Raw genomic sequence first — 72,089 nt, forward strand, 5'->3', positions numbered from 1 at the left:
ACAGCCTTAGAATGGACCTATAGATATAACCAATCAGAAAGCAAACAACTGTACGTGTTTGTAAACAAGTTTGGTCGTGTTGTAAACACTACAGTGTCGTTGTAAACACATTGTTTACAAACATATATTAAAATGCTATTTGAGGACTTTCCCATAATTCAGTTAATTTAAATATGGTATATATACTAACGAATCTAGATCATTCAAAATCTTCGGTTGCAATTCTTCGGTAATACTTGCCGTTGTTTTGAATATATCTCGTCTATCGTTAATCTGATGTCTCTCATATTTTAGTATGTTGTAGCTGAGACTTTACTTTACTTAATTTAATTTTTGATCAAAAGACGGGATCGTGTTCAAAATTCCAATTTAAAGTTTAGACTGCAAAATCTGCCATTATGGTTTATACTTGTACGTGCTATCTCCCAATGAAATGCACTGGAAATGTATAGAAACGTTTAAGTAATGATAGTTGGTCCAGATTTTTGGAAATGGCTTCATTAATAAAACTTTAAGTTATAGGGAGCATAATACCCATGCACTCCTAAGGTAAATTTCGAGGCACCCCTACCCCCTCCCCACCACCATTACTACCACTACCAGACTGTGTTTGCCGATTTCTGGATCTGCCTGGACAAAGACACCTTCACGTTATTCATCCGGTAATTGTATCGAATGGTGATAATAACCTCTGATTTCTAGTTTCGAATAGTCATTAAGCGTACTTTAGTAAAGGTTAATGTGGTTAGAGAAACAAAAGGATTGCAAAATGGACTTTCAGTTTTTATTTCCTGATACGATATTCTTCATGGAATAACGCCAAGATCAATATCTCTGGCATCCGTTATGAAAGGTATTAAATTTGTTGCGGTTATTGGGATAGATTATTATTTTTAAAGAGGATCTCTAGTATGTTTTCAGCACGCACCTGGCCTATCGGAATATGCTGTACATCCGCTTTGCTCGATCCCATGAAATCTGTACAGGAATATCACGAATAATGTGTTAAAATATTGTTTTATTTAATTGATCCGTATCTTTAAAAAATGTATAATATAGAAACGCGACGTTCACTTTCATAATGCATAAAGAGTAACATCGACACATTATAAATATGTACATTGGAAATACGAGGTCAAGGGAAAATGAAAAGAGGAGAAGAGGAGATGGCAGGAGAGAGAAAGAAAGAGAGAGAGATTTTTTTTAAAAATTAAAAAAGAGATGAGGAGGGACCGGGAGAGAAAGAGAAAGTGAGAGAATAGAGAGAAAGAGAGATAGAGAGAGACAGACAAGCAGCGAGAAGGAGATGAATAGAAAGAAGGTGAAGGGAAACAAGGTATATTCATAGTACCGGTTAATGAAATAAAATAATTATAATAAACATGCTAAATAAGATACATCATAATATAGAAATACTCACATACGGATAGCGAGAGAAAAAGTAAGGAGTGATGGAGAAAGTGGGAGATAAAAGGGGGTAGTGACGGGGGATATGGTAACATGGGAGTAGTCAGGCTTAACAGAAAAGCCATACGTGAGATGAATAGAGTAGAAGGATTTTATTAGAGACAGTTGAGAAACGGCAGGAAAGAAATATATCAAACGGCTCAGATCGAAATCGAGATAGAACGTAGGAGAGAGAGACAGAGACAGACATAAAGACATACAGAGAGAGAGATGATGGAGGTAGGGGAGGGAGAAGGGAGAGAGGGAGTGAGACAGAGAGGGTGAGGGAGGAAGAGTGAATAGAGATAGACAGAGACAGAAATAGAGAGAGAGAGAGACAAACAGACAGACGACAGACACGCAGAGAGAGAGAGAGAGGGAGAGGGGTACATAGACTATCCAGCACAAAATTATATCTAAAAAATAACATTTTAATGTTGATGTTGTTAATGATGGCGCTGGTGGTGGTGTGTTGTTGTTGTTGTTTTGTTTTTTATTTTGTTTGTTTTCTTTCACTCCTTATTATTTTTTTAATGAGCGTTGTGGTGTATATTTTTGTTATCAGTCTAGACTATTACAACAGGTTATTGCTAATTTTCAGTTGCAAGGTTCGTGCTATCTCCCATTAAGTTTGTAATGTATTTCCATCATGGCTAGTCATTTACAGTCACTATGAACATGACAGACAAAGACAGCGGACAAAATATACAGTTCCTCAGGTAGACAAAGAAACATCCCTTCACTGCTATTATGTAAAAAGGTGATTATGCATGTGACACCTGTTCTACACATGTTTACATAATAGCAGTGAAGGGATGTTCCTTTGTCTACCTGAGGAACTGTATATTTTGTCCGCTTTCTTTGTCAGTCATGTTCATAGTGAGTATAAAAGATATTTAGTAACTTGACGTCATAGGTGAACTTTTGGTCACACCCATGTCCGTGGTTGCGTCATGGAGGACTGAATTTGTTGATATGCGTGTAGTATAAATGGAAGGTGGGATCTTTTTTTTTTAGGGCAAATCTCTTCTTTGTTTCTTCATTCCATACTAACCGTAACACACCCAGTACCCCCGTCTCTACCTTACCTATTATGCAATCTGTTTGTTATCCTCATCCAGCAAGTATTGGCTTTCAGCCCGAATTGTCAGGTGAAGAGTGCAAATATATGGTGGCCATAAGGGGACATCGCCAAGGGCGGATCCAGGGGGCCCGCTCCCCCTCCCCCCCTCCCCGGACTCCACTTCACTTTTCACGTTAATTTTACCTTTTTTTGGAGATGACCCCCCCCCCCCCCTGGCGCTCAAGGGGGTTGCGGTTTTTCAAATTTTCGAGGGCCAAAAAAACAAACTTATTGCTCACTTCCTATAAGTGAAAACCCTAAAACGTTAATACGGCTACATTTATTCATTTATCTATGGTATTGTATACTTGAACCTAAGATTTCTTTTAACCGTTAAGCTGATTTTGAATACTAGACGGAGGGCCAAAGACAGAAAAGAGGGGTTTGCCTGCCATGCTACCACCCAAACTCAGTACCCCTTGTTTATTTGAAGAATTTACTATTATACACAATATTCAGAGGTGTTTTTTTCTAATATTTGTAGCGGTCACCTCTTAAAGATAAACTCCAGTTCTGGTAAAAAAAAAAAAATAATAAAATAAAATTCTCACAGAATCAAACGAAAATTACACTGAATGTTCAAGATTACAAATAAATGACATATGTCTAACAATTTTGGAAAAAATGTCTACTGGCTGAGTAATGTGCATAGAAAGACAAGGAATCAAGATAGTACTAGCCCCGACACCATGCGTGTTGTCCCATATATAGCTTTCTGTGTACAGTGCTTGTTACTTTACCAAGACTCGGTCAAATTTATTATGATTTTGATGACTCCAGAACCTTGCAGTGCACATCAATACTTACATGCTACATGATCAACTGTTTCTGATCCTTTCCACACCTTTTCTTTCACAATGCAATCGCATTACCAGTAGTAAAGTTTATCTTTAATCAGAGGGGGCGTCCAAAAAAACAGCCCTTTCGACGAAAAAATAATATTTGTAAATGATATTTTAGGCATTGCTTGAAATAGCATAAATCTGATGTCATATGAAAGAAAAATAAATTGTCTACAATTTAACATGAATTTTTGACAAAATTGGGATTAATTAGCCTCGTGATTTTGTGTAAGAAACGTGATTTTTCGTGATTTAAAATATACAACTTTTTTTTCCATCTATCAAAATCGGAGGGGTGTCTTTTTTCGTAACTTCTCGAGACTTTGTTGTCCATGTACAAGGACAATATCTAGTGCAAAGGAGAGGATTATATCTCTTAAAAATTCGCTAGGTTATATTTTTCGTTTTTCTTTGTTAAATTGTTATGTTTTTTTTTTTTTTAAGTGTTATTACAGGTGGAAAATTATATATACTGGAATTTTCTCTTTTGGAACTCAAGAATGCTTTTGCCCATAGAGGGCTGGGGTGTTTGGTCATTTAAACAATTAAAAATTAAAAAAATTAAAAAATTATAAAAGTGAAAAAATAAAAAATAACATTTTTTAATTGAAGGAGGGAATTGAAGCCCCTCCTAAAAGGGATTAGAGGACAGTGAAAGGGAATACCCCCATCCTGATCAAATGGATGATAATAATGGCAAAATGCATCAAAATTTTACCCCTCCCCTTTATAACTGAACACAACAGATTTGGAGGAGCATCAATCAAGTGCTCCTCGCAGTATCCGTTGTAAGCTAGAAGGGGAGGAGAAACACAGAAGCTCGTCTACAAATGGGTCCCTCCCCTGCATACCCTTCCATGACAGGGATGAGCCTAGCTAGTGGTATATTTAAGCAGTGCTCCGAAATTGGTGAGCTCCTCCCATTTTACAATATAGGGGAGGGCAGGCACGTGGCCACGGGGGGCACGGGGAGCACGTGCCCCAAACAAAATTCCAGGATCGGTTGAACTTTTTTAGACCCCTTCCCAGGACGTCGATCGATTACTTGTATGTGCCCCCCCCCCCCCCCCCCAACATCAAAATCTGGCTAATTGCCTGGGGGAGGGGCAATATAGTACCTCATCCGAAATATACCACCTTCGACTCATATGAGAGGGGCAAAGAATCTACTACCTCTACTACTACCCTACCTCTATTATACCACCCTACTACATCTAACCACCCTACCTCTATTACCATCCTACTACATCTAACCACCCTACCTCATTTACAATGTCTCTTTCGCAAGATAAGAGCAGAGTTTGTCTCTGTGTCTTGAATCCAGTTTGATAAATACCAAAACATGCAGTGTGTCGAGGAAAATGATCTAGAAATCATTCTTATACAAATTCCCTTGGCACAAATGTGCTTAGTTCTATCAGATGTTCATGTAGATGTGACTGATATCCCGTATCAAATGAAAAGCATAGGCTGCATGAGTCTGTATTTCACAGTCTTGTGACATTGATCAGGTACCCGGTGCATGTCTATAATGGGCGGAACGTGTCACATTTCATGACAACTATACAACTATACATCCATCGAATGGATGCATAGTTTTAACCAATTAGAACGCAGGAAATGATACGACTATACGGCTATACAGATAGCATCCACCGACGCACTCGTGAACGCATGTATAGTTTACAGTGTGCGGGCCGAAGTGCCATACGTTTGTACAACTATACAGCCATCGAATGGACCTATAGATTTAACCAATCAGAAAGCAGAAAACTGTACGTGTTTGTAAACAAGTTTGGTCGTGTTGTAAACACTACAGTGTCGTTGTAAACACTTTGTTTACAAACATATATTAAAATTCTATTTGAGGACTTTCCCATAATTCAGTTAATTGAAATCTGGTATATATACTAGCGAATCTAGATAATTCAAAATCTTCGGTTGCGATTCTTCGGTAATACTTGCCGTTGTTTTGAATATATCTCGTCTATTCTTAATCTGATGTCTCTCATATTTTAGTATGTTGTAGCTGAGAGTTTACTTCACTCAATTTAATTTTTGATCAAAGATGGGATCGTGTCCAAAATTCCAATTTAAGGTTAAGATCTGCCATTTTGGTTTCTACTTGTACGTGCTATCTCCCAATGAAATGCACTGGAAATGTATAGAAACGTTTAAGTAATGATAGTTGGTCCAGATTTTAGGAAATGGCTTCATTAATCAAACTTTAAGTTATACTTATAGGTAGCATAATACCCATGCGCTCCTAAGGTAAAATTTTGAGGAACCCCTACCCCCTCCCCACCACCATTACCACCACTACCAGCGTTTGCCGATTTCTGGATCTGCCTGGACAAAGACACCTTCATGTTATTCATCCGGCAATTGTATCGAATGATGATAATAACCTCTGAGATCTAGTTTCGAATAGTCATTAAGTGTACTTTAGTAAAGGTTAATGTGGTTAGAGAAACAAAAGGATTGCAAAATGGACTTTCAGTTTTTATTTCCTGATACGATATTCTTCATGGAATAACGCCAAGATCAATATCTCTGGCTTCCGTTATGAAAGGTATTAAATTTGTTGCGGTTATTGGGATAGATTATTATTTTTAAAGAGGATCTCTAGTATGTTTTCAGCACGCACCTGGCCTATCGGAATATGCTGTACATCCGCTTTGCTCGATCCCATGAAATCTGTACAGGAATATCACGAATAATGTGTTAAAATATTGTTTTATTTAATTGATCCGTATCTTTAAAAAATGTATAATATAGAAACGCGACGTTCACTTTCATAATGCATAAAGAGTAACATCGACACATTATAAATATGTACATTGGAAATACGAGGTCAAGGGAAAATGAAAAGAGGAGAAGAGGAGAAGGCAGGAGAGAGAAAGAAGAGAGAGAGATTTTTTTTTTTAAATTAAAAAAGAGATGAGGAGGGACCGGGAGAGAAAGAGAAAGTGAGAGAATAGAGAGAAAGAGAGATAGAGAGAGACAGACAAGCAGCGAGAAGGAGATGAATAGAAAGAAGGTGAAGGGAAACAAGGTATATTCATAGTACCGGTTAATGAAATAAAATAATTATAATAAACATGCTAAATAAGATACATCATAATATAGAAATACTCACATACGGATAGCGAGAGAAAAAGTAAGGAGAGATGGAGAAAGTGGGAGATAAAAGGGGGTAGTGACGGGGGATATGGTAACATGGGAGTAGTCAGGCTTAACAGAAAAGCCATACGTGAGATGAATAGAGTAGAATGATTTTAAGAGACAGACGAGAAACGGCAAGAAAGAAATATATTAAACGGCTCAGATCGAAATCGAGATAGAACGTAGGAGAGAGAGACAGAGACAGACATAAAGACATACAGAAAGAGAGAGAGAGAGAGATGATGGAGGTAGGGGAGGGAGAAGGGAGAGAGGGAGTGAGGAAGTGAGACAGAGAGGGTGAGAGAGAAAGAGTGAATGGAGAGAGATAGACAGAGAAAAAAATAGAGAGAGAGAGAGAGAGAGAGAGAGAGGGGGGAGACAAACAGACAGACGACAGACACGCAGAGAGAGAGAGAGAGGAGTACATAGACTATCCAGCACAAAATTATATCTAAAAATAACATTTTAATGTTGATGTTGTTAATGATGGCGCTGGTGGTGGTGTGTTGTTGTTGTTGTTGTTTTTTATTTTGTTTGTTTTCTTTCACTCATTATTTATTAAATGAGCGTTGTGGTGTATATTTTTGTTATCAGTCTAGACTATTACAACAGGTAATTGCTAATTTTCAGTTGCAAGGTTCGTGCTATCTCCCATTAAGTTTGTAATGTATTTCCATCATGGATAGTCATTTACAGTATTAATGATATTTAGTATGCATGCACTTGACGTCATGGGTGAACTTTTGGTCACACCCATGTCCGTGGTTGCGTCATGGAGGACTGAATTTGTTGATATGCGTGCAGTATAAATGGAAGGTGGGATCTTTTTTTTTAGGGCAAATCTCTTCTTTGTTTCTTCATTCCATACTAACCGTAACACACCCAGTCCCGTCGTCTCTACCTTATCTATTATGCAATCTGTTTGTTATCCTCATCCAGCAAGTATAGGCTTTCAGCCCGAAGTTTCAGGTGAAGAGTGCAAATATATGGTGGCCATAAGGGGACATCGCCAAGGGCGGATCCAGGGGCCCCCCCCCCCCGGACTCCACTTCACTTTCCACGTTAATTTTACCTTTTTTTGGAGATGACCCCCCCCCCCCCCCTGGCGCTCAAGGGGGTTGCGATTTTTCAAATTTTCGAGGGCCAAAAAAAAACTTATTGCTCACTACCTATAAGTGAAAACCCTAAAACGTTAATACGGCTACATTTATACATTTATCTATGGTATTGTATACTTGAACCTATAAGATTTCTATTAACCGTTAAGCTGATTTTGAATACTAGATGGAGGGCAAAGTCAGAAAAGAGGGGTTTGCCTGCCATGCTACCACCCAAACTAAAGTACCCCTTGTTTATTTGAAAGAATTTACTATTATACACAATATTCAGAGGTGTTTTTTCTAATATTTGTAGCGGTCACCTCTTAAAGATAAACTCCAGTTCTGGTAAAAAAAAATATGAAAAAAAAATTCTCACTGAATCAAACGAAACTTACACTGAATGTTCAAGATTACAAATAAATGACATTTGTCTAACAATTTTGGAAAAATTTCTACTGGCTGAGTAATGTGCATAGAAAGACAAGGAATCAAGATAGTACTAGCCCCGACACCATGCGTGTTGTCCCATATATAGCTTTCTGTGTACAGTGCTTGTTACTTTACCAAGACTCGGTCAAATTTATTATGATTTTGATGACTCCAGAACCTTGCAGTGCTCAAAAATACTTACATGCTACATGATCAACTGTTTCTGATCCTTTCCACACCTTTTCTTTCACAATGCAATCGCATTACCAGTAGTAAAGTTTATCTTTAATCAGAGGGGGCGTCCAAAAAAACAGCCCTTTCGACGAAAAAATAATATTTGTAAATGAGTATTTTAGGGATTGCTTGAAATAGCATAAATCTGATGTCATATGAAAGAAAAATAAATTGTTTACATTTTAACATCAATTTTTGACAAAATTGGGATTAATTAGCATCGTAATTTTGTGTAAGTAACGTGATTTTTTTGTGATTTAAAAAATACAACTTTTTTTCCATATATTTAAATCGGAGGGGTGTCTTTTTTTGTAACTTCCCGATATTTTTTTGTCCATGTACAAGGACAATATCTAGTGCGAAGGTGAGGATTTTATCTCTTTAAAATTTGCTAGGTTATATTTTTCGTTTTTCTTTGTTAAATTGTTATGTTTATTTTTTTATTTTGTTAAGTGTTATTACAGGTGGAAAATTATATATACTGGGATTCTCTTTTGGAACTCAAGAATGCTTTTGCCCATAGAGGGCTGGGGTGTTTGGTCATTTAAACAATTAAAAATTTAAAAATTAAAAAATTATTTTAAGAGTGAAAAAAATAAGAAATAACATTTTTTAATTGAAGGAAGGAATTGAAGCCCCTCCTAAAAGGGATTAGAGGACAGTGAAAGGAAATACCCCCACCCTGATCAAATGGATGATAATAATGGCAAAATGCATCCAAATTTTACCCCTCCCCTGTATAACTGAACACAACAGATTTGGAAGGGGAGGAGAAACACAGAAGCTCGTCTACAAATGGGTCCCTCCCCTGCATACCCTTCCATGACTTAAGACAGGAATGAGCCTAGCTAGTGGTATATTTAAGCAGTGCTCCGAAATTGATGAGCTCCTCCCATAATATAGGGGAGGGCAGGCACGTGGCCACGGGGAGCACGGGGAGCACGTGCCCCAAACAAAATTCCAGGATCGGTTGAACTTTTTTAGACCCCTTCCCAGGACGTCGATCGATTACATGTATGTGCCCCCCCCCCCCCCCCAACATCAAACTCTGGCTACGTGCCTGGGGGAGGGGCAATATAGTACCTCATCCGAAATATACCACCTTCGACTCATATGAGAGGGGCAAAGAATCACATGAGAAATAACATTACCTTCCCCATTCATATACCCAGGCACGTAGCCACGGGGGGGGGGGGGGGGGACGGGGGGCACGTGCCCCCCAAAAATTTCCAAGATCGGTTGAACTTTTTTAGACCCCTTTTTTGACCTCGATCGATTACATGTATGTGCCCCCCCCCCCCCCCCGACATCAACCTCTGGCTACGTGCCTGCATATACCCCCCCCCCCCCCCTTCTAATTTCATCAATAGTTACAAATCCTCATCCTATCAAAGTCGGTTGATAATAGATGAAATAGTTTTTAAGTTCCATTCTTTTCAATTTGTATTAGGGTGTTTATTTCATAGGTCAACCATTATTACTATTTACTATTTTTTTTTTTGTGTGTAAAATAACCATTTCAGGTCTTCTTTATTTTTTCTTCATAATGATATAAACATATTCACATTTTTAGCATTTTCCTCCATTACTGGAGGGATATACATGGTTTTCTAATATTTTCTTCTATTTGTAAACGATAACTTAATAGGTAAATAAAAATATGAAGAAGTCTCTTTTTAGTTGTTTTCTTTTTAAATTCTTTTCCAACAAAACTTTTGTCAATAGTAAAAAGTGCATAATTCAAAATGATATCAACATCTTTTTCCTTCTTTGAATTAAAATCAATACCAAACAATAGATGACGTGGTTTGAAATTAAAATTAGACATGAAATATTTCTTTATAGTTCTTTCAACTTCATTCCAAAACATACCGACTTCGTTACAAAAAAAGAACATGTGCATACAATCACCTGTTTGATTACAATAATAACATTTATCATTGGCATTAACTTTCCATTTAAAAAAATTATATGGTATTGCTAAAATATTATACATGAATTTGAAATTGAAATTAATTAGTAAGCTGTCTTTTATACTTTTTAACTTAAATAACTAAACATCTGACCAAACAGGTATATATTCAAGTTCCAAAGTATTACGTCAAAATTCCTCCGCTCTAGATTTTTCGATTTTTGTTTTAATTAACTCTTGATATATTCTTTTAACTGTCAACTGTCTAACTGAAATCATATCCTCAATCAATTTTATATCATTATATACAAACGCTGTGGATCTAAATTTCATATACTTATGTTCTGCATTCATATCTGCAAGTACTAACATATTCCCGAGTGATTGAATCGCTCTTCTAATACGTGCATATTGACTATACCACCTTCCACCCTACAGTCGTATATCTATTTCAAATATCATTCTAGCTAAGCCGTCCTGCATCTACTACCGTCCTTCTTCTACTAACATCCTACCTCTTCTACCACCTTACCACCCCTTCCCTCTTACGTCCTAACCTTACTTCCATCCTACATCTAGTACATTGATACCTCTACTAATAATACCCTATCTCTACTACTACCCTACCTCTACTACTACCCTGTGTCTATTACCATCCTACCTCTAAATTCAATTCAAATGGATCGTAAAATTGAAAATGCTTTATTATATCATAAATAAATAAATAAATTAATAAATAATTATTTTTAAAAAATGGATGTCACAAAGTGTAACCACAACCCGAAGCAAGACTAAGCCCGGATCCATAGCAATCATGACGTCAGAGGTACGCTAAAGTACATAGCTATACTAGAGAAGTGCACGATTGCGATATACAATGTACTGGTTATCTGTATAATAGCTGTACGTACGGGGCGGTACGGTGCAGTGAACAGGTGTATTGTAAAACGTACATGTATATCAGAAACGCAATTTTGCTCAACAGAAATCGACTGAATATTGAAAATGTGACCAATTTACTGCTGTAGATCCTGCCTTGGAATATGACCAACATGACAATAGAGTAAGCTGACTTTAACGTACTACTAGTACTACTTGAATATAAATAATCATGATAGTCTATATATATTATTATAACGGCATAGTCTATGCATAATGTATATGTCTGGTACATGTACGTGTGCATGGCGAATGAAAATGTAATGATTGTTGTTGCTGGGTTTTTAAAGCTGACCAATCTGAAATGAGATTTTCCTGTAAGTTCTTTAATTAAATTTCAAGAATTCATCATCGTATGTACCGAAGCCAATTCAATTTAAGATTGAAGAAGGGGTATAAAAGTAGAAAAAATTAACAATTTAGTAGATTTTTAAAAAATTGTATTGAGATTGAGGTGTTCACTCAAAATGCGTACAACAATTAATGAAAAGAAACAAAATAGGGTCGTGTATTTTGTGACATAATCTACGAAAAAGGTTTTCTCTAAATAATCACACGTGATTGTGTGATCAAGACATGGGCGTAAATCCTTACGTAATACCTATTGTTCAGGGGGGATGAATGAATAGATCATCCCCCCTGAACAATAGGTATTACGTAAGGATTACGCCCATGGATCAAGAGGGAAAAAGTGGGGATACCTTTTCCGACCACTTCATTTTTTGGGCCTGACAGAGATACATTAGAATAATATATTAATTTGTGTAATGATGTCTCTTTCATGAAAATGCAATGATTGTGATATTCAAAATGAGAACAAAAATTGAAACCCCAATCCATATGATCCATTTCATTGCCCATGTTATTTTATAGTTATAGACCATGAAAATGATGAAACTTAGATCTATATTCTTTTGAATATGATAGCTTGTTTTCTCACTCAACTGTTAAGTCTATAGGAATAGGTTAAGCCAAGGAAAAACATTTTCGCTAGATTCCGGCAAAATCGGCTTGTAAATACGTGTTAGGTTGACAAATGTCAGCTTTATCAAGAAATCCCCATACCAGATGGTTATACTCCGTCTATAGGGAGGGGGCCGGGGGATAATTACCGGGTATGTAAAAATGTCATTTTCCTTCTCAATATGGGGGTCATTTTGAAATTCTGTATTGATAGGGTACTCCTTACATATCATGTATTGGATACTAAATTATAATGAAATCATGATTACCATAGTCACACTACTAACATTTGCATGGGATAAAATATATATACTTAATAAACCTGCTATTTTAGTCGTTATCACATTCAACTTACCTGAAAGATAACATTTTTTCAGAATACAACCCCTGAGTGGAGAGTGTCAAATGTGGAAATGAATGCATCGTTTTTTAATCTTTATTGCATTCTTTACCTGGGCAACAACATCAAACAAACCAATACTGAGATCTGGAATATATTGAATAACATGTTTGAATGCACGTTTGATGGCATTGAAATATTTGAATGCATGTTTGATGGCATTGGAATATTTGAATGCATGTTTGATTGCACTGGAAATATTTGAATACATATTTCTAACCCTTGTTGCATTCTTTCTTACAGTCCTCCAGCCTACCCAGGCAACAACGGCAAGCAGACAGATAGCAACTGGAACACGGTCCCTATCATCACGGTCAGCTCACCTAAAAATGCTGAACAATCTGGGAATAAACTTGTCAAATTACCCAAGGTAAGGAACGTATGGCATATGGTGCTTTAAAGTGGTGATGAGTCATGTACTTTTTATATTTGTATTCATTGAAAATTTGTCATAGAATATGTGCATCATTCCATATCTCTTCTCTCTCCCTCTCTCTCTCTCTCTTGCCTTCTCTCTCTCTCCTGACTGCCTCTCTCTCTCTCTCTCTCTCTCTGACTTTAATATTCACCTTTTGATCGATTAGCAAGGCCTGTGAACACATCTTCCATTTTCCGTCCTTCCGCTTGCAAACAATTACTGTTGTTGTATATCACGTTGTATCACCTTAAAACTATTGTTTATTTGCCTTGTAAACACAAATCCTTGTAATTGTGCCTACATGTACATGTAGATACATCACAAGATTTTACTTTGTTTCTGGGGGTGTATTTTCTTAAAGTAAAATAGGCTGAGTTGAAAATGACACATAATTCATCATCAATCACTTTGGCAATTAAGACATTGATCTACATTTCCCACGCTCAACCCAGGTGATGTAAATGGGTACCTGGGAGGAATTTATTCTTTGAAATGCTAGAGCGCCGCAATGGCAGCACAGCTAAAGCTGGGGTAATAATCTCCAAGTTTGGAAACGCTTAGTGATTCTAATAAGCGCTATATTAAATCTGAGTATTATTGATATTGTTATTATCATTATCCCCTTATTTTCCAATTATCCAGCTCCCATCAGAGCGATTCCGGTACACCCTGTGGCACGAGCTGCGCTCCAATGACCTGAAGGGGAGTGACCTTCACTTCCCCCGGGTGCGTAAGGCACCAGAGGTCAAGGAGAAGATCTTTAAGAAGGTCCAGGATGATCAGGGTAGAAAGATTCATCATGGCAAGATGGGCCAGGAGAGAAAGGCGCATCAGAAACAGGTGGAGGACTGGGAAAATACAAAGGTACAATTAAAGACATCTTAAAATAGTCATTGCAGTGAAGGCATCATTTTAAGAAAATTTTGTAAAGAATTGTGAATTGTTCCACAAGGGGGAAGGGGGAAGGGGTACAAGGGGGCACATTTGAAAATGCCTCCTGTACACTCCCTTAATCAATAGCCTGGTTAAATCACATTTTATATGCTGAGTAAGACTGGTACATGTAATACTTTCCTCCCTCCTCCCCCAAGGACTGATACCAAATGATCAATTAAATATTTCCATTACTTTTTCTACAGCATGCGAATCTGTCGTTTCAAGATCTCCACCATGACTACCAGAAGGAGAACCATCACCGCATCATGAAGAGATTGATCAGAGCGGAGACCGTTCAGATTAGAGATGATAATATCATCAACCTTTCAGACATCTCATTCAACTGGTTAGAACATAATAATGCTCATAGTCTGTTCTTGTAGCACTTATCATATTATTTGATGATATATAGTTCAAGTTCAAGTTCATTTTATTCAAAACATGATCTTTTACATAAAAAATAAAGTGCAGGGATTACATTAATCAACATATATTTACTTGATTACATCATAAAATGAATGGTTTTAGGACCCCGTTAGAAGCTAAGCTTGTGAGCGGGGCCCTATATAGAGTCAACAAAATAATACATTAACAATATGGCAAGGTGAATAAAAAGAATGTCATCTACAATGGATGGAAATTCTAAGCTACAGAATATAGAACACACACAAATAGCCTATAGCATATATGCATTTTTAGAGAGTTTTGAAAGATCATTGTTTTTGTTTGTTCAAGTGTATATGGGCCATTTTAGCTCACTTTTGCTCTATTTCAACTTAAACACTGGTTGTATGTATTCTAGTTATGTACCGGTATGTATTTAAGGCCGATTGTTGTAAAAAAATTATTATTCTCTTTGCTCTTATTCTGTAGCTGTAGAGAACTGAATGCAAGCAAGAACTTCATCACATCATTCAAGGTGAGAAAACTGTGGCATAGTGTGAGTCCTGTCATGGGGGGGGGGGGGGGGGGGGGGGGGGCACTGACATCATAGAATGGGGTGGTGGTGGCCGGGGCACCAGTAATACTCTGAAAATGAAACAGAAATTTACAAGGCCTCTGATTGAGGGAAGGTGCAGGGGGGGGGGGTTGTTTCATCTTCTTTTTTTTCTAGACCTCTTCCCCCATTGTGTTCATCTTTTGATAGGGAGGGGGTACGTGCCCCCTGTAGCCATGCCACTGGCTGATGGCAAGGTCAAGTGCCTTTTTATGTCAGTGTCTAGTAGAGGACCTTGAAAATAGAAAGATTGAAATACCCACTGGTTTGATTCACTAGTTCATCAGAGAAGAAAAAAAAATCTGTCTTTTACCTGTTGCTACCTGAATACCACCAATTTGGAATTTTGTCACAGATTGTGCAAAAAGCCTGCGTCAGAGAATATGTTCCTTTGTAGGCAGTTTTATTGAAAACATATGTTTGTTGAATTTATGAATTAAAATAGTTTTCATTATTATATTGAATTTGAATTTAAGAGATATCAAACGTGAGGACTGGTTTTCATATTGATCCTACTAATTTGATTTATATAGGCTCTGTCCCTTACGCTGTAAACAAATTCAGTAGAATTGTAGATGTATATTTTTCAGATGTTTTTTTTTAAGCCAAGTGAATTATTATTTCTTAGAAATGCAGGTAGTTTGTTCTATAGGTATGGGGCAATGGATTAAAAGGATAGGAAGCCTCCTTTTTAGGATTTGAGAATGAGAAGTGAAAGAGCTGTGAAGTAGATCAAAGTGAATATGATGTTCTATGATGTTGTGAAACAAATTTGAAATTGAAGTGTGAGGCTTACTCTCAATTTTAAACTCTTCTCTATATTTTCCCCTGCTTTTATTTTAGAAATTACCAAGATGTCCCGTTTTAGAAGTACTTAACCTCAGCGACAACTCGATCAACTCATTCGATAGCATCAGTGTCTTGAGGAAGACAAGACTGGAGACATTAGACCTGAGACGGAATCCTATCTGCTTCATGGAGAACTACAGACAGAGGTATATATATATACACCCAACCTCTGTAATGAGAAATAGACTAGTGAAAGTTTATTATATGTAATCCAACAAGAAAATAAGAAAGTTATGAATTTTTGAAAGTTGTAATCACTATAGGCCTAATTTCCTTTTTGTTCCAACTCACAAAATGACTTAAATATCAATATTTCAATATATAGAAACTTAAAATACTTGTTGAACTCAAGAAATGGGAGGGTTGTCAATGACTATAACCATGACCAAAGTTTCTATTTTAGACTCACATAGATTTAGCTATGTCGTATTTCAAACATTCATTCCGTTCTTCTGATTTGTCTGATTGTTTCAAACTTTCGTCATTTTGTTTCTCTCATTTTTTCTGCCTTCATACAAATAAACTTGTTACAAAGGTTAGATTGTCCATGAAGTAGTTGGTAGAGCAGGTAGTTAATTGCCCTCGTGAGCATAGATACTGTTCTCTCTGAGCATCTTGCAATCAGCGCACAGTGCATTTCAAAGAATAATCCTACCAGGTACCCATTTACCTCACCTGGGTCGAGTGTGGCAAATGTAGATTAATGTCTTGCCAAAGGACATTAGTGCCGCAGCCGGTGGATATGCCGATGACATATCCACTAGACCATGACACCTGATATATGACAATGCTTTTGAAAAAGCCTCACCCCTCTTCCTCCTCCAGCCCATTTGAAATATCTGCTCCCATATTTGACTCTCCAACTTTCAACATTTTCTTTTCTTTTCTTTCTATCATCCAGGATATTTCAGGCTCTACCCAACTTGAGAGTGCTTGATGGCGTCTCCCGGTTACCCACGGATGATGGAGAGGGTCTGTCCTCGACCGGTGGCTGCATTGTAATGTGATCCAGAGCAATGGAAACTTGACACTCTCCGGGGCTCATGAAGTCCTATCCCGCCCCCCCCCCCCCCCCCCACTCCGGGAATGGAGGGACCGCATGCGTGTTCCCAAAATCTCTGGCTCATTGACTTTACCCGTATTGACTTTACACACCGGACTTTGTGCTGAAAAGGTACACACCAGACTTGTGCTGAAAAGGGGGGGGGGGGTGCTGGGAACACGCATATGTGTACCCTAAATAACACTGAGTGGGGGGGCCGAGAGTCCTATACTCCCGATTGGATCCGGGTGTGATTTAGGGCCCTTCCCCACGTAAATACCGGTAGTATGATGTCTCTCGGTTACCTCCAGGTTCTGCAGAGGCTCTCTCTCAACTGGTAGCTGCATCATCATGAGATGCAGGTCAAAGTTACAGAGGCATTCTTCTGTACTCCTACACTCTTCGGCTGATCCAGGGATGATACAGAGCCCCTAGCCCAGGGAAAAAAAATACTTAACAAATTTGGGGGGCTACTTTTCAAGCTTGCTTGCATGAAAATAACACTCTTTAATTTGTTTTGCATTGAACTCTGCAAATTTTTGGGGCTCTTTTAAACATTTTGGGGACTAATTCGCCCTGAGCCCTCATGTATTTTTTCATTGCCCTAGCCCCACCCAACTTGAGATTGCTGGATCTCGCTTGAACCCTTAGATTTCGCAGAGTGTCTCTACTCTGCTGGTAGCTGCTTCCTTATGTGATCAAGATGAACTGTAAATGAGGAGCAATCTTCTGGGCCTAAGTTCAAGAAGGTTCATCTTAATCTGTGGTCTAAACCCTTCACTGGTGCCTTAAGCTCATGTCCCATATTCAGTCAAAGGGAAATACAGTCAAATCTGCTTTAGTGACCACCTGTCTACAACAAGCGCATGTTTTGTTTCCCTTGAAAATGGTTTCTCATTGAAACATGTACTAAAGGAACCTGTCTATAAAAGACCACTTTTTGTGTTTCCCTTGGGTGGTCGCTGTAGACAGGTTTGACTGTACATGATTTTGGGTGATTATGCGACATGTGCCCTGTATCATATATGTCTCTTTTTTCACATACTTCATTAAAAATATTATAAGTCTTTTGATATGTCTGTGAAATATTGATGCTTTCTAGTATCAATACCATTAGTCATAGTCGTAACAAGAGATTTATTATTCATAGATGAGATATATGGATAAACGTTATACATGTTCCTACAGAACATATTGCATGGAGTCGCTGTCAAATTCTGTATGGATATATAGTTAAATGTGTATTTTAAGTGATTTATAATTATATAACCATTCATCCGTCCAATTTTTGTAATCATGCATTTCCTCCTTTTTCCAAGTAGGTGCTTAATAGAATATGATTCACATTCATTTGAAATCTGAACAATTACTTTATTTAGTGTGAATAGTGTGCTTTAGTTGAATTGTTTTTATAAGTGTTTGTTGTTGTTGTAAGCAGATAACTGGTAAGACTATTCTCACATGATATTCAAGGATGAATTTTTTGCAAAAACCACTACTTTAGTCACTTTTGAATTATTTGGCACTTTGTAAACTCTCCCAATTATGGACCATCCATCTATCCATCCAAAAGGTATTTGGTATAGCGTCTTTTCGTCGCAGTTACAAAGCGCTGCACACACGCTCCACAATGTTTGGGCCACTTAAAAACAAATGTTAGACACTTCTCAGAGATCAGCAAAGTATATGTAGGCTGGTAATAAAGTAAGTAGTAAAGTAAGTAGCAGAATAGATGTGACTTAAGTAGTTTCTTGAATAGGTCAACAGATGAGGCCGTCTGCACAGCAGTAGATAGCTGGTTCCACAGTTTTGCAGCATATATGTATATCAAGAAACTCTGAATGATTATTTTCAATAAACTATACTTTCAAATACCAGTGTGATGGATATCTCAGATTTGTTACAGCAGGACTTTTAAAGTGAGTTAACGAATTGTTTAAAGGAGAAAGTGATGTTCCGAGGGACAGAGAGAAAGAGAAAGAAAGACGAGAATGGAGGAAGCGTATGGTCGTGTAATTGGCCATTTCTTAATGTAAACAAATGATGCATACCCCTTTGCGAAGTGCCTCCTTACAAATTATTTCATTCACCTGTTACAAATAATTCTACTGTCAAAATAGTCGGAATGTATATTGCATATCTTACTTTTTGTGAGGTTGCATGATCGATGAGCAAGCCAGGTTTGTCCCATCAGGCAAACACTAATGTATACAACTTGCATTCTGACTATTCAAGTACAATACAAGAGTGCGCATACGCTGACCATGGCGCCATTTTAAATTACGAGTAAACAAAAAACAAAGTTGTTTACTTGTAATTCACAATGGCGCCCATGTCAATATGATGTGAGCGCACAGCACAGGCAGTGACGCAACAATACATGCGCATCTGAAAACATTGATGACGCAATGTTTACTCGCAAATCAAAATAGCGGCCTTAAAGATGAAGTTGAGTTCTGGTCATGCGATTGCATTGTGAAAGAAACGGTGTGGAACCGACCAGAAAAGGTTGATTATTTAGCATATAAGAGTTTGTGTGTATTGCAAGGTTCTGGAATCATCAAAATGATAAGAAATGTGGCCAAGTCTTGGTAAAGTTACAAACACTTGCACAGAAAGATGTATATGGGACTACACGAACACGTGGCGTAAAAAGCCGGCCCCCCCCCCCCCCCGATTTTTACGATGTTACATGCATATTTAAAATATGAAGGCATTTGAAGAGCCATGCTTTTCAGGGAACATGTCTTAACTAATGTTCCTCCACACTTGCATAATAAGAATGAGTAACGCTCACAATTTATTTTTCACCTCTTCCCAGAACTCAACCTTCTCTTTAACCGTGAAAGGGTGTATTATTTCTAACAAGTGAATTAAGTAATTCATATAGATAGAGTCACTTCACAAAGACATAACTGACATGACTGAATCACTGTTATCTTTTGTCATTTAGAAGTTATTTTCAAAAAGTTCCATCCTGCAAAATAATCAAATCATCGGTCTGAATTTTGCCGATTTAAAAGTTTCTGGTTAAACAGTATACGACATTAATATGACAAAAAAACATGTCGGGTAAATTATTATTATTATAACGTTCTAGTAAAAATATATAAAAAATCTGTTGTATTGGGTAAACATCGACATGTATTATTCTAAAGAGATTCAATATACTTCAAAACTCAGAAAAACAAAAGACTTGGATGGAGACGTATTTAATTTCATAGATTTGTTCAATTTATTCATATATAATATGTACATTTATTTGCTTATAAATAATCATAAAATAAAATATATTCTTCAATGAATGACTCGTAATTAACATCTCGATTTTGACAGAATACTACTTGAAAATGTCAGAAATTCTAAAATGATTTCAAATAGAGTTAATATCTCTGCACAACAATAGCACATATTGCAATCAAACAAAATTTAGCTCCTACCTTAAGGTATATAATTATCAGTTTTGGTACAGAGATCCAAACACATATGTTTCTAAGAAATGTAGGTATTCTTGAACAAGCCTTAAAGCCCCACTATCCTACTTGTAGCTACTTGCTCCCTCCATATAGAAAACTTCCCAAATCGGTGCCTGTTGGTCCCCCATGATCCTCTTTTTCTTATGTTAGTTGAGAGCTGAGTTAATGAGATAGCCACCTGTCAGTGACCTCGCTGTGTGGTCTAATCCCTTCTGGCCCAGTAGTATTGACGGTTTAAAAATAAATTTATGGGAAAGGAGGGGCAATGAGGTTAGTGATTCTTTAACAATGTGTGACCCATTGACTCAAAACCACCAATTAGTCACTAGACTTTGTCATTGTTTCATTTTGCGTATTTTCTGACACAAGATTCCTATAAACTTTCCATTGAAATATTACACTCGTAGTTTACTGCAGTAGAATCCACTTCAATTTCACAAAGAGCATTCAGTAAATTTATTCAGAAAAATTATGACCTTTTTCTTATACTGTGTGAATACATGCAGTTACAGATTAAATGAACAATCGTGAATGTCGATGACACCTTAACAAAGAAATTCAGTGGCATACTAACAAGCAACAAACTACAATGATGGCTCAGTTAAAAGTTAGGAAAGCAGCTATAAAGGATTTCAGTACAACTGTCATTAAAAAAAATCAATAATACATATATTTCTTTAATTTCACCTTTGATTGAATTGTGCATTAATCTACAGGAAAATGCTGGATACAAGATGTAGAGGGTTAGGGTTAGGGTTAGGTAGAAGTGAACAACGAGCATCAATCTTCAACATCACCTGACAAATCACCATCCTTGTGCGTCACAAACATTCTTTGTACGTGTAACCCCCATAAAAATTGCAATTACTAACGTCATCATCTGTTATTAGTCGTTGTTATTCCTAATTTAGACAAAGATAGAATGCCTGATAGCATATGTTCACATTATTGTATGTGATGTCTATAATATATGATGCAATAATTTAATTGCATACAATCATTGACGTCGGACCTGTGTCCGCAAGGGTTTCATATATTATTACGCTGTATATACGAATAATACCTTTAAGACCATGCTGTAGAGAACTGGCTGGGAGTATTGGGTTTGAGACAAAGGATGGATAGTTTTAGTTAAGGGTGCAAGCTTGGTCCTATCACATGATGTTAGGTAACCAATAAGAGGTCTAGTTGGAAGGAAGGGTGATGTGGGTCTGGACAGTTTAGTAAAACTTTGACAATTGAAGTTTCCAGCTCATTCTCTGCCCAGCTGCCATTGCTTCGAACACTGCCCTGTATATATTCAATCTCCATATTCGAGCATGTGTTACAAAATATATATGTAGCCTCTACCTGATTTTCTTCTTCGAAACATATACAAAATGTATATATCAACTTAACATTCTTCAAGTTTCTCTAAGTTTTGAGAGAGTTTCCTGTTTTATATTTGATTGGGCATTTCATCCAACTTCAACCTTTATGAGTATGAGTTGGGTATCATCTTTTACTAGGTCTTGTACTAAGTCTTTTACTAGGGTCTTTAATTTGATGAATGTCATCAAGCTTCATGCGCTATCGTTCGACTTGTTCCTGTTTTCTACGTGCTGCGACGTCCTCTTCGAATGACCAGTGGATACACTTTCTCCTTTGTTTTGGGGATAGGGGACGGTGGGTTTGTTTGCCTGGTTTGCAAGAAGATTGGCTTTCTTGTTGAGAGCAAGTTTAGACTTCAAGGTAGATGGACGTGTAATGTAACTTCCCCCAGAAGTTAACTATGTTGCAGCTTTCTACGACCTGCCTTGATTTTGTATTTTAACAGAGTTCCACCATGGTTCCACTTCCATTTCCCTCGGGACAAGAATTGGGACTCATGTTTTATCATTTGTACTTTATATGAATCTATTCTTTTCTTCTATTCCTTTTTTGTTACTGTGCAGTGTAGTTTACTTTGCTACTTCTCTATCATTATTGTACCTGTACAACACATTGTAAAGCTTTGCATGTAAGCTATTTTGTAAGAATTGTTGTTTGAATATCGAAAGTACCAGTTGTCACACGGGGAATTTATTATCGGTGTACCTTTGACACTGAATACTAATAAATACCTCTTTGGAATCATTTGCACAAAATATATGTTTTAGACTTATGTATTTTAATAGATCTCTGTGTTTACTAATCTTTAATTAATTGATTCGGAGCAGGCATAGAAGGCCTGTGCAACATACATTCATGCACAGCCCATGTTATGAAAGACGTAAAAAACAGTATGCCAAGAGTTTTATATCAAGATCTAGGGGATGAATCTAGAAAATTGTGTCATGTCCTTTTTTCCAGACTGTCTCTCGATTGGCCAGTTGTTGTAAAGGTACAAAAACATCTACTAGGGTACAGTAGTGAAGGTATTTCAACAACAGGTGAGCTTGCCTGATTTATATTCTATTGATCGAGTCAAAATGTTGAGTAGGCTGACCAGCAGTGAACAAAAGAGATGATTTCAAAAGGGAATGCTTGTCTGTCGATTATGAAAAGCAATTGATGGTTGTGTAGTAAAATCAGCTGACAATTGTAAACAAATTGTGATGAAGTGCAAATGTTTAGAACTCATGATAATATTTTGCTACAATGTGGTTACTTATTATTTCCCCCATTTATCAATTAGTTGTGTGTTTCTTTGTGTATTTCTTGTATTTGATGAAAAGAACATTATTTTGTAAGTGTATGGTTATTTTTGGTGGAATGTGGAAAATAAATAAATGAAATAAAATGTGCATGTTCTTCTTAATTCCTGGATATGGACTGAAAATGTTGCATGTATCAAGAGTTGTATACTAATAATAATAATAATAATTAACCGTTCTTGTATAGCGCATAACACATAGTATTAAAACATGTTCCTAAGAGGGTACAGAAAGACATTGTACATCAGTAGATGGACTTCTTAAATCACGAACATGGACTGAATTTATGGACGTATTGAAAAACATAATCATTGTGACAATGTGTTATAAGGAGGTGCCTCTCATTACAGATGCCCCGCCAGTATTGGAGCTAAAGATAGTGAAGACAAGGAAAGGACCTCAAAGAAACAGTAACTAATCTTTATGAGTCACCTACAATTGGAAATGAATCACAAGACAATTCACTATGCAAGCGGAACTCGAAGGAAACTTGTTTTGGCTATAACATGGTGGGATATTAGTCATGTACCTGTTATCCTTCTCTCTTCTTCTTGTATTCTCTCTCTCTCTCTCTCTCTCTCTCTCTCTGTCTCTTTTGGCTGTAGCTTTCTTTGTCTTTATTGATTATAGATGTATTTATAAGATGTGCTGGCATGTCTCCATAAATTAAAGCTAGCCCGTTCCCACACTGGGGTATAGCCTTTATGACCCTATTGCCATTCACAGTCTTAATCCATCCCATTCGATACAATACTAGCTACTAGTACTAGACTTTAATGCCATTCATAAATCTGTAATCCACTAGCATACTTAATGGTGATACAGCTCTATGAAAGGGGATTTAGATATAAGACATGCCCTTTGTGTTCATTCATGCTTTGTGACTATTCTGTCATGAGTGGTGACCTTGAACCAATAACAGTAAAGTCTTAGATTAGACCCCTTCCCCCTTTTAAAGTAATGACCAATAAGATGATCGGAGGAAAAGCCAAGTATGAATGAGGTATAAAAGTAGTTTGCATGAATGTTTCGTCACTTGGTTCCACCCCAACTTGGTCTCCCCTACTTGTGTCCTCCCATCTCCCTCAAGCTGTCCCTGGACTAACTACTAATTGCTGGATGTGAAAATCAACAATTTTTTTCCAACCAGATCGGTTCGATGGGAGTAACCCGTGGAGAGACTACCGGGCACATTTTGAATCATGTGCACTTATCAATGTCTGGGATTCGAGACAGAAAGCTCAGTTTTGGGCGGCAAGCTTACGTGGCCCGGCTCAGGAAATCTCGACAGACTTAGAACCACATGCCCTGCAGAACTACAGTTCACTCTGCCAGAGACTAGAACAGAGGTTCGGACCAGGGAAAGAGGCGGAAATTTTTCTGACAGAGCTGAGGGCCCGGACAAGGAAATCAGGAGAAAACTTGTAAGAATTGGAACAAGCAGTGCGGCGCCTTACCTCATTGGCATACCCGGAGCTGAAACGAGATGTGCATGAAAGACTAGCATAAGGACATTTTTCTGACGCAATCTCAGACCCGGAGATTAGGGCAGGGATCTTTCTCGCTCATCCTAAGAACTTAAATGAGGCCATCAGGGCAGCAATCGAGACAGAAGCATACATTACGGCGGAGAGGCAGCGACAAGGTATCAGGAAGCCAGCAGCCAAATTCACAAGGAAAATTCAGGAAGTTAGGTCAAACGAGAACACCTATGAGGGGAGGACGCTGCCAACCCCTGAATGGGCCAAGGAGTTAGGGAAGCTGATGAGAGAACTGGTGGCAGAAAGGAGGGAACCACTCCAAGCTGGTGGACCTGGACGAGGACGACAGCAAGGGTCACCCTCAGTTTGCTTTTATTGTGGTCAGGAAGGACACTGGAAGAGGTCGGAAAATGGGAAAGGGGCTTCCCAGCTGGCCAGGGGGAGGTCAGGGCCACAGGGAAGAATAGGAAGAAGATGGTTTAGAAAAATTTGAATTGTAGTGTCAAACATTATTTGATCATCCATTGAACCTATCTTAACTGGGAGGAGGGTCAATCCCCCTCGACTTTTCGCACGTTAATTTTGCAACGCACATAGATAATGCTGCTCCACTTCATTTTTCATTGAAGCCTTGCGCAACTTATGAGACCAAATTTGCGACTAACAGATATACTGTTCTTAAGTCATGTGACCTTTCTCAAGTGATCATCGGCCCCTAAATCGCTAAATTTTGTGGTTTGTGTACAAACCTATGGAAAATGATTTTTTCCTAGAATACACAAAACCTTCAAAGTCAGGGTCAATATTTGAAAAAAATGCTTTACAATATTTTGTGTTTTATTTCTATGTTTAATTATCTATTTCTGGACCTCTAGAAAGAACAGAGCCATTTTGATAATGACCCAGAATAGAGCATTCCAGTAGTTTTTTAATTCTCGATATGTATTATATCTGTAAATTGTACTCTTGTATATATTTGAATTTTTATACGGAAAATATAACCAAACCAAACCAAAACAATGTATTTTTTTTTTAAAGGCTGGCTCAGATCCATCCATAAAACATGTTTGTTACACTCTGGTAATGTTGGAATTGAGTTTGCTTTCTCTTTTCAAAATACTCCACTTTTCTAGTAATTACGTATAGATTCACACAGATTAATGCACAATTCAATTAAGGAGATGCTCCCACTTGACTACAAGACAAATGTTGTACTTGTAATGTATACTTATTGTTGTTCATCCTTCTTTCATAGTACCATGTCAATGATACTTAAAGAACTTAAATGAGGCCATCAGGGCAGCAATCGAGACAGAAGCATACATTACGGCGGAGAGGCAGCGACAAGGTATCAGGAAGCCAGCAGCCAAATTCACAAGGAAAATTCAGGAAGTTAGGTCAAACGAGAACACCTATGAGGGGAGGACGCTGCCAACCCCTGAATGGGCCAAGGAGTTAGGGAAGCTGATGAGAGAAGTGGTGGCAGAAAGGAGGGAACCACTCCAAGCTGGTGGACCTGGACGAGGACGACAGCAAGGGTCACCCTCAGTTTACTTTTATTGTGGTCAGGAAGGACACTGGAAGAGGTCGGAAAACGGGAAAGGGGCTTCCCAGCTGGCCAGGGGGAGGTCAGGGCCACAGGGCTATGGACATCAACAACGGAAAACGTACTAGATCATGATCCAGGACAAAGATTATATGAAACGTGGAGATAGGGAATGGACACTGGAAGTATGGGAGCAGGTAACCTTAAGACAGAGCCAATATGAAAGGGTTGCATATCCCAGGAAAAGTCATACCTCCCAAACCTATTACTACAATATTAAGTCCGTACAGTGCCTGAAATGTTCAAGGACGTATCCGTCAACGAAATCGCTCCAGAGGCATCAAAGAGAAAGGCACGGTTCTGGCTTGGAGTTCCATTGCACAAGGTGCTTGAACACCTATCCCAAGAGGTGAACCTGAGCAGCCACTATAGAGACAATCACCAGGAACATGTAAGTGAAGCAGAGGCAATCCATGGCTCCATCACCAAGGAGGCAGTATGCACCGATACTGTCGGAAAAGTGAAAAGAGCTCCCAGAGAGGAGGACACCACAAAGAAACAAAGAGGGGAAGAAGCTGGGAGCTCGAGTCAAAGTCCCAGAAAGAAAACTGAAGCTCGGAAGAGGGCGGTGGGTCTGAAAGGGCCCGATCTGGTCCACTGCAAAAGAAAGCAGGAGACTAGTGACTACGAGAGTAATAGCCGTCACTCCAGTGACACCGATGCGAAGTTAGCTACTCTACTCTTAGAAGTAAGCAACTTACAGATAGCAGCGACAACGAGGATGAGTGGGGACAATCACCGACGGAAAGGGTGCTGCCTGGGGCACCCGAATATGAATCAAGAAGACTATCACTGTTTGGGCCCCTCTCACTCCCCACAGTGATCAACAACCACTGCATGGAGATTATCGAGAAAACATGGCAGGAAACATTCAGTAATAAGGGCCAACTGCATCGTCGGCTCACCTTCAATAGACATTACACCCTCAAAGACATCAACAGAGAGAAATTTGAAAGACGATTCAAAGACATAACGGGACAAGAAGAACATTAATACGCTCACATACAACAAGTGTCGACTGGAGAGGCTGGAAGAAGGGCAGCAGCAGCTGACGCAGTTGGTACAACAACTGCTTTTGTCCAAATCAGGAGTGGCCGTTGATGTGTAAGACCTGAGGGAGCCATTTACAGAACCAGTGAACACCAAGGACGAGTTTGACGCTCTTGCATCAAAGCTCGTTGACGTGGAGTATAGGAAGAAGATGGTGAATTTAGAAAAATTTGAATTGTAGTGTCAAACATTACTTGATCATCCATTAACCCCATCTTAACTGGGAGGAGGGTCAATCCCCCCTCGACTTTTCGCGCGTTCATTCTGCAACGCACACAGATATTGATGCTCCACTTCATTTTTCATTGAAGTCTTGCGCAACTTTCGAGACCAATTTTGCGACTAACAGATATACTGTTCTTAAGTCATGTGACCTTTCTCAAGTGATCCTCGGAAAATCCTATGGAAAATGATTTTTTCCTAGAATACACAAAACCTTCGAAGTCAAGGTCAATATTGGAAAAAAATGCTTTACAATATTTTGTGTTTTATTTCTATGTTTAAATATCTATTTCTGGACCTCTAGGAAAAACAGAGCCATTTTGATAATGGCCCAGAATAGAGCATTCCAGTAGTTTTTTAATTCTCGATATGTACTATATCTGTAAATTGTACTCTTGTATATATTTGAATTTTTATACGGAAAATATAACCAAACCAAACCAAAACAATATATCTTTTTTTTTAAAGGCTGGCTCAGATCCATCCATAAAACATGTTTGTTACACTCTGGTAATGTTGGAATTGAGTTTGCTTTCTCTTTTCAAAATACTCCACTTTTCTAGTAATTACGTATAGATTTACACAGATTAATGCACAATTCAATTAAGGAGATGGTCCCATTTGACTTCCAAGACAAATGTTGTACTGGTAATGTATACTTATTCTTGTTATTGTTTATATGTCCTTTTTGCAATATTCAGTGATGATAGTTGTTTGATATTTTAACTTCTGTAACCTATTTATTTATTCGTTACTGCCATTTTATTATGTATACTTGATGTTATATTGTACCCAAGACAGGTGTCAGTCTTCAGACTGTTTGTTCTTGGATTTTTTTGTGTGATTTGATTTGATTTCAATAAATCCTATATATAAAATATTTCTAGAAAAATGTCTCTGAATATTCTGTACTCTGATCTGCATACTGACAATCAGTGAGTATGCATAGAGGGCTACATTTATTTTCATGAATATGATTTATCTTTATGTAATATTAGGAATGATTCATACAAGGAAAGATGTTTCTTTGGTGTTGACAAAATACCAAAATCCTTAGTTTAAGGTTGGCAAGAAATATGTCTCAATGATATAAAGACTAAAGCAGATAAAACTTGACTTCATACATACATTTGAAATGCGTTTTCATGAAAATCAACAAAACTTAGACAAATGACAAGTTTGTCCGAAATATTCTTCCATTAACTCAATACAATATATATCTTACTTTGGTCTCAAAATCTTAAATCTTACACTGCAGCATTTGTGCTATTAAATTTGGGCGTAGGAGCCAAATAATTTAGCCCAAATAGTCTGCCCTCCGTAACAAGACCTGATTACTTGGCACCGAGTATGGAATACTGGATGGTTATATTGGCGTGACTCCTCCAGTCTCCTGTCGTCATCTCCTGTCGTAGTTTTGCAAACGGACTAGCCTTGAAGCCTGGAAGCCGTCTCTGCATATTGGGCACTCCGGCTGGAAATGGATAAAATGTAAAAACGATAATTAATTTTCTGCAAAACATAATCAGCAATAATTTAGAAGAAACAAACTATTTTGATATAATAGACACTATATAAATACATTTTATAAGAGCTATGGAAAAAACAACCCAGACTTTAGCCAGAGTTCCAAACTTACTTTTTTCCTGGGGTCCAGATCAAAATATTGGGGGTTCTAGGATCACCAGCCCTGTTTACATTTGGATTCTTTTGGGGGAGGGGGCAGGTCTGTTTGTACTAAACACTTGTTAAGCTGGATGCTCTCCGCCCCCCCCCCCCCCAACAAAGAATATTCAAATAAATTATAATAATAATAATAATTAATAATACAAACTTAAATTATTTTTTTTTTAAACGTATAAATAAATCAAATTATTTAAAAATTGCTCTAAAAAAGTTATAAATCATCAAAAGTTAAATCATCAAAAGTATGAAATTGGCAGGTTTTGTGGACTTTTTTTCTCCATTAGTTATCAGGTAAGGAGGAATTCATTCCAGGTACTACTGAAAGTGCCCAACCCCTCTTCCTACAATCTTAAAGGCATCTTTGATCGTGAAGAGTCTTAAAACATCCCCAAATGGATTGTGCTGACAGCCTGTCAAGAATCTCAACAAATCTCCCCAAATTGCGTAAAGAGTATGCAGCGTAGAGATTTTTTTTCTTGTCCTTAATTTTGGTGTAAATAGTCACAACTGAATAAATGATACAAGCCGTTAAAATTAAAACAACAACAACAACAGGCAAGGAAATATCATGACCGGCTCACCTTTGTCCTGCACCATTCCATGATACACCCCCAGCAATAAAGATGGCCACATGGAGGGCAAGTCGTGTGCTGACGTCGTTCCAGGCAAAGTGAACAGCGCCATCTGGGGTCCACAACTTGAGTATCGAGGGTTACACTTCTGCAAGTACAGCCAGCAATATGTTTTTAATGGATTTGGATAGAGCAAGGTTATTGGTCAGGCCAAGAAACTGAATCGTCTTAAATAGGTGTAAGCTTGAGATACAGATACAGATACATGTAATAATTCAAGGCTTCAGAACAGTCAATGTGCTAGTGCCCTCAAGTTAGAAACTCATCATCAATTTAAAATTAGATCCTTCAGACAGTTCTTGAAACCATATATAAAAGCCCTGGAGCTTACCTACTTGAATTTGCTTTTTAATAGCATTCAATGCAAGTTTTGTTTAAAAGTCATTAGGAACTAGATGGATCTTTGACTGCGCGCGGTCGAAAATGATGCCTCCGCCATAGAGCAATTTTACAAACCAAAACAGAAGCAATTTTTAAAATTCAAGTTTGGTTGTAATCCATCAACAGGTTCTCAGAATATCATGATTACAGTAAAAGCTATTTTTCATATACATGTATGACCCTTTGATCATTGACCTCATGACCCTAAGTTCATTGGCTCAGCAAGATACATACATGTCTTGAGTTTGGTAATCTGTCAATTTGTTCTAATGATAATGCGATCACGAGAATGGAACGTACGGACGGACGGACAACCCAAAAAACATAATCCCTCTGGCTCCTTCTTTGCGGGGGCATAAAAATAGCCCAAATAATCATGCAGTGAACTAAAGAAAGACAACTTCATGGGCAATATGAACAAGCTTTTGGCATTCTCAAAAAAATGTTTTACCTCTCCTTCTCCTCAGTTGCTTCAGAAGACTGGTAAATCACCATTTTTCTGAGTTGTAGGGCATGCCATAGTAGACTGACACTAAGCTGAATACCTGATAACCAGCCCAGAATGTGAAAGCTTTTCTGCAGGGCCTGAGATACTGCTGTCCTTCTGACTTGGATCTAAGGGATGGGGATAGAACATGAAAGGAAAATTTGCATCTTAACAGCAGTAGGCTTTTATAAAGTGGCATTTGATTAGAAAAATCTGTTGAAGTAGAATAAATAAAGAAATTTCTTTGCTACTGATTTTTCTACACATGGGTTGAGAGAGACAAAAATAAGAAAAGGGGAAAAATGTGTCTTTGGACATAAGAAGGCTCCAAAGTAAGGATTTAAAGCCACACTGTACTACTTGTACCTACTTGCTCCCTCTATATAGAAAACTTCCCCAATCGGTGCCTGCTGGTCCCCCATGATCCTCTTTTTCTTATGTTAATTGAGAGCTGAGTTAATGAGATAGCCACCTGTCACAGTGACCTCGCTGGCTAGCTTGGTTGTCTAACCCCTTCTGGCTGAACTAGTACAGCCGGCCTTTAAACCAATCAAAGTTAAGCAATGATAAGTGATCTCTTCGCTCATTTTCTTTTTGAAAACTTTTTGAAATGAAATACCTTGGAAAGGCAATGATAGGGTTCTAGAAAATCATTTATATTTTTTCCTTCAGTTTTAGAGATTTTTTTTTTTTAAAGCTCCCTTCAGTGTGCTTAGGATAGCGAAGAAAACTTACATAATTGACTCCAGAAAATCTCTTTGCGATATGATAGAAGAGGCCACGCAGGTAGAAAGCAGCCATGTGGACACGGTTCACAAAGGTCAACGCTCGTCTGACGGAGGGCAGCCAGAGGCGGAGCCTGTTGTTAGCCTCCTCGGAGAGATTAGACAACCTGTAGCCAGCCTCTAGGTGAAACGAGAGACGGGAGAGCGTCTTGTCCAGGAGGTAGGGGGCACCGATGTGGAGCGCTACTAGAGCAATGCGTCTCTGCAGGAAGAGATCATCGTAAATATGATGATAAAATGATGAGGAGGAGGTAGAGTAAGAGGGAGAAGAGGAGGAGAGGAGGAAGAAGAAGAGAAAAGAGGAAGAGAAGGAGGAGAAGGAGGAGAAGGAGGAGAAGGAGGAGAAGGAAAAGAAACAGAAGAAGACAAAGTGAAGAAAAAGAGGAAAACAATAATAATACAGTCCTGGGTGGGGATTGGTATCAATTCAGGTAACAAATTAAATGGTGTCAAATTTGTTGTAATGAATGAATTCAATCTTTTTAATAGGACAAAGATTTCTAAGTCAGTAGTAGGACTCAGCAAATGATTAAATTCGAAGAAAAGTTGCAATATACTGTCAAAACGGTAGAGTTGGCATATAATATGAGAGAAATGTGAGAGAAAAGAGAGAGAGAGTGCAGACTCAAAGGGAAAAAGAGAAAGTTAGTTTTCATGCCATACCTGTAACGATGGAACTGCTCTCTTTGTTCCATCAACTTGAAGTATGTTGACATACTCTTCACCAAGGGTCTGGAAACCTGTGGAGATTCACCAATTCATATGGGTTATATTAAAGTAGAAGTGTTTTCAACAAACATTAGCTGATTATCTTACTCAACATAGGGTGCATTTATCAACTCTTTTCTAGCCTATAATTAGCATTTTCAAACGTGTTTCAGGCAAATTGGCATGTTGATAAACGTGACATCCTGCAGATCACGTTCGTATACTGAACATTTTTGTTCAATAATCCCCTATGAAAAGTAAGTACATACCTGCAATTGTTGTTAGACCGAAGTACAAGACATCTGACACTACATCAAGTTCCTTTCTCCATCTGGCCCAAAATCTTGTACCTAAATGTAGACAGTAGAGAAAGACTGGAAATAAATAAAATTTATCTATCGTTTTCTCTCTTGGTTTTCTCTGTAGTAAACTAGTAACAATCTTGATAATCTAAAGTCTGGTTTTAAAAAATGGAAAGGGGGGGGGGCGGTTGATAAGCCCTGCACATTTGCTTCAGACTTCCTTCCCTTTGGCATGCTATGTGATTATTATAACAAGGCCACAATTCTACATTGTTGAAATGGTACTTGGTACTTGGTTGGGTAATCCCTTTGGCAGCTCACTCAGGAAGCTATACTGGGATGGAAGGTGAGGTGAGTAACTACAAGGAGTGTCATGAATTGCTGGAATGGTGTGGAGAAAGCACTCGTTAATTTACAGTAAAATATGCTGAGTCCAGTGCAAGTAAAAACCAAGCTAGTAAGCTTATATGATGTGGGAACCAACAGGGGGGCTGCATCATTCTGATGGAGGGTAGAGCAGCCTCCTTGAAGTTGGTTATTCATGTTGCATTGACTGCTGATCCTGGCAGATGATTCTAGTTACTTATTGCTCTTATGGTCTTATTGCTCTTATGGTCATCCCCAGCATCTCACAGGAACACAAGAAATTAAAAATAGTACAATGATGGAAAAATTCATTTCATTTTACCCATACTTGGTGCTTTAAGGTAATTGATTTCCCATTCAAGCCTGCCTACTGCTCATTGGAGCACATTGTGTTTACACGGAGAAGTTGGTTTTAATCATGAAGGAGATATTAAGGTTCCTTGTACAGTCAACTATCAGACCTGCAGGGGGGGGGGTTCACAAAGACTAAGATCGAATTAAGTTGGACTCGAACTAAAGCAGGCCATTCACGCCACTGGTTGCTCTCACCGTTGGTATCACAAGGGATGTCGCACATGTATCTACAGAATTTACTTTTTTGATAGTTCACTGTTGAAGAAAAAAAGTTACTTACATTGTAAACTTAAGTTACATTTAAGACTTGGATTCATATTAGGTATGCGATTTATGCCCCCAAAAAGTCTTGAACCAGATGTAAAATTAGAGGGGGAAAACCTTAGAAATTATTATCATTAGATAATATTTTTCCCTTCAATAATGAACTATCAAAATATGTGAATTCTGCAGATTGTACGTCCTTTGAGAGACCAATGCCACAAATGGTTAGAGGAACTAATGCCATGAACTGCCTGCCATAGTTCAAGTCCAACTTAAGTCGATCTGAGTCTTGTGAAACACCCCCCTGGTTGTATCTCCTTTTTCGCATCAAACTGATAAAGCTTAGCTCATTCAGACAGACAACAGAAGTCAAGAGTATACATGTAGAAAAATGTCTCTACTGATGAAAGTGAAAGAGGTGACATACCTATTAATGACTGGACGACATCATGGATACTGCCTCTAAGCTGAGTTTGGTACGCTTCATCCTTTTGACTGCTTCTGATAATCTCGGCTTGACCTGCCGACTGAAAGGTCGCCATTGAAGATCTGTAATATGAAATGACAATAATTGCATTCATGATTCATCTCCACAACCCTGTACTTATATGTTATAAAAATACAAAATGGTGAAAATATGTACAACCACAACTTCACAAGAATTATACAATTTTGTGAGTGGTAACAACTTTGCTTTTCCAGTTCCATGCCACAAATTAGTTGAATATTACTGGTAAGTAGAATTTTTTTTTTTCCAAACACGCCTTCATAATATGGTTAAAAGAACTGATCATGATTTGACTCCGGCAAAATATATATTTAGCCTTGTCGATTACTAAAACAAAATTTTAATAAATCTTAGAATCAGTCTGGGAAATCGACAGCCACCCAAATTGAACAATAAAATATGGGGACAGTGAGAAATATATGTTGTGCATGACCCAAATTCAAACATACATGTACGTCGAGGTCAAAATCTCAACAACCACCATTATTGTAGGAGTAACTTCAAATTACCAAAATATGAAGAAAAAAAATTGAAATTGGGTTGTTTTTTATGAAAATGCCGTTAAAAAGAAATATCAGCAAAGTTTATTGTTTTTTTACTTTAAATTAAAGACGAAGCCCAATGGTCTGAAAATATTTTTTTTGAGAGAAAAAAAGTGCCTTCAAATTTGTATGTAAAAGTTGATACTGCTGTGGAATCATTCTTACCTTTTCTTTAAACTCTCATACTCACAGTTTGCACTTATTGTTTTTATGACTTTTTTTGTCAATTGCAGCAAGTTATGATCCGACCATGAATTCTGAGATATCAGATATCTCTCCACAATTCTTTTGCTATAAATTTTCTAGTTGCAACCATTTCACTTGTCATCTAAAATGTTGGTATTAATCGATCTGAATAATTTTTTTATTATTATTATTATTATTATTTATTTGACCAATCGGAAAACATACAATGAGTATAACAATCAGATAATACATAGACATTTCATACAACATTCAACAGCTTTATGAAAGTGGAGAGGGGATAGAGAGAAGGATGCAGTCTGCTGGTCAGAAGGATTGACTAGCATGAGTCATGGCATGACCCTGAAATCTGAATATCACACTCTTAAATTGATAGTTGATACAAAAAATGTTTCTTGTTAGACTTTTCTAGTCTAGGCGATGTCGAATATAAAAATGTAAACAGTCGAGACACCGTCAGAATCAAAACATCTCATCACACATACACAATTATACATGTAGTCTATGTAGGGTCTAGGCCTATAATCTTTTTGGCAGTAACATTTTTAAGACTACATATACAACCACACACACCACTTCCACTGATACTGAACAACGAGAACAAAGGGGAATCTACTCTTGATCTTGTCACAAGTCACAAATCTAAACTGATGCGGGACCGCCAAACGTTCTCAACATTATTAACACGGCTCAGCTCAGCCTGCGCGGCATGCAAGGACTAGATCTAGCCCGAGCCGCTCCGGCAAGAGCGTGTGACGCATTGACCATTTTTCTGTCTGGCTGCCCCAACTTCGCCACAAAAGATTAAGTAGAAATTTAATGTAGAAGGTTAATTTATTCACTTTAGGGAAATGAAGTCGGAGTAAAATTCATGACAAATGTTAAAAATGAACCATATTTCACCTCAAAGGCTCAGACGATGTAGAATTGTGCAATTTGTTGATAGAGTTCGTTAAAACTGTTATCTCCCGAAACGCAGATATTGAACAAACAAATAAAAAAGGAAAAATATTATGCACTGTTCCAGCGTACCGTACCCTGCCCGGTTTCCGCCCGATGGGCAGTTTTTCTCAGATAACTTCTCCGAAAATGAATTATACAGGCGCTAATGTATACCAATTTGTTGCCGAAATTCTAGCAAATCTAGCGTTGCCATTCTTACGCCCGAAATCATAAGCGATTGTCCGTAGCGCGCCGTCTGCGTGAGGCATTTTCCTTGCCTAATTCCGCCTAGACCCGCCCTAATTCCGCCCGATGGTGGGCGCGCATCAAAAGTATAGAAAAAGGAAACATCTCGGGTACACGTTAGGCCAAATCAAATTGCTTCCCAGTAGAATTCGATCTACATGTTATTTTGATAATTGATATTTCTTTCTTTATTTCTTCTCTTGCCTCTGTAGGCCTAATGCAAGTGCACTGTTATTTATCAGTTTCTGATCTGGAAAAACAATTTTGTACTGCCTTTGGAAAATCCTGCGACTTGTCTAATAATAATAATAATAAAAACGTTACTTATAAAGCGCTTACCACCGAAGTCTCTAAGCGCTATACACACAAAATAGACTGATATACAATTACATCTTATACAAAACTAAAAATGCAAATAAACCTACAAATAACAATACATATGGAATACACATCAAAGTGAACAGAGATAATTAATCATCGAACGCAATTTTGAATAAATGTGTCTTGAGACTAATTTTGAATAGGTTAACGGTTTGACAGTTTTTTACATTTAAAGGTAATTTGTTCCAAAGTTCAGCAGAAGCTTTGCGAAAGGAGCGATTACCATAAGAGAGAGTTGACACAGAAGTAGATACGAGGTTTAATTGTGAAGATGACCGTAAATTGCGTGAGGGTTTGTATTCCTCGATTAATTCTTGCAGATAAATTGGTGCCAATTCATGAATGCATTTATAAGTTAAAACTAAGATTTTGTACATAATGCGGTACGTCACCGGCAACCAATGCAATTCGCGAAGTACTGGGGTGATGTGTTCACAAGAACGTGTGCGTGTTACAAGCCTGGCAGCAGAGTTTTGGATTCTCTGGAGTTTTGCAATGTGCGACTCCGGAAGGCCATAAAGAAGGCTGTTGCATTGATCAAGACGGCATGTAATAAATGCATGTATAAGCGTTTCGGTAGATTTTTTATCAAGAAAATTTCTAATATGACCTATCTTGTACAAGGCATATGAAGCTGAGCGACAAATATTTTTTATATAATCATCCATCCTAAGATCATTTTCAAAGATGACACCAAGGTTACGTGCACTTTTGACAGGTTGTATCGGAACATTAGCAATTTCGACAGATGGTAAATGGGAGGACTTTCTGAATCGAGATGTTACATGTATAACCTCGGTTTTATCCTCATTTAACTTCAAATCATTAGCAGTGGACCAAGCTTTGATATCATTTATACATCTTTCAAGTTTAGTAATAACAGAATGGTCGGAATCACGTTTCAAAACAACATAAACTTGGGTGTCATCTGCATATATCATTCGGCCTAAACCATGCGCTTCAATGATATCTTCAAGTGGTGCAGTGTACAGAGTAAATGATAAAGGGCCGATGACGGATCCCTGAGGAACACCTTCAAGTGGAACATGAGGTTTGGATAATGAGTCATTAATGACAATAGATTGTGAACGATTCATAAAGTAGGTTTTAAACCAATTCAAGGCAGTACCTGATACACCATATCTATTACGTAAGCGATCAAGAAAAACATCATGACTGATAGTATCGAAAGCCGCAGAATAGTCTAAAAGTATTAAAACAGCTTCATCACCTTGGTCCACAGCTAGAGTCTATGATGTTTTAATAATGTGTTCAGTCAAATCTTCAGTGTTCTATCGCTAATCGAGAGAGGGGAAGAAAAAAAAATCCACAATAACAACATTTTGTCAAAAAAAAAACTACCACTATTAAAGTAAACACTTTGGTAAGAGAGTAATGGCACTTCATTTTTTAATTTTTTTCTTAAACTGCAAATTATTCTCGACATCTCTCAAATCTTGATTAAAAAATAAATTAGCGTATATTTTTAGGATATTGGTTGGAAAAGCATAGCATTTTCGTCATAGGAATTATCATCATCGCCGACATCGTCTTAATCATCATCATTACAATTTTAGGGTAGGCCTATGTGACGCAAATGTGGTTTCCTGTTTGATTATTTGTTCAAGACTTCAAGTTGTTGTGTTTTTTGTTTTCTAGTTGTTCTAAATTATGCAGTATTTTATGCATTCAATAATAATAGTTCAACTTGAAAGATAAAACTTTCCGAAATGATCTTGAAAACGAAGTCGTCGATTCACTTCCATGGGGGGGGGGGGGGGGGGGTAGTGAGCACATTTTTTTTTTTGATCCTCAAAAAAATTTCAATTTGCACCCCCCCCCCCCCCCCTTGAGCGCCAGGGGGGGGGGGGGCCCAACCCCCAAAAAGGGTAAAAATCACGTGATTTTACATGATTTTTTTCTCAAGGGGGGGAGGGGGCCCGGGCCCCCCGGGATCCGCCACTGCCCCCACCCCCCCCCCCCACATTTTCTACATAATGCTACATGTTAAATTCATCCATTCATCTATTTATTTATTCAATATTCATTCATTTTATTGCCGAGAGATATTTATGTTATGGATAGAGATGAAAAATGTTCACCTTTTATTCGCCATAAAACTTTCGCAAAACTAACAACGTAAGAATCACCTTAGCAATTTGAAAGGCCTGACAGGCGTATGCCCTTAATGTATTATTTATACTACTCTTTCGATAGCCATTCATATAGGTTTATTTCACATGAAACAACAGACTGGGATTTTAGTTTCTACCCCTATATTTATTTTATTCACAGTCAACTGAGGGAAATTTATGGCAGCGAAAATGTCATGATTCATGTTGGTCATGTTGGTAAAATTAGATAACACACAAACAATTGAAAAAAAATTGAAAAATAATTATAGCCTAAAGCATAGAAGTATTAAGAAAGAAGGATATAAAATTGAAGAGGGAGACTAAAAGAAAAATGGGGAAAAGGAGGGGTGTAATCGAAGAAACATCCTGTATCGTATTATAAACAAGCACTCTTTTCGCTACAAAGCCACGACGCTGGATTAAAAGGCGACACAACATGAATACAAACTTTTTGCAAATCTATACCAACCCTGGCAACTTTTTTAAAAGCCGGACCTATTTTTTGTCATTGGGATCACTGTCGGAGAACCGAACTTCAAGCATTTCTTAATATCAATCATATCTAATTTTGTCACAAAATTTAACTTCATGACTAGTAGGCCTACATTAAATTACAAATCAATAGACCACATCGTTACCCGAAATTGTCGGTTGCTCGAACGAACGGCCAAACATCATTGCAACATTCTTCGGGGGAGGGGGGGGGGGGCTTCAATCCCGGCCTCCCACCTTATTCGCCTATCATAATAAGGACAATTACACCCCAGAAAACTACTCCCAAGGATAATTACCCAAATGACAATTACCCCTCGACGACTCAAACTACGCCCAGAAAATTACCCCCGATGACGATTACCCCCATCTCTGAAACTTAACCCCTGTATAGGACATTGACCCCCCCCCCCCCCCGGACAACCAAGAACAATACCCCCTGTTCATTAAAGGGGAAGTCAACCCCGATAATAAGTTGGGTAATTTTTAGGGGGAGATCATTTTCAGGGTGGGGGGGGGTAAAATTATTATCTATCCCAACATCGTATAAACGATGTTCACACAGGGAAAATTTTCTATAAACATGTTTAAAACTGTTGAGTTAAACACGTTTATACTAATCATCTCTAGATACGATGAATTTTAGCTGTGTGTGAAAAGGCTGCATGTTATTGCAATGACGACCTTCGTCATTGCCTTGTTTTCGTTCACATTCTGCCCCATAAATATTCTTCTTATCTTCGTCAGAAAATCGCATTCGTTTTGCACGTAGTGCTTGTTATTCCTAGTTAGGTGCTTTTCTCATGTCCATTTCCTTTCAAATTTCGTATGGTCAAGGGTGAGTTTATGTTACCCCTGGGGGCAATATGTCTTTCTACACAGCCATTCTCAATGTTTTCAAAGTAGTAGGCGTCATGATTCTCAGTATCATTATATGGCTGTATTCCTCTTTTGTTATGTACATAACAAAAGAGGAATACACCCTTGACCATTTTATTATTGTTTTGGTTTCGGCCAGGAATACAGACTGGTCAAATGGCCTAATCCATCAAAGTTATGAGTCATGTTTCGGGCTATACTGTAGGACTGGTAGGATTTCCCTGAATTCAAGTTCGGGGGGAACATGAAAGAAAGTGGACCTGTTGACCAATGGGAATTTAATATTGTATGACCCTTCCCACTTTCTCAAACTGTTGCCCACTGGCGTACCTCTGGGGGGCAGGGGGCAGAGTGCCCCCCCCCCCTGACGGGCTCCAGGGGGGGAAAAAGAAAAAGGGGAAAGAAAAGAAAAGAAAGGAAAGGAAAGAAAAAGAAAAAAGGAAAAGGGAAGAAAAAAGGAAAGAAAGAGAAAAAGGGAAAAAAAGGAAAGAAAAAAGGAAGAAGAAGAGAAAAGAAAGAAAAAGGGAAAAGAAAAGGAAACGAATAAAAATGGGGAATTTTTTTTAAAAAAGACCATGGTCGTACGCACCAGGGGGGGGGGCAGTTGACCCCAGATATTTTGAAAACGTACAGTTTTTTTCCTGAAAATGTAGTGTAGGCCTATACCAAATCCTTCAATTCTACTTTTGAAAATGCAAAAGTACCCTCTTGACCAGTTCGGTCGCTCGAACTCCCTTCACTCCTTTTGCTTTTGAGATTCTTCGAAAACTTTTAACGCATCTTTCCCCCTCCCCCACCAGAAAAATATTCCGCATACGGCCCTGAAAAATTAAAACAAATGAAAATAGGAAAATATAAGTGATATAACAAATTCGAAACTCTTCGCTGGCGCGAACTGCTTGCTAGCCTATTTTGTATTAAATGTTTTCACTTGCTCGTCCCCCTGAAAAAAGAAAAGGATTAGTATTGCCTAGAATACAATTGTGCCTGCCCCGACCTGCAACCATGGCAACAATAACACACAATACAGTGCGTCCCAGAAAAAGCGAAACCGAGAAGTATCGATGTTTTATCATAACTTAATCACAACCATAATGAATGAATGATACATATTTGGAAAGCTTAGAGTCTCCTCTTTTAGTTGATGCTACTCCGATGATGCATATTTCACGCATGAGTGATTAAAAGCAATTTGAAGGAAGGAAACCAAAAAGACATTTGGCGGGCGGTATCTGAATTTCGAAGAAAAATTCACATTTCTAGAAAGTTGAGTTTCTGCCGTTTCATATGACACCTCAATCAGGAAAAATGAGCGAGGAATAACAAAGTTCTGTTTGTTTAAAGTAGCCCTTACATGTTCATAATTTTAACAAACGAATTCGTTTTCACTAGGTGTTTGCCGTAGCAAAGAGCAGATTTGACAAAAGACTTAACTCCGTTTCGTTGACAATCAGCCATGCATGAAGACTCTCGTCTACGGCTGATTGTCAATGAAACGGAGTTAAGTCTTTTGTTAATTTCGTTTATTGATACGGCAGGCAGCCAGTGAAAACGAATTCGTTTAATAAAATTATGGAAATGCAAGCACTACTTTAAACAAACAGAACTTTGTCATTCCTCGCTCATTTTTCCTGATTGAGGTGTCATATAAAAGGGCAGAAACTCAACTTTCTAGAAATGTGAATTTTTTCTCGAAATCTAGATACCGCCCGCCAAATGTCTTTCATATGGCTCCGTTTAGTCTCATTTCACAACGCCCCCTATCGTCAGAGCATGGTCAGATTCAGCAGCCTAACATGTTAGCCTATGGACGTTGTTTTTTTTAAATCGTTAAAAATTCATTTTTTGTTTAAACGAAAAGCACATCCACCCCGACGTACGTTATCACTAGCTCTTTCATTGGAGCCCTCATGTCTAATTGACTTTTGAAAGTTCACCCACCGTAATTTTTCAAAATAGGTTGCAAGCTCGTCATTGCCTATAAAACACATGTGAAACAAGTCTAACTTTGGACTCAGTTTACCAAGCGATTTGAAGATTATAGGTCAAGCACACGAAACATAAAAAGCATGAATTATCATAGATCACTTCTGCCTATTTCGTTTTGTCCATTTCATCCAACCCCCCACCGTAATTTTTCCATTTAGTAAAAGCAAACATTTTGCCGAGTTTAGCAAAAACATGAATATTCATGAACGGTCAGACAATACAGCCTTTTAGTACGTAACGTATAGTGAATGGGAATGTGCGATGATCCGTGTAGGAGGTAGAGGTCAGTGGTTTGTGCTGGCAATGTTCACGCGAGCGAAAATGAGACAATCGGAGCAATATGTTGGTTTCCTTCCTTCAAACTGCTTTTAATCACTCATGCGTGAAATATGCATCATCTGAGTAGCATCACATGAAAGACGAGACTCTAAGCTTTCCAAATATGTATCATTCATTAATTATAGTTGTGATTAAGTTATGATAGAACATCGATACTTCTCGGTTTCGTTTTTTTCTGGGACGCACTGTATATGTAAATGTTGCTAAAAGAGATTAATTCATTTTTCTAGCTCGCTACACTCGCTCGCAAATAAAATGAATAGACATTGCTTTGGAAACAATTGTGCCCACCCTTGACCTGCAACAATATCATTAAAAATGGAAGAGTTTTTTCGCCCTCTCGCCAAAAAGGAATTGAATCGCGTTAAACGCGATTGCGTCCATCCTGACCTGCCCCAATAAAAACAAGTTTATTTATTAATTTCTATTAAAAGAGAATTTGTTTTGTTTTGCTTGCTCGCTATGCTCGCTCGCCAAAATGGAGTTGCCACCGCTAACGTGTCCGCCCCAACCTGCAACAACCAGTTAATAATTATGTACCAAACGTTATTCAAAGAAGTTTTGGTGTGCTCGTGCTCGCCAAAACGGAATTAACATCACCTTAGACATGGTTGTGTAAGCCCTGCCCTGCAAAACAAAACAAAAAACACAAAAAAATCTGAAATTTATGAACCAATTATCATTACAAAAATTTTGCTCGCTCGCCAAAATAGAAATAACACCGCTTTTAATAATCACGTCCCTGACATGGAACAATGAACCCAAGTTTAAATACCATATTTTCCCTATAAAAGAGAAGTGATTTTTTTTGCTTGCTCGCTACGCTCGCTCGCAAAAATAGAAATAACACCGCTTTTAATAATCACGTCCCTGACATGGAACAATGAACCCAAGTTTTATGTACCATATTTTCCCTATAAAAGAGAAGTGATTTTTTTTTTTCGCTCGCTACGCTCGCTAGCTCGTGGAATTATGTGCCCACCACTAACCTGCTACAATATCATTAAAAAGAGAAATGTAGGGGGTTGCCTGCCCGCCAAAATAGGATTGACATTGCCTTAAACATGATTGTGCCCGCCCCCTACCTGCAACAATGAAACAAATTTTATATAGCAATTCATTGAGAGAAAGATGTATTTTCGCTCGCTAGCTAAAATGGGTATAAAATCACCCTAAACACAATATTGTTCCCGCGCACTGCATGGGACAATTGAACCAAGTTTAAGTGGCAATTATTAAAAAAGAAGTGATTTTTTTCTTGCTCGCTACACTCGTTTGCAAAGAAATGAAATTAACGTCGCTAACAAGTGAATGTTCCCACCCCAACTTGCAACAATACCCGTTTATATACCAAACGTTACTTAAAGATTTTTTTTTTGCTCGCTCGCTCGCCAGAAGTGAAAATTAGCATCGCCTTTTTTGTTTGTTTCGGTCGCTTGCCCCCCCCCCCCCCCTGACGGAGTACCCCAGGTACGCCACTGCTGTTGTCCAATAACATGTTAGGAAAGTCCTACACTGGTCCATGTATTGTAAATGTGGTATAAGTGCGTGTAAGGAGGAGAGCTCAGAAGAAGAATGATCGGCGAAGAATAATCGACGGAGAAGAGTTGACAAGAATAATTGTTAGAGTCGGGTTGAGAATCGAAATGTAGAACTCAGACTTTTAGAAGAATTGAGAAGAACTATATATATCAGTCAGATTGAGAATCAATACCGAGAATAGTGACAGAGCCCAGAACTAAGAACTCAGATTCCGAAGCGGAATCAGAATGGGAACATTGAGACTCTAAATCAGAATACAACTACAAAACATCGTTCTTCGCTAGTCGATATAAAGGGGTGTTGACGGCCACAGAATGCTGAACGAAACTTCATAAGTCAATGACAGAACTTCATTGATTCAACAAGTTGCAGTGACGGTGTTCGTGGTGATTGCCTAATCATCTGAAGCATGACTGACGTAGCTAGGGAGTTGCAACTGGACATCCAGAGGACGACAACCACGATCGCACTTCGAATCGGATCCAGTTCGTTGTTGAACTTTTAGAGAGCTCTCGCGCGCACCCCCTCGCTTGATTTAAGTAGCGGTACCGTGAGTAGATTTAAAATGAGATTGATATTTTGCTGTTTGATTTGTTGTTGATGATGATGAATGTTATACTTATATATTTTTTAAAGGACCATGTATTAAGTAAATATAATTATACTTCCTATCGACCATTATTTAAAAGTCTACTTACCTCAACATAAGACGTGAGAATGTGTGGTGGTCTATGTGAGTAAAGCCAGTCAATCCTTTGATAATTATTATTACCTGAACCCTGGCATAATAATTTAAAAGTGGTTTCCCCTGCCACTATGCCACGGGTTACATATCAATAGTCATATCTATCAATAATTCTATAAATTCAAATTATGAAGTCATTGACAGTTCCATATTATCTTTTGGATATATAGGCTTGTGCAATGCTGGATTAAGAACAATGACTAAACTTCTAGACAAGGAAACATATTTCAGTAAATACATAGGACTGCTACAAAGCTACTGAACCGCAGTGCAGTGCACAGCGCAAGTTGAGCAATGCCGATGACGTATCATGACGTCATATAATCATGTTTATTCATGTTCATACGCTACCATAGATATATATACTTAGTATATTAGTTCAACTCCGCTTCTGCATCCGTCTAGCCATGGGGAGATTTTGGAGGGTCAAAAGTACACACTGCTTCCACTTTTCATGTATTAGCCTATGAAGACGACAAATTTTTAGTGCACCAGCGAAATGGGGATTTTGGACTGCGCGTAGCGCGCAAAATATTTAAATTAAAATTTTGAATATTCATGACTCTTTTCCACTTATTAGCATATTATCGCAATGAAAAAAAGACAATGCGCATGCGTTACTATATCGACATAATCCTTAATTGGGCTAGCCTTTGGACAAGGCCTCGCGCGCTGCTTGTCTGCCGAGCAGGGTCTGAAAATAGACTAACGCAGTGTGGCTTTACAGCAGTGATCGCTGGACCGAGCCGCTTCAGCGGCTTGGCCTTTGCTAAATTGCGGAGCTCATCATTATGTGCATATGCATGAGGGTCTTACATATACAGCAGCTAGTGATGATCGTGGCCAATCCTAATTGTTTTAACCGCGCGGTGTTTAAAATGGCTTCGTCCATGAAATTGTGGGGGAATCGGTATTCAAATGTACTAAAAAAAAAAAAATAATATCTAGTTCTATTTCGAATAAAATATGAATTTATCAAAAACAATATTCTACTTATTGACTAGGGTATTTATTATTTTGCTACTTTAGTAGATTTATAGTAAAATTTTGTTCCCTTGTTTTTCATTTTAACCTACGCATAGTGGTTCGCACGATCAGCTGGTCGGAATTGTTATTGTACAACACTCGAATCTGTGTACGTGTGAAAACGATGCGTTCATGGAGCTTTGAATTTGCAGGGCTAGCTGCTGAGCTAGCTGCATGCAAGTGAATTAAAATAATGAAAAGGACATCAAATTCTGTTAATTCTGCTTAGGTCTATAATGTAATAGATGTGCAAAAAGGGTAGATATCTTCTATGCAGTACATTCTGCATGGTTCCTGTGCAAGAGTTTTCCTAGCTATTTCTTATACTGAATATATCATTTTATTGTGTGTGACAAGTTTGGTTCACATTCCTTCATTAAAGAAATAAGAGGTGAAACGATAACTTCAATGGACAGTGCAGTGCGGTGTGAGTAGTACCTCCCGACCTCCGAACTCTGGGCAGCTTCGGGAGTAGACGCCGATGGGGATGGTGTGCTGGCAGCGACTGTGGTCGTCCGCACAAAGAAGTCCTTGCACAGTGAAATGGCTTGAAAATCGCAGATTTGCCATAACCCGTTGGAAGATTAACAAATACATCTTCCCCTTTCACTGCTGATTTTATAGCTTTTGATTGTAACTCCTTAAAAGATGATAATTTCAACCTTTCGACCGCATATTCAAGGCTCTTTGATAAGAGATCTCCTTCGTCGTTCTGTAACCGCTCAAAAATGTATTTATGATTATACATGTTGATAATGAATATGCATGAAGTTTTCTCGAATCGTCTACTCTGATTGGTGCGTCGGATTGGAAGGGGCGGTTTGGCCGGTTTTCTGGGTAAGATACTTTGCATCTAATTATCTCCTGATTCGGGAGCGGAAATATAATACAAAACAAAAGAAATAAACTACAACAACCACTCAGGTTAGTAAAGGCCGAGCTGCTGACGCACCTCGTCCCACAGATCACAGTCGTCGCGCGATTAGTCTATGTATTCAGGCGCGTTTAGGGAAATACAGCACGAGTGCCTTGACTAAAGGCTATAATTGGGCCGGATAAATGTAGAACAAAGGTCATGCAGAGTTGTGGAGGTGTGTGTGTTGGGGGGGGGGTAATAAACTTTTAAATGGTTGACTTAGTTAGGGCCACAAACTTCACTGTCACCAGGATGGAAAGTACATTTTTTTAAATTCAGTTCAGTTAAAAGGCAAAAATAATGACCCCATTTCACTGTTGTACCTCAATTCATTTTTTACCCCTTTTTTTTGTTTGTTTATTAACTTAAATAGTTTTTAAATCAGAAAAACTGCACTGATCATTTAGCCGACTTAACAAGTGATATATTAATATTTTAAGTGTCCAAATAATGAATCATTCTCACCTCGACTTCAATGTTCTTCATATTGTGCCCCATCCCCAATGAAATTTAAATGTTTGCATTCGTCGTCACTGATTTTGGGGAAATATGCCCCCCCCCCCCCAACAGTAACATTTTCAATACAGGGACCCCTTCCAATATTGACATTTCCATAGGCTCTATTAACCTCCCTCCCCCATCCACACCCCAATTACCTATATGCTTTCATCATTTTGGCATTGACTTATTCTTTATTTAACCCCCCCCCCCCCCCTCATCTTTATTGTAAACCATTTTTTATACTGTATTTATACATTAGTCTTGCCCACTCTCTTGTTACATTTCCACTTTCTCTCATTAGGAAAGATGGTTAAATCTATCTCGCTGATACCAGATATAAACAAACATCAAAAGGTCGAACACCATACTCAATTCTACACAAGACTGCATCAGACCCCATCTCACCTCAGTCATACAGCATTATCATTACAGAGTGCCTACATCATCATAATCACCAGCATCATCACATATATTTCACAAAATAAGAAAATGAAAAGAACAGAATTAAGCAGTATCAACTAATTTATTAACATTTATGAACTCATTTATTTTTTTTATTTTTTTTGTTTCTATAAAGATCTTTTTAAATCCAACATGACATCAACAAAAGGATGGCAAATGGATGGGGGGGGGGGCTGTCTCTTGAATTCAAATTTTTCAGTTGTAAAAGTTGACTGTAGATTTTGAAAAAAATATTCAATAATATCAACATGCTATTTTATTATGTAAAGAACAGGTATATACTGAGTTTTATGAGTACTTTATCTTACATTGGACATTATTGTTGTTGTTTTTACTACTATCTGTATTATCATTATTATTACTACTATTATCATGATCATTGTCATTATTGTTACTATTAGTTGGAATATTTTTGTTTTACCCCAATTTATGGAATTATTTTATAAATAATTTAAAAATAAGATCTGAGAATGTATATTATTATCTAGATCTATTATTTTTAAATTATATTTAAAATAATTCCATAAATTAGGGTAAAACAAAAATATTCCAACTTTATGAGCGACAGTGTATAATTATATTACTACAGTATTACTATTGAACTACATAATTTTATAACCCCCCCCCCCCCCCTTCAATTTACTATCCAGTACAGCATCCCTAATATTTTTGTCAGAACTTGACTTAAGATTAAATATCAAAAAACTATATTCCATGTACACGCATTTAAAAGAAGATATGATTACTTTCATGATCCTCGATATATCTTCTTCTTATTCTTCTGGTAATCTTCAAAAGGCGTTGTAGCCTTTCACGAAGATGAACTAATACTAAAGATTACAAGTGGTGTTGCATTTTAATTTTATTAAAAAATGATAAACTTATGTCTATCTGATAGGGCCTTTTTTGAAGAGAAGAGTAAAGGTTTAAATGTATTTCCAATTATTTTAAAAGTAATTTCCAATTTATTTTAAGTTATTATTTGCTAGACTTTTGTGAACAAAAGTTTGTTAGATATAATGTAATATTTAGGAAAAGTACCTTTGAGTACATCTTTTAATATGCTGAGAGAATAAACTGTAGCAACACCATAGTTTGTCACCTAAATAAAAAGCTAGAGAATAATTGAGAATTACAAGATATAATGCAACACAAGATGACAGTTCCCCAAATCTTTGTATATAGTCCAAGTCGAGTGTGGTGTTCGCATGGGCTTAGATTTATATACAGCCTGAATATTTTCGAACTTCATACAAACATACCTTGCCAAAGTTCAACTTAGGTCTTAGGTGTCCTGTTCCTGATTAGATACATTTGTTGATCAGGTCCTGGTGCTCTTTGTTGCACTTCTGTGATCATTATCTGCTTCTTTGTTCCATAGCATCTACAATTAAAAGAAAACAGAAACTTAGTAAGGTTCCTGCTAATATCATAATGCATGCATAAGTTATCTGTTTATAACTTTGTTCATGTCCTTTAGAGAAAGAAATATCCATGTCATATGTAGGGTTGGATCCAGAATTCTCACCAACATAAAACTAAGGAGTGGCATAAAATCCTGAAAATAAACTAATTATTTCAAACAAGGCACAATGACATAACTAAGAGCGAAATCAGGGGAAGTGGGAGGTGGGGAGGGGGGGGGAGAGACACCTTTTTTGTTTTGTTTTTGTTGTCGTTGGTAGATCTAGCCTAGATCTACATTCAAACTAAGCTGAATCTGGACCTGGATCACAATAATGACACATGTGCACGACTAGTCTAGTCTAGTGAATCAAAAACGAGCCTAGACCCATGGCTTTGGAAGTCTTTGCTACAAGCTATAGATCTAGATCTAATTGCCTATTTTTAATATTATTAGTAGGTGGCTCTGGACCTAGATCTAAACCCGTCCCTATGGCTATGCCACATCTTAAAAAGGGGGCACAGAATGATTGTGCACCCCCCCCCCCCCTCCATATTAAACTTCCACATTGATCCACCTAGATCTAGAGGAAATCTACATCAGGCATTTAGATCTAGGTCTAGATCTATTTAGAATTTTTTGTTAGAGTACATTAGGCCTAGAATCTAGCCCTAGATCTAGGCCTAGATCTATACTAAATTCGGGGTTAAATGCTGTTTAGGTCTAGAATTCTATAGACTTCTAGATCTACTTAAGACAGTGCAACTGCTAGATCTAAAGTTCGGGCTATGCTGTCTAGATGGGACCCCCCTGGCGATTAATGTGGGGGGGGGGGGTGATTTTTTCAAATTTTCGAGGGCCAAACAAAAAATAGTGCTCTCTACTCCTACCCCCCCCCCCCCCCCCCTCCCCCTTCCCCCTCTACCACTGAGTGAAATATCGGCCGGCACGATTTTTTTTTATTTCAGCACATTAAATTTCAAATTGATTTCAAGTTAGGGCCCCCCTAAGAATCCTGAATCCGCGCCGATACCCACCCCCCCCCAAATAAAAATCCCAAGGCTCCCCTGTAGTTTTTTTCTACATTGCTCCCCCCCCCCCGCAAAAGGTCCCTATTTTCTCATTGTTTTACATCAACAACAACAACAACAATAATATTTATTATAAACTCCAAAATTGGTTTGTTTTTATAAATAATAATATCTGCCCGGCAAAATATTTGAAGTAAGTATGTAGATTAAGATCATCAGACTTTATTACACTGATGAGGTGTATTGGGTTCTCTTCACTTGTCTCTTTCTGGCTCTCTTTCTCTTTCTCTCTCTCTCTCTCTCTCTCATTGGGACTGAAAAAGTATTGAATGTAATAATGTTTGATAAATAGATAAAACAGGATTCCTGTCCTTCTTGTACTTCGTAAATATAATACTTTACCTTGCTTACAAGTTAATTGCAAGCTCATTGTATAGATCAATTAAGAGAATAGCAATAATATGGACTTTGAGTGAGATCAAAATGGGTTTGACATCAGTTTTTCTTTTTCAAAGATTAAAAAAAAAGCAACAGCTGGGTGTCGAACCCGATACCTTCCAGTTACCAGGCGATTGCCTACCCACTAGACTAAAGTGTCACATTGCTAATCTCCATGTTTTTTTTTCATACTTATACTTATTGTTGTAGATGTAGCAAAAGAAAAAAACGCAACAGCTGGGGGTCGAACCCGATACCTTCCAGTTACCAGGCGATTGCCTACCCACTAGACTAAAGTGTCACATTGCTAATCTCCATGGTTTTTTTTCATACTTATACTTATTGTTGTAGATGTAGCAAAAGAAAAAAACGCAACAGCTGGGGGTCGAACCCGATACCTTCCAGTTATCAGACGATTGCCTACCCACTAGACTAAAGTGTCACATTGCTAATCTTCATGTATTCTTCATACTTACACTAATTGTTGTAGATGTAGCAAAAGATGTTTTCTGACTAATTCAGAGAGTCGCTTGTTAAAGAAAAAGTATTACATGCTATTTTTTCTTTGTTGAGGGGGGGGGGGTGTCCCCTTTAAAAAAGAGATGACAAGTCAATATTATGGAGTGAAGAAAAAAAAATAACATGGGTTTATATAAAGGAGAAACTGAGACTCGAACCGAGTACATTGCATTGTGAAGTGATCACTTTTATCCACAAGACCATTTTGCCTCACCGTGATAACTGGTTCGCTTTTTGTTGTTAACACTTTCTGCATGCTAATGACTTTACAAAATGTGCCGATTTACTGATTTGACGCTTTCGGGATGCATTATTATCATCATTTTTGTAGTCCGATGTTGTCAAGATTGCCCGTATTTTTTTTCTTTCAGTTACTGATATTACTGATATAATAGTGAGGTTTTATGTTTATTTCATTTAATTTGCAAACTGCTGACTTAAACTTAAAGTGATATGACAAGAGGCCACTGCCCTCACATAGTATAATGAATAGAACACGGGTCTATTCAATTCAGTATATGCTACGAATTCTATAACAGGGCACCAATGAATAGGGAAGCTTGGCTATTCGATTCTGTTTTCAATAGCTTGCACCTGCAATTTTTGAATAGTTACGTAACAAACTACTCAGCTCTTTCTGACATGGCATCAATAATATTAGTGAATTGAAAACAAACCTGACCCTCCCTTCACTGAGTGACTTTTGTTTGGTCAAATGCGAGGATTACCAAAGAGGAGGTAATAATAGCATTCCTGACATTGCAACAATGACCGCGTTATTTTGATGCATTGTCCCTAAACCTACCGAAGAGGCTCTTTGTCCTTGTCTGGGAGGACAAGCACTTTAGACTGGGACTGTAGTCTGATTTCAAGAAAGGAAAACAATTTCGGGACAGTTCAAATAATGCTTGGAAATGGAAATTCAATGATACCGTTTTAAAAACCAGAAAGATATGGTTTGAGGACAAGAAGCAGGATGTAATTCATTGCTCGGCAATCTTGACTGTATTTAAAACAGAGCATCCAATATACCTGATATTTAATAGTACTGTACAATGTCAATTAAATAAAATAACTAAATAAACAAACAAATAATGGACCTCTTTAGCCAAGACTGTGGATTTTTATTGTTGAGCACTAAATGATTCTGCTCGGTCATACAGGCTAGGTGGGGGAATGCTTTCAATAGACTTAAATTTGAAAGGCCCTTTGTATCACTTCGTGCAAAATGACATAGGGCACTTCTAATAAATTTATACGAGAAGTAAAACCCTGTTCATCATTGTTTTCGTGTTGCAAAGTTGTTTACAGACTGAAAAGGGATAGTACGGGACTGTAGAGAGTGAATAAAACTAGGAAATTATAATTGCAAATGTAAAACAACGTTGTAAACCTAGCAATAAGAGGCTCTTGAATGCAGTTTTTAAATGGACATGGCTTTGGGGCTACCCGCTACCGCCGCCAGGCTACGCTGTCGATTGCCAGCTAGCTGTCGATTGCCAGCTAGCTGTCGATTGCCAGCTAGCTGTCGATTGCCAGCTAGCTGTCGATTGCCAGCTAGCTGTCGATTGCCAGCTAGCTGTCGATTGCCAGCTAGCTGTCGATTGCCAGCTAGCTGTCGATTGCCAGCTAGCTGTCGATTGCCAGCTAGCTGTCGATTGCCAGCTAGCTGTCGATTGCCAGCTAGCTGTCGATTGCCAGCTAGCTGTCGATTGCCAGCTAGCTGTCTAGATGGGACCCCCCTGGCGATTAATGTGGGGGGGGGTGATTTTTCAAATTTTCGAGGGCCAAACAAAAAAATAGTGCTCTCTACCCCCCCCCCCCCCCCCCCCCCTCCCCCTTCCCCCTCTACCACTGAGTGAAATATCGGCCGGCACGATTTTTTTTTATTTCAGCACATTAAATTTCAAATTGATTTCAAGTTTGGGCCCCCCTAAGAAATCCTGAATCCGCGCCGATACCCACCCCCCCCCCCAAATAAAAATCCCAAGGCTCCCCTGTAGTTTTTTTCTACATTGCTCCCCCCCCCCCCGCAAAAGGTCCCTATTTTCTCATTGTTTTACATCAACAACAACAACAACAATAATATTTATTATAAAACTCCAAAATTGGTTTGTTTTTATAAATAATAATATCTGCCCGGCAAAATATTTGAAGTAAGTATGTAGATTAAGATCATCAGACTTTATTACACTGATGAGGTGTATTGGGTTCTCTTCACTTGTCTCTTTCTGGCTCTCTTTCTCTTTCTCTCTCTCTCTCTCTCTCATTGGGACTGAAAAGTATTGAATGTAATAATGTTTGATAAATAGATAAAACAGGATTCCTGTCCTTCTTGTACTTCGTAAATATAATACTTTACCTTGCTTACAAGTTAATTGCAAGCTCATTGTATAGATCAATTAAGAGAATAGCAATAAATATGGACTTTGAGTGAGATCAAAATGGGTTTGACATCAATTATTTCAAACAAGGCACAATGACATAACTAAGAGCGAAATCAGGGGAAGTGGGAGGTGGGGAGGGGGGGGGAGAGACACCTTTTTTGTTTTGTTTTTGTTGTCGTTGGTAGATCTAGCCTAGATCTACATTCAAACTAAGCTGAATCTGGACCTGGATCACAATAATGACACATGTGCACGACTAGTCTAGTCTAGTGAATCAAAACGAGCCTAGACCCATGGCTTTGGAAGTCTTTGCTACAAGCTATAGATCTAGATCTAATTGCCTATTTTTAATATTATTAGTAGGTGGCTCTGGACCTAGATCTAAACCCGTCCCTATGGCTATGCCACATCTTAAAAAGGGGGCACAGAATGATTGTGCACCCCCCCCCCCCCTCCATATTAAACTTCCACATTGATCCACCTAGATCTAGAGGAAATCTACATCAGGCATTTAGATCTAGGTCTAGATCTATTTAGAATTTTTTGTTAGAGTACATTAGGCCTAGAATCTAGCCCTAGATCTAGGCCTAGATCTATACTAAATTCGGGGTTAAATGCTGTTTAGGTCTAGAATTCTATAGACTTCTAGATCTACTTAAGACAGTGCAACTGCTAGATCTAAAGTTCGGGCTATGCTGTCTAGATGGGACCCCCCTGGCGATTAATGTGGGGGGGGGGTGATTTTTCAAATTTTCGAGGGCCAAACAAAAAAATAGTGCTCTCTACCCCCCCCCCCCCCCCCCCCTCCCCCTTCCCCCTCTACCACTGAGTGAAATATCGGCCGGCACGATTTTTTTTTATTTCAGCACATTAAATTTCAAATTGATTTCAAGTTTGGGCCCCCCTAAGAAATCCTGAATCCGCGCCGATACCCACCCCCCCCCCCAAATAAAAATCCCAAGGCTCCCCTGTAGTTTTTTTCTACATTGCTCCCCCCCCCCCCCCCGCAAAAGGTCCCTATTTTCTCATTGTTTTACATCAACAACAACAACAACAATAATATTTATTATAAAACTCCAAAATTGGTTTGTTTTTATAAATAATAATATCTGCCCGGCAAAATATTTGAAGTAAGTATGTAGATTAAGATCATCAGACTTTATTACACTGATGAGGTGTATTGGGTTCTCTTCACTTGTCTCTTTCTGGCTCTCTTTCTCTTTCTCTCTCTCTCTCTCTCTCTCTCATTGGGACTGAAAAAGTATTGAATGTAATAATGTTTGATAAATAGATAAAACAGGATTCCTGTCCTTCTTGTACTTCGTAAATATAATACTTTACCTTGCTTACAAGTTAATTGCAAGCTCATTGTATAGATCAATTAAGAGAATAGCAATAAATATGGACTTTGAGTGAGATCAAAATGGGTTTGACATCAGTTTTTTCTTTTTCAAAGATTAAAAAAAAAGCAACAGCTGGGTGTCGAACCCGATACCTTCCAGTTACCAGGCGATTGCCTACCCACTAGACTAAAGTGTCACATTGCTAATCTCCATGTTTTTTTTTCATACTTATACTTATTGTTGTAGATGTAGCAAAAGAAAAAACGCAACAGCTGGGGGTCGAACCCGATACCTTCCAGTTACCAGGCGATTGCCTACCCACTAGACTAAAGTGTCACATTGCTAATCTCCATGGTTTTTTTTCATACTTATACTTATTGTTGTAGATGTAGCAAAAGAAAAAAACGCAACAGCTGGGGGTCGAACCCGATACCTTCCAGTTATCAGACGATTGCCTACCCACTAGACTAAAGTGTCACATTGCTAATCTTCATGTATTCTTCATACTTACACTAATTGTTGTAGATGTAGCAAAAGATGTTTTCTGACTAATTCAGAGAGTCGCTTGTTAAAGAAAAAGTATTACATGCTATTTTTTCTTTGTTGAGGGGGGGGGTGTCCCCTTTAAAAAAGAGATGACAAGTCAATATTATGGAGTGAAGAAAAAAAAATAACATGGGTTTATATAAAGGAGAAACTGAGACTCGAACCGAGTACATTGCATTGTGAAGTGATCACTTTTATCCACAAGACCATTTTGCCTCACCGTGATAACTGGTTCGCTTTTTGTTGTTAACACTTTCTGCATGCTAATGACTTTACAAAATGTGCCGATTTACTGATTTGACGCTTTCGGGATGCATTATTATCATCATTTTTGTAGTCCGATGTTGTCAAGATTGCCCGTATTTTTTTTCTTTCAGTTACTGATATTACTGATATAATAGTGAGGTTTTATGTTTATTTCATTTAATTTGCAAACTGCTGACTTAAACTTAAAGTGATATGACAAGAGGCCACTGCCCTCACATAGTATAATGAATAGAACACGGGTCTTTCAATTCAGTATATGCTACGAATTCTATAACAGGGCACCAATGAATAGGGAAGCTTGGCTATTCGATTCTGTTTTCAATAGCTTGCACCTGCAATTTTTGAATAGTTACGTAACAAACTACTCAGCTCTTTCTGACATGGCATCAATAATATTAGTGAATTGAAAACAAACCTGACCCTCCCTTCACTGAGTGACTTTTGTTTGGTCAAATGCGAGGATTACCAAAGAGGAGGTAATAATAGCATTCCTGACATTGCAACAATGACCGCGTTATTTTGATGCATTGTCCCTAAACCTACCGAAGAGGCTCTTTGTCCTTGTCTGGGAGGACAAGCACTTTAGACTGGGACTGTAGTCTGATTTCAAGAAAGGAAAACAATTTCGGGACAGTTCAAAATAATGCTTGGAAATGGAAATTCAAATGATACCGTTTTAAAAACCAGAAAGATATGGTTTGAGGACAAGAAGCAGGATGTAATTCATTGCTCGGCAATCTTGACTGTATTTAAAACAGAGCATCCAATATACCTGATATTTAATAGTACTGTACAATGTCAATTAAATAAAATAACTAAATAAACAAACAAATAATGGACCTCTTTAGCCAAGACTGTGGATTTTTATTGTTGAGCACTAAATGATTCTGCTCGGTCATACAGGCTAGGTGGGGGAATGCTTTCAATAGACTTAAATTTGAAAGGCCCTTTGTATCACTTCGTGCAAAATGACATAGGGCACTTCTAATAAATTTATACGAGAAGTAAAACCCTGTTCATCATTGTTTTCGTGTTGCAAAGTTGTTTACAGACTGAAAAAGGGATAGTACGGGACTGTAGAGAGTGAATAAAACTAGGAAATTATAATTGCAAATGTAAAACAACGTTGTAAACCTAGCAATAAGAGGCTCTTGAATGCAGTTTTTAAATGGACATGGCTTTGGGGCTACCCGCTACCGCCGCCAGGCTACGCTGTCGATTGCCAGCTAGCTGTCGATTGCCAGCTAGCTGTCGATTGCCAGCTAGCTGTCGATTGCCAGCTAGCTGTCGATTGCCAGCTAGCTGTCGATTGCCAGCTAGCTGTCGATTGCCAGCTAGCTGTCGATTGCCAGCTAGCTGTCGATTGCCAGCTAGCTGTCGATTGCCAGCTAGCTGTCGATTGCCAGCTAGCTGTCGATTGCCAGCTAGCTGTCGATTGCCAGCTAGCTGTCGATTGCCAGCTAGCTGTCGATTGCCAGCTAGCTGTCGATTGCCAGCTAGCTGTCGATTAATGTGGGGGGGGGGTGATTTTTCAAATTTTCGAGGGCCAAACAAAAAAATAGTGCTCTCTACCCCCCCCCCCCCCCCCCCTCCCCCTTCCCCCTCTACCACTGAGTGAAATATCGGCCGGCACGATTTTTTTTTATTTCAGCACATTAAATTTCAAATTGATTTCAAGTTTGGGCCCCCCTAAGAAATCCTGAATCCGCGCCGATACCCACCCCCCCCCCCCAAATAAAAATCCCAAGGCTCCCCTGTAGTTTTTTTCTACATTGCTCCCCCCCCCCCGCAAAAGGTCCCTATTTTCTCATTGTTTTACATCAACAACAACAACAACAATAATATTTATTATAAAACTCCAAAATTGGTTTGTTTTTATAAATAATAATATCTGCCCGGCAAAATATTTGAAGTAAGTATGTAGATTAAGATCATCAGACTTTATTACACTGATGAGGTGTATTGGGTTCTCTTCACTTGTCTCTTTCTGGCTCTCTTTCTCTTTCTCTCTCTCTCTCTCTCTCTCATTGGGACTGAAAAAGTATTGAATGTAATAATGTTTGATAAATAGATAAAACAGGATTCCTGTCCTTCTTGTACTTCGTAAATATAATACTTTACCTTGCTTACAAGTTAATTGCAAGCTCATTGTATAGATCAATTAAGAGAATAGCAATAAATATGGACTTTGAGTGAGATCAAAATGGGTTTGACATCAGTTTTTCTTTTTCAAAGATTAAAAAAAAAGCAACAGCTGGGTGTCGAACCCGATACCTTCCAGTTACCAGGCGATTGCCTACCCACTAGACTAAAGTGTCACATTGCTAATCTCCATGTTTTTTTTTCATACTTATACTTATTGTTGTAGATGTAGCAAAAGAAAAAAACGCAACAGCTGGGGTCGAACCCGATACCTTCCAGTTACCAGGCGATTGCCTACCCACTAGACTAAAGTGTCACATTGCTAATCTCCATGGTTTTTTTTCATACTTATACTTATTGTTGTAGATGTAGCAAAAGAAAAAAACGCAACAGCTGAGGGTCGAACCCGATACCTTCCAGTTATCAGACGATTGCCTACCCACTAGACTAAAGTGTCACATTGCTAATCTTCATGTATTCTTCATACTTACACTAATTGTTGTAGATGTAGCAAAAGATGTTTTCTGACTAATTCAGAGAGTCGCTTGTTAAAGAAAAAGTATTACATGCTATTTTTTCTTTGTTGAGGGGGGGGGGGGTGTCCCCTTTAAAAAAGAGATGACAAGTCAATATTATGGAGTGAAGAAAAAAAAATAACATGGGTTTATATAAAGGAGAAACTGAGACTCGAACCGAGTACATTGCATTGTGAAGTGATCACTTTTATCCACAAGACCATTTTGCCTCACCGTGATAACTGGTTCGCTTTTTGTTGTTAACACTTTCTGCATGCTAATGACTTTACAAAATGTGCCGATTTACTGATTTGACGCTTTCGGGATGCATTATTATCATCATTTTTGTAGTCCGATGTTGTCAAGATTGCCCGTATTTTTTTTCTTTCAGTTACTGATATTACTGATATAATAGTGAGGTTTTATGTTTATTTCATTTAATTTGCAAACTGCTGACTTAAACTTAAAGTGATATGACAAGAGGCCACTGCCCTCACATAGTATAATGAATAGAACACGGGTCTATTCAATTCAGTATATGCTACGAATTCTATAACAGGGCACCAATGAATAGGGAAGCTTGGCTATTCGATTCTGTTTTCAATAGCTTGCACCTGCAATTTTTGAATAGTTACGTAACAAACTACTCAGCTCTTTCTGACATGGCATCAATAATATTAGTGAATTGAAAACAAACCTGACCCTCCCTTCACTGAGTGACTTTTGTTTGGTCAAATGCGAGGATTACCAAAGAGGAGGTAATAATAGCATTCCTGACATTGCAACAATGACCGCGTTATTTTGATGCATTGTCCCTAAACCTACCGAAGAGGCTCTTTGTCCTTGTCTGGGAGGACAAGCACTTTAGACTGGGACTGTAGTCTGATTTCAAGAAAGGAAAACAATTTCGGGACAGTTCAAAATAATGCTTGGAAATGGAAATTCAAATGATACCGTTTTAAAAACCAGAAAGATATGGTTTGAGGACAAGAAGCAGGATGTAATTCATTGCTCGGCAATCTTGACTGTATTTAAAACAGAGCATCCAATATACCTGATATTTAATAGTACTGTACAATGTCAATTAAATAAAATAACTAAATAAACAAACAAATAATGGACCTCTTTAGCCAAGACTGTGGATTTTTATTGTTGAGCACTAAATGATTCTGCTCGGTCATACAGGCTAGGTGGGGGAATGCTTTCAATAGACTTAAATTTGAAAGGCCCTTTGTATCACTTCGTGCAAAATGACATAGGGCACTTCTAATAAATTTATACGAGAAGTAAAACCCTGTTCATCATTGTTTTCGTGTTGCAAAGTTGTTTACAGACTGAAAAAGGGATAGTACGGGACTGTAGAGAGTGAATAAAACTAGGAAATTATAATTGCAAATGTAAAACAACGTTGTAAACCTAGCAATAAGAGGCTCTTGAATGCAGTTTTTAAATGGACATGGCTTTGGGGCTACCCGCTACCGCCGCCAGGCTACGCTGTCGATTGCCAGCTAGCTGTCGATTGCCAGCTAGCTGTCGATTGCCAGCTAGCTGTCGATTGCCAGCTAGCTGTCGATTGCCAGCTAGCTGTCGATTGCCAGCTAGCTGTCGATTGCCAGCTAGCTGTCGATTGCCAGCTAGCTGTCGATTGCCAGCTAGCTGTCGATTGCCAGCTAGCTGTCGATTGCCAGCTAGCTGTCGATTGCCAGCTAGCTGTCGATTGCCAGCTAGCTGTCGATTGCCAGCTAGCTGTCTAGATGGGACCCCCCTGGCGATTAATGTGGGGGGGGGGGGTGATTTTTCAAATTTTCGAGGGCCAAACAAAAAAATAGTGCTCTCTACCCCCCCCCCCCCCCCTCCCCCTTCCCCCTCTACCACTGAGTGAAATATCGGCCGGCACGATTTTTTTTTATTTCAGCACATTAAATTTCAAATTGATTTCAAGTTTGGGCCCCCCTAAGAAATCCTGAATCCGCGCCGATACCCACCCCCCCCCCCCCCCCAAATAAAAATCCCAAGGCTCCCCTGTAGTTTTTTTCTACATTGCTCCCCCCCCCCCCGCAAAAGGTCCCTATTTTCTCATTGTTTTACATCAACAACAACAACAACAATAATATTTATTATAAAACTCCAAAATTGGTTTGTTTTTATAAATAATAATATCTGCCCGGCAAAATATTTGAAGTAAGTATGTAGATTAAGATCATCAGACTTTATTACACTGATGAGGTGTATTGGGTTCTCTTCACTTGTCTCTTTCTGGCTCTCTTTCTCTTTCTCTCTCTCTCTCTCTCTCTCATTGGGACTGAAAAAGTATTGAATGTAATAATGTTTGATAAATAGATAAAACAGGATTCCTGTCCTTCTTGTACTTCGTAAATATAATACTTTACCTTGCTTACAAGTTAATTGCAAGCTCATTGTATAGATCAATTAAGAGAATAGCAATAAATATGGACTTTGAGTGAGATCAAAATGGGTTTGACATCAGTTTTTCTTTTTCAAAGATTAAAAAAAAGCAACAGCTGGGTGTCGAACCCGATACCTTCCAGTTACCAGGCGATTGCCTACCCACTAGACTAAAGTGTCACATTGCTAATCTCCATGTTTTTTTTTCATACTTATACTTATTGTTGTAGATGTAGCAAAAGAAAAAAACGCAACAGCTGGGGGTCGAACCCGATACCTTCCAGTTACCAGGCGATTGCCTACCCACTAGACTAAAGTGTCACATTGCTAATCTCCATGGTTTTTTTTCATACTTATACTTATTGTTGTAGATGTAGCAAAAGAAAAAAACGCAACAGCTGGGGGTCGAACCCGATACCTTCCAGTTATCAGACGATTGCCTACCCACTAGACTAAAGTGTCACATTGCTAATCTTCATGTATTCTTCATACTTACACTAATTGTTGTAGATGTAGCAAAAGATGTTTTCTGACTAATTCAGAGAGTCGCTTGTTAAAGAAAAAGTATTACATGCTATTTTTTCTTTGTTGAGGGGGGGGGTGTCCCCTTTAAAAAGAGATGACAAGTCAATATTATGGAGTGAAGAAAAAAAATAACATGGGTTTATATAAAGGAGAAACTGAGACTCGAACCGAGTACATTGCATTGTGAAGTGATCACTTTTATCCACAAGACCATTTTGCCTCACCGTGATAACTGGTTCGCTTTTTGTTGTTAACACTTTCTGCATGCTAATGACTTTACAAAATGTGCCGATTTACTGATTTGACGCTTTCGGGATGCATTATTATCATCATTTTTGTAGTCCGATGTTGTCAAGATTGCCCGTATTTTTTTTCATTCAGTTACTGATATTACTGATATAATAGTGAGGTTTTATGTTTATTTCATTTAATTTGCAAACTGCTGACTTAAACTTAAAGTGATATGACAAGAGGCCACTGCCCTCACATAGTATAATGAATAGAACACGGGTCTATTCAATTCAGTATATGCTACGAATTCTATAACAGGGCACCAATGAATAGGGAAGCTTGGCTATTCGATTCTGTTTTCAATAGCTTGCACCTGCAATTTTTGAATAGTTACGTAACAAACTACTCAGCTCTTTCTGACATGGCATCAATAATATTAGTGAATTGAAAACAAACCTGACCCTCCCTTCACTGAGTGACTTTTGTTTGGTCAAATGCGAGGATTACCAAAGAGGAGGTAATAATAGCATTCCTGACATTGCAACAATGACCGCGTTATTTTGATGCATTGTCCCTAAACCTACCGAAGAGGCTCTTTGTCCTTGTCTGGGAGGACAAGCACTTTAGACTGGGACTGTAGTCTGATTTCAAGAAAGGAAAACAATTTCGGGACAGTTCAAAATAATGCTTGGAAATGGAAATTCAAATGATACCGTTTTAAAAACCAGAAAGATATGGTTTGAGGACAAGAAGCAGGATGTAATTCATTGCTCGGCAATCTTGACTGTATTTAAAACAGAGCATCCAATATACCTGATATTTAATAGTACTGTACAATGTCAATTAAATAAAATAACTAAATAAACAAACAAATAATGGACCTCTTTAGCCAAGACTGTGGATTTTTATTGTTGAGCACTAAATGATTCTGCTCGGTCATACAGGCTAGGTGGGGGAATGCTTTCAATAGACTTAAATTTGAAAGGCCCTTTGTATCACTTCGTGCAAAATGACATAGGGCACTTCTAATAAATTTATACGAGAAGTAAAACCCTGTTCATCATTGTTTTCGTGTTGCAAAGTTGTTTACAGACTGAAAAAGGGATAGTACGGGACTGTAGAGAGTGAATAAAACTAGGAAATTATAATTGCAAATGTAAAACAACGTTGTAAACCTAGCAATAAGAGGCTCTTGAATGCAGTTTTTAAATGGACATGGCTTTGGGGCCCGCTAGCTGTCGATTGCCAGCTAGCTGTCGATTGCCAATGACTTTACATGTTAATGTTAACATGTTAATGTTAACATGTTAATGTTAACATGTTAATGTTAACATGTTAATGTTAACATGTTAATGTTTTACATGTTAATGTTACATGTTAATGTTAATGACTTTACAAAATATGCCGATTTACTGATTTCACGCTTTCGGGAGGCATATTTATTATTATTTTTGTAGTCCGATGTTGTCAAGATTGCCCCTAATTTTTTTCTTTCAGTTACTGATATATTAGGGAGGTTTTATGTTATTTTCATTTATTCTGCAAACTACTGACTTTAACTTAAAGTGATATGACAATAGGTTACTGCCCTGACATTGCATAATGAATAGAACACGGGTCTATTGAATTTAGTATACGCTACGAATTCTATAAAAGGGCACCAATGAATAAAGGAAGCTTGGCTTTTCAATAGCTTGCACCTGCAATTTTTGAATAGTTACGTAACAAACTACTCAGCTCTTTCAGACATGGCATCAATTAATGAATTGAAGAAAAAAAATCCGACCCTCCCTTCATTGAGCGAATACTTTTGGCAAATACGTGGATTACCAAAGAGGTAATAATAGCATTCCTGACATTGCAACAATGACAGCATTATTTTAAAGTATTGTCCCTAAAGGTAGCCTGCTGAATAAGCTATTTATCCTTGTCTGAGAGGACAAGGCCTTTCAATATCCCCATGCATAAGAAAAGAATAGGCTGGGGCTGTAGTCTGATTTCAAGAAAGGAAAACAATTTCGGGACAGTTCAAAATAATGCTGGGAAATGGAAATTCAAATGATACCGTTTTAAAAACCAGTAATTAGATATGATTTTAGGACGAGAATCAGAAGATAATTCATTGCTCGACAGTCTATTTGATTGTATTTAAAACAGAGTATCTAATATACCTGATATGTAATAGTACACTGTCAATTAAAACAAATAACTAAATAAACAAACAAATATAGACCTCTTGACCCAAGACTGGGGGTTTTTATTGTTGAGCACTATTTAATTTTGCTCGGGTATACAGGCGAGGTGGGGTGAATGCTTTCAAATGTAAAAGGCCCTTTGTCTCACCTCGTGCAAGATTAGGGCGCTTTTATTAAATTTATAGGAGGAGTAAAACACCGTTCATTGCATGCATGCTACAAATAAGTTGTATACAGACTGGAAAAGGATAGTACGGGACAGTAGAGAGTGATTTAAACGAGGAAATTAGGATTGAAAATGTAAAAAAACGTTGTTGACCTGGCAATAAGAGCTAGGCTCTTGAATCTTGTTTTAAAAATGAACATGGCTCTGTGGCTACCGCTACCGACCGCCAGCTACCCCCCCCCCCTCGGCCCCCCCCCAAAAAAAAAATAAAAAATAAAATAAAAAATAAAAAAAATAAAAAATAAAAAAATTGTATCAATCAATTAAAAGAATAGCAATAAGTATGGACTTTAAGTGAGATAAAAAAAAGGGGTTTAACATAAGTTTTTCTATTACAAAGATTTTTTTTTAAAGCACTTGCTGTGTGTCGAACCCGATACCTTCCAGTTACCAGGCAATTGCCTATCCACTAGACTAAATTAAATGTGTCACACTGCCAATCTCTATGTATTTTTTCATATTGATACTTATTGTTGTAGATGTAGCAAAAGATGTATTCTAACGACTAAGTAATTCAAAAAGTCGCCCTTAAAAAAAAAAAAAAGAGTATCACATGTTATTTACTCCTTTGTTTAGAAGGTGGGGGGTGACCCCTTTAAAAAAGAGATGGAAAGTCAGTATCATGGGGTGAAGAAAAATAATAATAAAAAAATAAAGGAGAAGCTGGGAGTCGAACCGGATACATTACATTGTGATGCGATCAGTCTTATCCACAAGACCACTTTGCCTCAGTGCCATTCTCTGGTTCGTTTGTTGTTAACACTTTCTGCATGTTAATGACTTTACAAAATATGCCGATTTACTGATTTCACGCTTTCGGGAGGCATATTTATTATTATTTTTGTAGTCCGATGTTGTCAAGATTGCCCCTAATTTTTTTCTTTCAGTTACTGATATATTAGGGATGTTTTATGTTATTTTCATTTATTCTGCAAACTACTGACTTTAACTTAAAGTGATATGACAATAGGTTACTGCCCTGACATAGCATGATGAATAGAACACGGGTCTATTAATTTAGTATACGCTACGAATTCTATAAAAGGGCACCAATGAATAAAGGAAGCTTGGCTTTTCAATAGCTTGCACCTGCAATTTTTGAATAGTTACGTACCAAACTACTCAGCTCTTTCAGATATGGCATCAATTAATGAATTGAAGAAAACAAATCCGACCCTCCCTTCATTGAGCGAATACTTTTGGCAAATACGTGGATTACCAAAGAGGTAATAATAGCATTCCTGACATTGCAACAATGACAGCATTATTTTAAAGTATTGTCTCTAAAGGTAGCATACTGAATAAGCTATTTATCCTTGTCTGGGAGGACAAGGCCTTTCAATATCCCCATGCATAAGAAAAGAATAGGCTGGGGCTGTAGTCTGATTTCAAGAAAGGAAAACAATTTCGGGACAGTTCAAAATAATGCTTGGAAATGGAAATTCAAATGATACCGTTTTAAAAACCATCAATTATATATGATTTTAGGACAAGAATCAGAAGATTCGTAAATATTCATAATTGAATGACACACGCCCTTAAAACTAAAACAACAACAACAACAACATGATTTTTCCGTAGAGATCAGTGGGTTGTATTTAATACTATAGGAGCAGCAGCAGCTACAGTACCGTACCTGCCCGGTATCCGCCCGATAGGCAGTTTTTCTTAGATAACTTTTCTGAAAATGAATTATACAGGCGCTAATGTATATCAATTTGTAGCCGAAATTCTAGCGAATCCAACCATGCCATTCTTATGCCTGAAATCGTAAGCAATTGTCCGTAGTACGCCGTCTGCGTGAGGCATTTTCCTTGCCTATTTCCGCCTAGACCTGCCCTAATTCGTCCCGATGGTGGACGCGCATCAAAAGTATAGAAAAGGGAGACATCTCGGGTAAACGTTAGGCCAAATAAAATTGCTTCCCAGTAGAATTTGATCTACATGATATTTTGATAATTGATATTTCTTTCTTTATTTCTTCTTTTGCCTCTGTAGGCCTACTAATAATGTCTGTTCACTGTTATTCACCACTTTCTGATCTGGGAAAATTCTGTAACTGCCTTTCCGGGAAAATCCTGTGACTTGTCTTTAATGTTTTAATAATGGTAATCAGACAAATCTGACTAAAGTCACTTAACATATCGCTAATCATTTTTAAATTAACCACTAGGGTGAAAGAATTTAATTTAAAAAAAAAACTATAACCACTATCAAAGTGAACATATTGTAAAAGAAAGTAATGGTGCTTCATTTTTATTTATTTTTAAATGCAAACTATTCTCGACATCTCTCAAATCTTGATTCAAAAATAAATTAGCGTATATTTTTAGGCATAATAATTGGTTGGAAAAAGCATCTAGCAATATTGTCATTAGAATTATCATCATCGCCGACATCGTCTAAATCATCATCATTACAATTTTAGGGTATATAGGTCTATAACGCAAATGTGGTTTCCTTTTTGATTATTTGTTTAAGACTTCAAGTTGTTGTGTTTTTTGTTTTCCACTTGTTCTAAATTATGCAGTATTATATTTTGATAATGCATTCAATAATAATTATAGCCAACTTGAAAGACAAAACTTTCCGAAATGATCTTAAAAACGAAGTTGTCGATTCACTTCCATAGAAAGTCAGTGTTTTTTTTTTTGCAAAATAATGTAGTATAATAATTAATGCAAAAGGAGTGGTGGTAGGGGGGGGTCACCAGTCACGTTTTTGCCACTTCAACATCCAAAGAGGGTTGAAAGCTATTGTATAAGTATTTTGTTGACATTACCGAGAACAACTCAAATCATGTCCTGCAATGTATTGCCCTTCTCTAAATTTGGCACTATACCCCCTCCCCCACATCTTCTACATAATTCATCTATTTATTTATTCATTCAATATTCATTCATTTTATTGCCGAGAGATATTAATTTGATGGATAGAGATAAAAAAATGTTCACCTTTTATTCGCCATAAAACTTTAGCAAACTAACAACGTATATAAGAATTACCCTAGCCATTTGAAAGGCTGACAGGCGTATAGGCCCTTGTGAAATGTATCATTTATAGTTTTATACTACTCTTTCGATAGCCATTCATATAGGTTTATTTCACATAAAACAACATTTATTTTATTCACAGTCAGCTGACGGAAATTTGATAGCAGCGAAAATGTCATGGTCCGTGTTGGCAAAAATATATAACACACAAACATTTGAAAAAAGATATTATAGCCTAATGTATAGAAGCACTAAGAAAAAGGATGTAAAAGTGAAGAGGGAGACTAAAAGAAAAATCGGGGAAAGGAGGGGTGTAATCGAAGAAAATTGAGGGAATAAATTAAACTAAATTAATTAAAACAAAAACTAATACATCAATCCTCTGCCTGCATCCTGTATCGTATCAGAAACAAGCACTCTTTTCGCTACAAAGCCACGACGCTGGATTGAAAGGCGACACAAGCTTCAGCGACATAGAACATAAATACAAACTTTTTGCAAATCTACCAAACCTGGCAACTTTTTTAAAAGCCGGACTTAGTTGTCATCGGGATCACTTTTGGAGAACCGAACTTCAAGCATTTTTTGCAACATTAATCAATCATATATAATTTTGTCACAAAATTTAACTGCATGATTATCAAATTACCACATCGTTACCAGAAATTGTCGGTTGCTCGATCGAACGAACGGCCAAACATCATTGCAACATTCTTCGGGGGGGGGGTTCAATCTCAGCCTCCCACCTTATTCGCCTACCATTACCCCCCGGAAAACTACCCCCAAAGATAATTACCCCTAAGGACAATTACCGTGCCTCGACGAGCTACCCCCGGAAAAGAGTCCCCCCCCCCCCCCCCACCCCCTGAAACTTAACCCCTATATAGGACAATGCCCCCCTGGGACAACCAAGGACAACCGCCCCGAGGACTACCCCCTGTTCAGTATGAACAGGGGGAAGTCAACCTCGATAATTAGTTGGGTAATTTTTAGGGGGAGATCATTAATTTCAGGGGGTGGTAATTGTCCTCTGGGGGTTTAATTGTCCACGGGGGGGGTAATAATTGTCCTAGAGGGTAATTTTTCGGGGGGGAGTAACTTCCTCGGGGTGGTTGTCCTCGGGGGGGGGGTAATCGTCCTTGGGGTAATTATTGTACCGCTAATTGGCCGGGGGTGACATGCCCAAGGGTAATTGACCTAGAACCTTCAAAGGGCAATAAATAAACAGCTACTCAATTTACACTGAATCTTATTTTCTGGTTGTAAACTCAACAAAAAATGAATGGCCACCTCTAAATGATTATTTTGTAGACCATGCAAGTGAGCCTGCAAAATGTTAAGTTTAGTAGCACGGTTATGATTGCTCATCAAAAAGTGAAACAACATTCCGTCTGGCAGATTTTGACAACTGCATGGCTGTAATACCAGTAAAGAGTTTTATGCCTGGTGACCATGTTATCTCATTTATGATCTTTCTTTTATTTGCAAAATGTAGGTCAACATATACGGGGGGGGGGGTGAATTCCCAATTTACAAACTGTTTATAGGTCGAATCAGGGAGGTGTTCCCTGGTCGAATGTAGTTTTATAGTATTTGTGTATTCTTCACCTTCTTCATACTCTCGAGTTGCGATTTTATGGAGTAAACCGAGTGTTTTATCATGGAAAAAAGACAATGAAGTGTGCACTTTCAAAAAACCAACCGCAGACCTAAAAACACACAAATAGACTAAAAAACCACGGGCAGATAACCTTTTCTCTGTTAGAGCATAAACAACGCACGGTACATACACTGAACTAGCGCGTGTGTTTGAGTGGGCGGAAATAGGGCAGGGGCATCACAGGGCGACATGGCCGAGTTCAAGCCTCGATAACTTTTTTATAAATAATAATTTTCGCAAGAAATTTGCTCAGGTAAAACATCAGGAATTTAAACTTCCATATCTCTTTAAACAAAAGTAAAATTTCCACCATATTTTTTTTCTGATCGTTTTGAATAGGAACTTGATGTTTTTTAAAAAGGTTGATTCACACCTAAATAAGCGCATAGCTGACTGCTGCACAGTGACGTCATTCGCGTATCTCCGTTAAATGGGCGATCGACAGTGTACCATATTTCGTGCACATGTTCCTTACAACGTGTATGCTGCTATAGGCAAGTTAGTCGCACGCCTTCATTGCGCACCGTAGAAACTCGGGCGATGGAAGACGGCCGTTGTGTCTAATAAGCCACTGGTAACAGGGGGGCGGTAACTGGGCAGGGTACGGTACGTACACTGTCGCTCATATAGTTGGAATATTTTTGTTTTACCCCAATTTACGGAATTATTTTGACAATGATTAATTCCTAATAGATCATGATAATAGTATACATTCTCAGATTTTATTGAATAATAATTTGCCATTGTTTTTTTTTTGCGTGACTGCTAAAGCATGTGTATGCTACTATGCTTATCAACTAGGGGACCTATACGCCCTTAAGTCATAAATGACAGTATAATGAGGATATAATGCCCCACAAAAGGGCTCTAATATGGCACATCGATTGACACGGTTTTGATCCTTGGGCCTCACAGTTACGAGGCCATTGCTTGGCCACTGAACCATGACTGTACGCATACAGCGGGGGCTAGGGTAGGGGGCAGTTCTCACAAATTAAACAAAAACATAGAAAATGCAATAAATTCATTGAATTTCCTCCCGGTCCCCAACAGAAGAAAAAAATCTGTGTGCCCATGCCTTGAGCCATAATGCATGGTCGTACAGAGGTTTTTTTAATGTTGGGGGCCGGGGTAAAATGCAATGAATTATTGAAAAAAAATTCTAAGTAAAAAATGTACCCCTGGACAATCATCCCGCAAAATTACCCCCAAGAACATCCACCCCCCCCCCGACGGCAATTACCCTCCTGAAAATAACCCCCTTAGACAATCCCCCCCCCCCCCCTGTTCATTATTAAAGTGACTCGGTAACATTGTTGAAGGTTGATGAATAAACTGTGTAATTTTTGTATAAAATGTTACTTATTATTTTCCTTTTACTGTACTTACCCTCTAACAGGCAAAAAAATCCTGGAAAATTTCTCAAACCACAAGGACATAAGACAGGCTTTTAAAAATCTTTCAACACTTTAATGTCTGGAATGGCATATAGGCCGAAAGCCAATTCATTGCTTTATGACGATTTACATTCGCCTATAGTGTTCATGTTCATTAATTTCAAATGAAAGCTACGATATAATATAGCGAATAAACAAAGTTTTTTATTGACGAAGCACAAAGAATTTTTCAAGAAATGTTATTGGTTATAACTTTTTATTTAATTGTCTTTTTTATTGTGTTAAAATGCAAATCGATGTAAGCATATATGAAATGTGAAATATGAAATATGTGAAATAAAGCACCTCGGAAAGAGGACAAGAAGAAAAAAATCACCTATAATGTAATTAAACTGTAATAATATAGTTGGGAGAATTAAGGAATCGATCAGATCAATTTTCCCAATTTTTAGCATTAGTAATGGTACGTTTTCACTCAAACTTTCAGATTATCTTTAATTGTACATCTAGCATTAAAGTCACTACCTAAGCACCATGTATTTTCTCTCATCTGAATAATGTTACCAAGTCCCTTAAAAGGGGTATAGTCCACCCTGATAATAAGTTGGTAAAAATAAAAGCAGAATTTTTGGCGGGGTGTATAAAGGGGGTAATTTTCAGGGGGTAATTGTGCACAGGGGGGTTATTGTCCTAGGGAGTAACTTTCTAGGGGCAATTTTCCTTGATCAGGGGTGACATGTCCTTGGGGGTGGTTGTCTTCGGGGGTAATTTTCCGGGGGTAAAAGAAGAAGAAGAAGAAGAAGAAGAAGAAGAAGAAGAAGAAGATGAAGAAGAAGGAGGAGGAGGAAGAAGAGGAGAAAGAGAAGAAGAAGAAGAAGAAGAAGAAGAAGAAGAAGATGAAGAAGAAGGAGGAGGAGGAGGAAGAGGAGAAAGAGAAGAAGAAGAAGAAGAAGAAGAAGAAGATGAAGAAGAAGGAGGAGGAGGAGGAGGAAGAGGAGAAAGAGAAGAAGAAGAAGAAGAAGAAGAAGAAGAAAAAGAAGGTGAAAATAAAAAGAATGGGAAAGAAAAAGAAGAAAAAGAAAAAGAAGGGGAGGAGGAGGAGGAGGAGCTAAGAGGGTCGAGGAGGAAGAAGAAGTTACACTGAAAATGCTAGAAGCATTATTAACGTAATCACCTAACAGTACATTGTAGACGTATATATCAGGAAGGTACGAATTTTTAAATGACCTTAAAATGAAATCTAATACAAAGTTTTGATATGGGGTCATTAATTTGGTTCAAATGAAAATATTGGAAGCATATTCAGTGATCGTTGTCGCGATTAAAATCGAGTGTTAAGTTATGAAATTGTAAATTATAAACTCTTTATGTTAACTCCCTCTCAAGGTCAATATATTAATTCAGCTATAAAACAATATTTCTTGACTAAAATCGACCGATTAGCTAGTCCCGTTTGGTAATTATATATCACAACTATACTCTGAGATTTTCAGGGTCGCAGCTACCAGGCGCGGATCCAGGATTTCTTAGGGGGGGGGGCCCAAATTTGAAATTATGCAAACCAAATATTGGTACGTAATGGTGACAAGCAGTGACGTAATAGGGGGGTTGAGTGCAGGGAGGGGCTAGTTTTCCCCCTCCCTCCTCCGCGAAGCGCGGAAGCTTTGACGTTTCATTAAATCATTAGAGAAAGAAAATGACTCGCAGTACCTTTCTCGACTTTTAACCCCCTTATAAATTCAATCCCCCCCCCCCTCCCCTACCATTGTACGGCCGTAGGCGCTATTTGAAAGTTATCAAAATTTACCGGGAGCACCGGAACATTTTTTATATTCAGTTTTTCTCGAAAGCAGAAGCGTTTTAGGGGCTAAATTTTCTAGTGATCCACAGGGGCATCCAATATCAAAATTGTAAAGAATTACTATCCACCCAATTTTCAAAATTACCCCCAAACGTGGTAGTATACCTATTTAACAGACAACTACTCTAAAGAATGATGACAGTTTGAATTATAATTCGGACATGAAATAAAAGATCGCGAGTTTTCACTATCAATTAGTTGGTAACACTGTCACTGCATTGCGAAGTGCCGGACTATACTTTCCCATTTGTTTAACACACAAAATGATTAAAATTTCAAGTTTTCAAATTGTATGATTCGGGAAGGTCTTTTCTTTTTTTAGAGCCAGGATACTAGAGGTATAATATATTTTTAGAAGTAATCAATGATTTGGGGTTTTTTTGCACGCGACAAAGTGCCTATACGGGAGATCGGGAGTTGTCCCATATGATGATATTCCATTGACCAAATTATCCATTTTTATTTGAGATTCGCATAGAATATTAGTGATCTCATATTATTTCAAATATTTCTGACACACTTATTATTGGTCTGATATATTTCAAACTTTTGCCATTCTGTTTCTCTTATTTTTCTGCTTCCATACAAATGAAGTTATTACAAGGGTTGGGTTAATTGCCCTTTAAATAATGCTACAAATGTAAAGGCGTATTAAAGCCAAGTTAGTTGAAATATACTAAAAGTAATAGTTGAGCATAAATTTATCAAATACATGTAATATTTTCACTTCATCAATTAAATTGGTAGTTCTTTGTCTTTTAAAAGTGTTATTATCTTATTTTGTCATTACGTTATAGGCAACCGCTGTCAATTAATACAAGCCAAATCTATTTTGTGGATATGGCCGGGTAGCGGACATCACTTGCAAAAACACCCCAAAAAA

General features: G+C 38.0%; 2 protein-coding genes across 2 annotated transcripts; one reads left to right on the forward strand and one right to left on the reverse strand.

Moving 5' to 3' along the window:
* The first annotated feature begins 11,138 nt into the window (after window positions 1–11,138).
* On the forward strand, window positions 11,139–16,833 carry LOC580397. Its single transcript, XM_780456.5, has 7 exons — window positions 11,139–11,314; window positions 12,797–12,923; window positions 13,614–13,835; window positions 14,111–14,253; window positions 14,781–14,826; window positions 15,748–15,899; window positions 16,655–16,833. Exons 1-7 carry the CDS (start codon window positions 11,295–11,297, stop codon window positions 16,758–16,760), a joined length of 816 nt encoding a protein of 271 aa, XP_785549.3. The 5' UTR covers window positions 11,139–11,294; the 3' UTR covers window positions 16,761–16,833.
* Window positions 16,834–28,146: 11,313 nt separating this feature from the next.
* LOC100891311 (peroxisome biogenesis factor 10) lies at window positions 28,147–35,988 on the reverse strand. The gene is made up of 8 exons (XM_030986643.1): window positions 35,428–35,988; window positions 33,698–33,819; window positions 32,254–32,334; window positions 31,940–32,016; window positions 31,227–31,478; window positions 30,456–30,619; window positions 29,573–29,711; window positions 28,147–28,779 (listed from the first exon to the last, which is right to left on the reverse strand). The coding sequence occupies exons 2-8, from the start codon at window positions 33,810–33,812 to the stop codon at window positions 28,705–28,707; spliced, it is 903 nt and encodes a 300-aa protein (XP_030842503.1). The 5' UTR covers window positions 33,813–33,819; window positions 35,428–35,988; the 3' UTR covers window positions 28,147–28,704.
* Between the last annotated feature and the right edge of the window lie 36,101 nt (window positions 35,989–72,089).

Source organism: Strongylocentrotus purpuratus, unplaced genomic scaffold, assembly GCF_000002235.5.
Source record: "Strongylocentrotus purpuratus isolate Spur 01 unplaced genomic scaffold, Spur_5.0 spur5_scaffold_16, whole genome shotgun sequence".
Taxonomy (NCBI): domain Eukaryota; kingdom Metazoa; phylum Echinodermata; class Echinoidea; order Camarodonta; family Strongylocentrotidae; genus Strongylocentrotus; species Strongylocentrotus purpuratus.

Bases quoted from the DNA above. Each gene is read 5' to 3' on its own strand.
- LOC580397 (XM_780456.5), top strand. From the start codon at position 11,295: ATGACCAACATGACAATAGA. The intron at 12,924-13,613 runs GTAAGGAACGTA...CCAATTATCCAG, and splicing joins AACTTGTCAAATTACCCAAG to CTCCCATCAGAGCGATTCCG. The intron at 15,900-16,654 runs GTATATATATAT...TCTATCATCCAG, and splicing joins ATGGAGAACTACAGACAGAG to GATATTTCAGGCTCTACCCA.
- LOC100891311 (XM_030986643.1), bottom strand. From the start codon at position 33,812: ATGGCGACCTTTCAGTCGGCAGGTCAAGCCGAGATTATCAGAAGCAGT. The intron at 32,335-33,697 runs GTATGTCACCTC...GTCTACATTTAG, and splicing joins TGTCGTCCAGTCATTAATAG to GTACAAGATTTTGGGCCAGA. The intron at 31,479-31,939 runs GTATGGCATGAA...CTCTTCCTGCAG, and splicing joins GAGCAGTTCCATCGTTACAG to AGACGCATTGCTCTAGTAGC.